This window comes from Drosophila biarmipes, chromosome 3L (genome assembly GCF_025231255.1).
Source record: "Drosophila biarmipes strain raj3 chromosome 3L, RU_DBia_V1.1, whole genome shotgun sequence".
NCBI classification, from domain to species: Eukaryota; Metazoa; Arthropoda; class Insecta; order Diptera; family Drosophilidae; genus Drosophila; species Drosophila biarmipes.
Genome location: NC_066613.1, coordinates 3962956 through 4024535, shown reverse-complemented (window position 1 = coordinate 4024535; position 61580 = coordinate 3962956). Strand labels below are relative to the sequence as shown.

The window sequence follows — 61580 nt, the reverse complement described above, 5'->3', positions numbered from 1 at the left end:
ACAAGCCGATTTTGCGAGGGGCGGCAAAGCGGGTCTTTCCTTGAAACTTGGGGGAGAGCAAGGTGTTTATGTGGCACGCAGGAATCATCCTCGATCCAGAATGCCTTATTCGGTTCCCAAGCAATATTAAAAATCGTTACTAGCATATATGCTAACACAAACAGATTTTACACCCGTTGCTCGTAGAGTAAAGGGGGATATCAACCCAGTAAAATATATATGTACATATATCAGGATCACTATCCGAGGCGATTTAGCCATGTCCCTCTTTTTGTCTGTCCCGTCTGTCAGTCTGTAAGAATTATAGGAGCTCGGAAACATAAGGAGCTACAATGCTGGGATTTGGCATGCGATTCTTGACAGCGCAAGTTTATATCAGCAGGGTGCCACGCCCTCTCTTACGCCCGCAAACGCACACTCTTTAACCTATCTAAAGGTCACAATGTTAAAGATTTGCCATTGTGAGGAGTCGCTTCGCTGCAAAACTTCATCTTCATCGCCCACATAGCAACAAATTGCTTTTAAATGCGTAAAAAAAAGCTATTTATTGTGAATTCATACTCAGAAAAACGCATCCTAAATTTAAGATCGATTTATACATGATTATGGATAGAATTTGTTAAGCTTGTTTGAAGAATAAATATGCTGAGCGTTCGTAAACGGATCAATAATGTATAAATTCTTACAAGTACAAAAATAAATCATAAAATATATCATAAAATAAAAAATACTTCTACACGTTTCCTCTGCGTAAGAGCGACCGTATCCAAAAGGTAAGAGATTTTCAGTGAAAAATTTTTCTAAGTACAAAAACACATTTTTATACCCTTGCAGAGGGTATAATGATTTAATTCAGAAGTTTGCAACGCAGAATGACCTCATAGGAATAATCGTTTGGTGTTTGGTGTTGGTTTGGTGTTTTTTGACATTTTTTAATTAGTTCTGAATTTTGAACTTAAATTGATCAAAATCGGACGATCGGAAAATTGATCCATAAGAACGATCGGAAAATTGGTGGGACAATAATATGAACAAATTATATCTTTGGTGTTTTTTTTACATAAAACCTCCTTAGCTTGGAAATAACATTTTTTAATAAGTTTTGAATTTCGAATTTAATTTTGATCAAAACGAAACAAAACTTTTTTAATATCACTGAAACTAGCAACACTTATCAGTAATTTACAAAATAAGTATTGTATACTAATAAAACAAAACAAAGATTTAATGTTGGCTTAAGAATATTTAATACTTCATTTGAGTATTTTTGAACAAATCATGATAATACCGTCATGCTTGAGCAATTCAAGTAAACCATTTTAAAACAAAAATTTTTTTATATTTCAGATCATCTTTAAAAAGACTTTTCATACGAATTAAGCATACTTGATTTATTCATAATAAATTAATGGTTAAAGAAAATTTAACTCTTGATTTCGACTGAAAATGGATACAAGATACCTTTCTTACCTGTGTAATTTTTAAGCCCATTTGGGCATGGTTTTTTTCTGAGTGAAGCGGCTTTATTGGCGGACCTGTTTAATGTACTACCATTGCAAAGGAGATAATGGACCGCGTCCGTGCAGTGCACTGCAAAGAGCTCTTTAAATTGGACAAAAAGTCGATGCCCATTAAGTATGCAGAAGCAGCATCGCTTGTTGCAACAATGACAGTATCAACAGGGCCAATAACGCAACTTCATCCATTTAATTTCATTTTAATGCAAAACAGACTCCACGAAGGTGTCCTGCAGACTGGCGAGTGCATCCAGCGGACTTCTCCTCCCTCGGCCCTCGGCTTATCCAGCAATCAAATAATTGGGAGGCAGGGGACGGGGACAATAAATGCCGGGAGCCTGTTCAATGCATAATTTTAGCAGCGTTGCATATTATTGTTATGGCCGATTGTCGCTGTCATCATTTATATTTGCCTGCTGTCTGTGTTTGTCGAGGGCTATTCGGAATGAAATGGTTTATCGCTTATCACCGGACAGAGGCACCCAGCCATGTTCTCTGCGCCTGAGGCGCTGTGCTCTATTAATAGTCGAACAGTTGCCAAGTTGAAAGGATAAATATAGACGTTATGAGGTGATCTCAAGCAATTACCGTTGATTAAGGACTTTGAGCACGTTCTGCCACAACTTAACTCAGTTAGAAGCAGATAATAAGTGGGCAAAACGATTCTTTTGCCAGCAAGCCCTCAATAACTCTTACCTCAAGAGACTCAGAAGCAATCAGGAAACAAATTTGCCAAATGTGTATTCGCGTTCAAGGTCAGATTTCAAGAGCTTTGCCGAAGTATTACCATAATCCGGCATAGAACTTGTGAAGTGGTTAATAAAAGTGGTTGAAATGAGGCTGGGGGATACTGGGAGGAGACTGCCTGACTGACCACAAGGCTTTTCCACATTAGCTCTATCGAGCCATCACGAGTCATCGCTGCCACGCATATGGGCGAGACACTTCACATCGAAAAGCAGATCCAAAAATAATTGTGCTCAAGTGCGTGGCCGAACGCGGATCGACAAATTAGGCAACCATATACCAGAGCCACCGCTGCTGTCTTTGCATAAGTGGTTAAGAGAGTCTGATGTTGGGTTTGATGAGCTCTCGACGCGGCCGAGTTCAACCTGGCTCAAAGATTGGCGATGGAAACTCGATTCCAGCTGCCCAGCGAATTCTGGCTATAAAGCCGCGGGCCCAATCGGAGCAAGGCATCATTCGGTTCAATACTAGTGGCACAGCAACATCTTAAGTCAGCTCGAATAGTTAGCCAAACACAAACTTCACAATGGTAAGTAATACTGAAAGTTTAAGGACCCCAAGGCATTTCAGAGTATCCTTTAAGATACAAACATACAATTGCTGGCACTGCAGAAGTTTTCTTAAATTGAAATCCATTAATCCACGAACTTGAGTTTGAAAGCCCCAATAACGTACTCATTTGGCCGTCTAGAAACTCTTTATCGGCGCCCTTACCATTTGCCTGGTGGCCCTTGCATTAGGCCAGTCGGCAGATCCGGCTGCAGCCCTGGAGCCGTCCGCTGAGTACCTGCCCCCCGTTGGCGAAGTGGAGGCGGCCCAGCTCTCCGACGCCGGGTACAAGTACAAGACGGTGCGGCGCCTGAAGCTGCGCCACCGCCGAGAGGTGCCCAGCCAGGAGTACCTTCCGCCAGTAGACAACACACCCAGCCAGGAGTACCTGCCGCCAGTCGACGCCGCTGCCATCGGGGACACAAAGGTTGCCAGCGACGGCTACAAGTACAAGACGGTGCGAAAGCTCAAGTTCCGTGCCCGCCACCGCCGCGACGTCTCCGAAATCGCGGAGCCCAGCAACGAGTACCTGCCGCCCGTGGAGGTGCAACTGGCTCCCGAGCTGAAGACCATTCTCGGGGACGATGGCTACAAGTACAAAACTGTGCGCCGGCTCAAGCTGCGTCGCCACCGTCGCGAGGCTGCCGCCGAAGAAGACGCTGCCGATGCCACACCCAAAGGAGAGTACCTGCCGCCCGCCGAGGCTGCCGCTCCCGCAGAGGTCGAGCCAAAGGCCGCCGAGGAGGGCACCGAGCTGGCCAAGGACGGCTACCGCTACAAAGTAGTGCGCCGTCTGCGCTACCGCTACCGCCACTAGGACTCCGACCCAACCACCGAACCTAGGCACGTTGAACCAAATAGATCCTGATAGTACACTCGGGAAGTAGAGTCGCCCTAAGCGACTGACTTCCTCTTCAGCCCTTCCGTAATACTTAAACTTCAGTTGAGCCCGCATATGGAATAATAAAATTTATTCAAGAAAAATCAAATGGTACCCCTAGCGTATTTTCCCGCGAGTCGCCAACTAAAGACCACAAGTCCGGGATCAAAATTAACATTTTCTTCGAGCTGCACATTAAACAATGTTCTTAGGAAAAAGCGTTCAGGTTGCGACTGCCAGCTACAGCCAATGGGCGAAATGGAATTGAAATCATTGGCCAAGTAATGGGCGAAAGGCAAGCGGAAAAAACTTTTGGACCTCGCCAAGAGGGCCAATTTCTATTTCGAAATTAAGTGTGTTCAGTTCAAGGCACCAGCGTAGCGGCAGGGGAGCAAGCACGCCGAGTGCAACGACTCCTTTTCAGCCCCTCTTGCTCGACTGGGCCGGCATCTTTTTACGGTCAACTTTTCGTAATATTATTTTGCATTTATTTGCACAAAGTTGATTTTTCCTCTGATTTCTTTGTTTTCTTTGGTTGGCTTTGCGGAGCCAGCCAAATTACAATATTGTAGCGGCCCGGTCTTGGTCCAAAACCAGGAAGAGGACTAAAAGCATCTGGAAAAGAGTAAATAAAACATTTTTTGTGATTCAACCATAAAGTTACGTAATTGAGCGCTTTACTTTTGGTAGCTGGCCCAGGCCAAAAAGGTTATCAACGAGTTCATGTTTAGTACTCGTTTGGTAATAGACTAAAATTCATAGCCTATCGATGATTTCTTAAAAAGTTTTCTTATGTTATGTTCTGTTATGTGGGAGGCAGACAGATTTAGGCGTTTAAACCGTTTGTGGGCGGTAGAGTGGGCGTGGCAAAATTTTGTTTAGGTCGATAGGTATTCATGAGACAAATACATTTAAGCAAAACAAATTTTCTAGCATGAATACTGTGGCCACCACAGTTTTGGGCGGTTAGTGGGCGTTAGATTGAACGTGGAACGTTTTTATACCCGTTACTCATAGAGTAAAAGGGTATACTAGATTCGTTAAAATGTAACAGGTAAAAGGAAGCATTTCCTACCCCATAATGTATGAATATTCTTGACCAGGATTACTAGCCAAGTAAATCTAGCCAAGTCCGTCTGTCCGTATGAACGCATGTGAACTTGGCATGTAGATTCCTGGGCTTCTTCTGCAGCGCAAGTCTATTTCAGCGGGGTGCCACGCCCACGATTCGCGAAAGACTATAGCGCCTACAGCTTTTATGCTAGAAAAAAACTTGTAACTGAAATGTATTTGTCTCATCGATACCCTAAAAATAATAACTGAACTGATTAGCCTTTTCACACCTAACCTAAAACACCCACAAATGGCCAAAACCACATTAACATATATTCAAATATCTGGTAGGAGGCGATTTACAATATCTATTTTCCGCTTATATATCTTCATTTCTCTTTTGGAAAAGTGGGAACCTCGTGTTCTCCAAGCATTTTTAGTTTGATTTCTAAAAAATTATTTATCAGGTATTCGTAAACGACTCGCATAATAAGTGAATTACCACTTCTCTATGAATTTCATAAACATTTACAAGCTTCTGGCCAAAGTCCTGAAAATCTTGAAACTGAGCATACATACCTCCTTTATAAGAGTTTTTTAAAGCATTCGGGTTCCTTCCTCCCTGCGCCTACTTTCCTCCACTTATTTCAGCATTTGCTTGTGCCTATGTCTACTCATTTCTTTTTCCTTCAAAATCTGAAAATCGATCAATAGAATTGAGGTGGGAAATAATAATAATTTAATGATACAATTAATTTATACCTGCACCGTTGTTGAAATACACTTTTCTATACAAAGGAAAAATCGCGAAAGTGATACCGATATCTTTTTTAATTTTAAATCTTGGTTTGGTAGACATTAAGCGATAAAAAGAGCAACTCCTTTCTCTTCAATATGAAAATTATTTAATTGATTACTTGAATGCCAAAAACTATTCAATAGTAATTCTCATAAAATATTTTTAATTAAAAGGAAAGCATTTGTAAGTTTTTCATCGACTAAAACTTTTTCAAAATTTATTATAAAGAGCCCAAAAAATGTTATGTAATAAACCTAAAACATGAGTATTAGAGCAAAGCGAATGTAAATCCCATTTTAAGTAATAATAATAGAAGAATGAAATATATATATTTTATGGATTCGTAAACGTCTATATTACGGCGTTGCAGGTAGTATATATAAATAATAGGAAAAAACGTATAACTTTGGTGTTTTTTAAAATACAACCTTATACGTTTGGAAATAAAATTTTTTAATTAGTTTTGGAATTCGAATTTAATTTAATCAAAATCGGATTCATTCTAGCCGTGTATATCTGTCTGTCTGTCTGTCGGTGTGGTCTGGGAAACTATAATATTTATAGAGTTGAGATTTCCAATTTTGATTTGTTTCACAATTAAAGATTTAGAAAGATTTCACCCAAACATAACTCGCATACCGCATATATAACCGCATATTACAACATTTTTAAGATTACGATTATTTGAAACCTTTACATAACTGCCCAGCAGCTTGATCCAGCTCGGACCTTTTCTGTAAGGGGCTGCCCATATATTGTTTATTTTATTATTATTATTTTATTTATTTTAATAATTAACTTAAGGCTTCCTTTTAGGGTCGCCGATGATTCTCTGATAAAGCAGAAAGACGCCTGACAATCCTGACAATGGCTGCTAATGTCCATTGCAGAATGTCCATGTAGGGAGCGAAGTCAGCCAAAGATCAAAATTTAAAGCCCCCCATCGAAATTCACTCGCTTAATTTGCTAGTTTTTCAGGTATTTCCTTAGGTCATCTGGGCAGCGCGGTGAAAAACAGACCCGACGAAAAGAGTTGCCTCTCTCTCAATCCTATGCACAGTGGTGCACAGTGCACATTCAATAATAATTTTAAAACTATATGGATATCAGAGGACTGTATGAATTTATTTATTTCTCAGCTTACTGATGAGACAATACATTTCAGTTGTGGGCATCAGAGTGGGCATGGTACCCCGCATTCGCTGCGTATGAAGTACAGGTATCTGCATGCCATGTATGAATATTCTAGCTCTTATAGTTTCCGAGATCTCAGGTTTATACGGAGGACGGACAGACGGACAGACAGACATGGCTAGATCGACTCGGCTAGTGAACTTGATAAAGAATATACCTGGAAACGTTTCCTTTTACCTGTTACATACTTTTTGACGAATTTATCCATATACTTTCCCAAAATTCATAAAATTTAAGTTTCTTATGCTGAACTGTTTATAAGGACTTAAATGATTCCAAGAAACTAAAATATAGTATGGATACGCACAAAAAATTCCAAGGCTCAGGAAGTTTTAGATGTTCGAAACTAGTAAATTTTGCTATTTTTGTTTACTAATAAAATTAAAGGGACTCTTTTTTGGGTTTTCACTTTAAAATTTTACTCGAAATCGTTAGAACATAAGTGCATAATTTTTAAAGGGTGGTATTTAGACAAAATTGTTAAAAAGGCGTACAAAGAATTTCAACAGGGTGTACAAAGTCCCCCAAAATTTTGTTTTGCGTATTACATTTTAACGGAGCATGCGATTTTAAGAGTTGAGGTGTCATTTGACGCGTATTTAGAGTGAAAATACAACTAGTTAAATAGCGCGGAGTAATTATCCCCACCGGCCCAAACAGATACAATTTTGTAAAGTGATTACTTTATGACTCAAAACAATCGGACGATTACTGTACATTTTTGTTTCTTCGTGTATACGAGTAGTAGCCTTCGCACACCCTCCTGGTCCACAGTGATACTCAGAACAAATTCTAAAGAGCGGATCCAAGCATGTAGACGACTGACCCCAAATTTTAAAGCTTCAAGCATGGGGGGAAAGTTTTTGAAATCAAAAACCTTTGGATTTCCGAATTTTTGTTGGGGTGAAACCACAGATTGGACAGTATTGAGTTGATTTAGTACCAGTTAGTATGTTTAGTACATTCCCATCAATAAGTGTCATACGCATTTGATAAAATGAAATTCCAAACTCTGAACTTATTAAAACATGTTGATTGCAAGCGTGGAAGGTTATATGTTAAAAAACACCGTAGATATAATTTGAAAACATTTTTTTTCGCTTTTTCATATGGGAGCTATAAGATATAGTTCCAGGCGAAAATGCAAATTAAACTTTTTCAAGGTCCCTTCGGATTTCCCTTGTTTCTTATACTCATTTGTTGAATGGCATGACCCCTGCATGGGAAACGTCTAGGGAAATCACTTTGGAAATTCCAACGAGTTTTACATGTGAAATCCTTGCAAGGAAAACGTCCCAGTAAAATCATTTTGGAAGTTCTTGATTGTTCCATTGAGTTTCACCTGTGAAACGTCCAAGGGAAATCAAATTGAGTTTTCACCTTTCCAAATATTGAATTTAAAATGCATACATACATACACATTAACTTTTTACTATACTTTTTTTTTTGATAATTTCTTCTTAATGTTTCTCATCGCATTTCTTAAAGATTGCTCTGGGTCTTCGGAATCCCTGTCCAACGTTTCAGCAAAAAATAAGGGCGTGTTTTGCCAGACCGCTTTCGTAGGAAGTCTTCTACGCTGCTCTTAATTCTTTGCTAATGTTGACAGCAGCATGCAGTTTTAGGCAGAAAAAAAGCTTTTTGCGGACTTGCCCCGGAAATATACCCATATTTTTTGTGTTTATGCTTTGAATATTTATTAACAAATTATTATACAAAGTATAACAAAATAAACCAATCGGTCTCATTGAGAAATAAACAAGAAAGGAAGTTAACCGGCAAGCCGAAGTTTGTGAACCCTTGCAGTTGTAAAAATAATCAATAATTTTATTAAATTGAATTCGAAATTTTATAATAAATATAAAAATGTGTTTTAATTGTATACTTGTATATTTAACTTTTCGAACTGTGTAAAACTTCCTTTCTTGTTTTTTAAACACATGACCCTATTTTTGGATAAAAACAAACAAATTAACATAGCAAAAACATATTTACGAATAATAACTCTAATTCGAGATAAAGCTTATGATGCAAATTAAATAAAATATAGTAAAATGTAAACGAATATGTATGTATTTTAAATTCAATGTTTGAAAAGGTGAAAACTCCGCGAAAAAGCGGACTTCCCATACAGGTTTCTATACTACTCTAACATTTTGCTGTCAAGAAATCGGTCAGAGAAATAATAAAAAAAAATTTTTGTTTAATATTACTAAAGCTACCAACAATCCTTAAAAATGTTTCACGGTGTTACTAACTTTGATTATTCCTTATAATTTTGGTTCAAGAGATATTTTTTTAAAGAAATTGTGTCGCACTAGATATTGTCAATATAAGGCACATGCATTTTTCGGTTAAACTTCCGAAAACTTTCACACTACTGCACTTTCCTTTTTTTCTACTCAGAGTACAGTACTGTACAGTAATAATTGAGACGACACCCATATTTTTTATCAGATTGAGAAGCATAGTGTTCAAAAAAATTGCAACTTTAAAATTACTATCGGTTGTGTGGTTACTCCATACAATATTGTCCACTCAATAAAACAACGCTATGGTCAAGTGCTACGACTATCAGATACCCGTTACTCAGCTTAAAAAGCAAAAGGGAAATGGAGATATATAAGCAGCTACTTTAAAATATGCTAATGTGATAATGCGGCAGACTGATTTACAGGTTTTGGCCATTTGTGAGCGTTAGAGTAGGCGTGGCAAATTTTTCTTAGGTCGATCGATAGGTATTAATACGTAGATAGGTATGTTACTTACTTTTCGACGAATCTAGTATACCCTTTTACTCTAAGAGTAACGGGTATAAAAATAGCCCTGAACTCAAGAAATTAGCCGTTAAATAAAAAATATCTACCATGATTGATTATCATCCTAAAGCGCTTCGCCGTAATTTTAAGTAAATATTTTTCTTGAATTTAGGAAAGCAATTTCTGGAAACAAATACAAATTATTCTTAAATTTACGCCAATTTATAGGAAAAAGTTTCTTTAATTTTTATTCAATTTTTTCGTAAATCAATTAAACTATTTACTTTATTAAAAGGCCCATTTTCTAATATAAACAACTATTATTATTAAGAATTAATTCATCCACCCCCCACCAATAAATTAAATTTCTAAAATTGCTGCAAGCCACTTATAATTTTTTTTTATTTTTATATTTTTATTATAATTAATGTACAATTTAATCAGATTCCTCTTACTCTAAATGTATTTCAAAACAATCACTTTCATTATCGTAATCGGATTCATCTTCGGACGAGCTTACGGAGGTATCTTTGTCCTTTTTATTCAATATTGGATCCTCAAAAAGATAGATACCCTCTGCAGGAAGACGCTTTCTTTTATTTTGTCCTTTGGTGATGCGGAGATTAGAGAGTAAAGGATCGGACGAATACATAGCCCTGTGAAACACATCAGGCATATTGCCAGTGCGGCTACATTTTCTTGCGTCAGCTTTAAATAATTTATGCCTTGCTTCCGATGCACATTCTCCCAAAGAGCCAACTGGAACGATTGATCCTTGTATGATTTTATATCCGTGTACTAAAATTTTGTGTACAGTCGGAGACATGGGGTACCAAGGATAGCTCGACATACATGTGGTGAAAGTTTCAAAACAAAATAATTTAAATTTTTTCAGAATTTATGGGATAATTAATTACAATTTACAGCAATCAAAATAATGTAAAGGCGATGAATCAAGTGGTGGTCTACTCCTAAAATCAAATTGTTTGACAATTGTTTTGAAGTACAGAATGCTCTTCTCGCTGTGTTTCCGTCATTACTGTTGCCCATACCATTTTGCCTCGGGATGTCTACATGAAGTCCCATATCTTTCCAAAACGAATTTTGAATTCGCTGTTACCGTGCCGCTAGTTTGTCTTTGACATGACACTTTTTTAGCCCGATTCTATCCTCATATCCTCGCATGAAGGGGGCTTATTCCATGTTGATCCGTATTTGGCTTCATATCAAATGTTTTGGAATAGAAATCATTTATTTCAAGAATTTGAGTTGGTTTTGCTCCACACATTGGACATGACTGTATATATATTAAAAACCTTGCCGTCTATTAGGGTTAGGTGACCATCAAATTTCACTGATATTTCGCTGTTCTTATAAGAGTGCATGTAGACATTCAGATTTTTAATTTGACTGTCTAAGTTTTCTTTTTCGTTTATTATGAGAGATGTTGATTCTTTAATCAGAGGACGGCAAAATATTGTGGATTAAAGCTCCGCAATCCACAATATTATTATTTCAGCCAAATAACTCTTTCTGCTTGATCTACCATTTTAATTTGTATTATTGAGGTCACAAAAAGAGAGTCATCTAAAGTTGGAGATTCAGTTAAGTTAAATTTTTGTTTGTATAAGATATGACCTGTAGAACCATCAAAACCGTAGCTGAAAATAAATAAGCACTGAGTTATATCCGTAAGCGTTTCACAGACTTCCTCTTGCATGATTAGTATTCGGAAAGCGGTATGGTTCAACAAGTTTTGTAAGAAGTCTTCTTAGCTTCATTTTCGCTGCAAACTATTCCATCAGGCCTACAATTTTATTTCTCCTCCGCTATTTTCGAATATGGTGAGTACATAAACGCAGCCCTGTTGTTTATTTAGTTTTTTAATATTTTGATATTGCTGTTTAGTTAAATTATTTTCCATTAAAAAGGATAGGACTTTTTCAGAAGATAAGGGACTGGAATCAGTTTTGCTAATTTTCTCTTTTAACTGACCAACAGATTCTGTTGAAGCCGTTTTTAAAACAAAATGCATGTTATTTTCAATAGATTTTCTTGCCGAAATGGTGGCAGCGTGGAGTAAAAGAGAACTTGAATTGTTATTTCTTTCTGCAAGTTCAGATGATAATTTTCTTTTGATCCTTAAGCCAGCATCCCCATAATTCATTTTTGGGCGACCTCGTTTATTCGATGACATATTTTGAGCACAAACGCTTAAACTCATATTGCCGGCTAGCCACAAAGAGTGTTTTAAATATAACCAATGAAACATTTAATTTTGGTTGATATTTGCTGATTTAAAGTTTCATCAAATTGCTCGCCGTAAAGTTGTGTTTGTATGTAGCTTCTTAGAGCATCTTCCGAACGCCTGTTTTTTTCCCAAAAGTCATTTTTTTGAAGAAACGTGCAAAAAGTTTCAAAAATGATTAGTTTTGCGATATTAAAATCACCAACTCTAAATCACCTAATTTAATTAGGCTATTTTTGGGGTTATTAGTGTTTTTTCTTTTAAGAAAGCCGTTAAAAAATTAATTGCTAACCTGTAGCTTAAGCGGAAAAATTATTAATTTTGCCTTTTAATCTAAGTTTATGCGGTGTTTATTTCTCACTGAACCTATATATTGTTGACAGTAAGTATCTTTGGGTCCTTATATAAATGTATTTCTTTTAAGGGCTTGATTAGGACATACTCACTATTAATTTTGTTAAATGCATTTTCACAAAAAGTAAAGTGAATGAAGCTGTTATGTTTTCCTTTGCCTCAGCCGATCCGTTGGGCGAATATTATTCGAGTTAAGACAAGACCTGGAGGTACTCGGATTGATAACAATATCATTATCTTGAAAATATTGAGGAGATATAGAAGACGTATTTTTGAAGGAAAAGACCATTTTCACTTGTCGTCTCAGAACTTAAATTTGCATCATTGGTTGCATTTAGCTTTTCATTTAAAATATGCTTGAAAAAATTTTGAACAATTGGGATAACAACAAAAAAAGTAATATACCGTACGAGTCAAATGAAGGAAATTCTCTTGTATGAGACCAAAATTCGTTAAGTTTTAAAGGAACCTGAGAAAATTTTCCATACAATTTATTTTGAAAACTTAATGGATACTGTTTCAAATCAATAATGAATTCTGTTAATCATATAATTTCATGTCTAAAAACTTTAATAAATAGTTTGAAAGCTGGCAAGAAAGTTGGTACTTTATATAATACGACTGAAACATTTATACACATAAAAACGTTCCTGGTTGTTAGGGCCACTTGCGATCTTACAAATCCGTGGTTAAAAACTGGCCCTCTTTCCAAAGCAAGAGTCGGTGGTTTTCGTATCGTTGTCGAAACGAACACGGAATGCAACAGCACTAGTAGAAGATGTATTTTAAATACTAAAATATTCTCAAAATTAATTAAAGAAATTAAGAGCACAAAACAAATTATAAAAATTAAGAACGCTATAATCGAGTGCCTTAAATATCAGATACCCGTTACTCAACTTGAGGGAGCAAAATGAAAATGGAGATATATAAGCAGCAAAGAAATATTGTAAAGCGCCACCTACTTCGGTAGGTGTGGGCGGCAGACGGTTTTACTATAATTTTGCGCGGTTGGTAAATAAATTAAATTTCTAAAATTGCTGCAAGCCACTTATAATTTTTTTTTTATTTTTATATTTTTATTATTATTAATGTACAATTTAATCAGATTCCTCTTCCTCTAAATATATTTCAAAACAATCACTTTCATTATCGTAATCGGATTCATCTTCGGACGAGCTTACGGAGGTATCTTTGTCCTTTTTATTCAATATTGGCTCCTCAAAAAGATAGATACCCTCTGCTGGAAGACGCTTTCTTTTATTTTGTCCTTTGGTGATGCGGAGATTAGAGAGTAAAGGATCGGACGAATACATAGCCCTGTGAAACACATCAAGCATATTGCCAGTGCGGCTACATTTTCTTGCGTAATGCTTTCTGTCAGCTTTAAATAATTTATGCCTTGCTTCCGATGCACATTCTCCCAAAGAGCCAACTGGAACGATTGATCCTTGTATGATTTTATATCCGTGTACTAAAATTTTGTGTACAGTCGGAGACATGGGGTACCAAGGATAGCTCGACATACATGTGGTGAAAGTTTCAAAACAAAATAATTTTAATTTTTTCAGAATTTATGGGATAATTAATTACAATACAGCAATCAAAATAATGTAAAGGCGATGAATCAAGTGGTGGTCTACTCCTAAAATCGAATTGTTTGACAATTGTTTTGAATCACAGAATGCTCTTCTCGCTGTGTTTCCGTCATTACTGTTGCCCTTACCATTTTGCCTAGGGATGTCTACATGAAGTCCCATATCTTTCCAAAACGAATTTTGAATTCTCTGTTTCCGTGCCGCTAGTTTGTCTTTGACATGACACTTTTTTAGCCCGATTCTATCCTCATATCCTCGCATGAAGGGGGCCTATTCCATATTGATCCGTATTTGGCTTCATATCAAATGTTTTGGAATAGAAATCATTTATTTCAAGAACTTGAGTTGGTTTTGCTCCACACATTGGACATGACTGTTAATATATTTAAAACCTTGCCGTCTATTAGGGTTAGGTGACCATCAAATTTCACTGATATTTCGCTGTTCTTATAAGAGTGCATGTAGACATTCAGATTTTTATATTGACTGTCTAAGTTTTCTTTTTCGTTTATTATGAGAGATGTTGATTCTTTAATATACGAAATTTTTGCGGTATGGTTCAACAGGTTTTGTAAGAAGTCTTCTTAGCTTCATTTTCGCTGCAAACTATTCCATCAGGCCTACAATTTTATTTCTCCTCCACTATTTTCGAATATGGTGGGTAGATAAACGCAGCCCTGTTGTCTATTTAGTTTTTAATATTTTGATATTGCTGTTTAGTTAAATTATTTTCCATTAAAAAGGATAGGACTTTTTCAGAAGATAAGGGACTGGAATCAGTTTTGCTAATTTTCTCTTTTAACTGACCAACAGATTCTGTTGAAGCCGTTTTTAAAACAAAATGCATGTTATTTTCAATAGATTTTCTTGCCGAAATGGTGGCAGCGTGGAGTAAAAGAGAACTTGAATTGTTATTTCTTTCTGCAAGTTCAGATGATAATTTTCTTTTGATCCTTAAGCCAGCATCCCCATAATTCATTTTTGGGCGACCTCGTTTATTCGATGACATATTTTGAGCACAAACGCTTAAACTCATATTGCCGGCTAGCCACAAAGAGTGTTTTAAATATAACCAATGAAACATTTAATTTTGGTTGATATTTGCTGGTTTAAAGTTTCATCAAATTGTTCGCCGTAAAGTTGTGTTTGTATGTAGCTTCTTAGAGCATCTTCCGAACGCCTGTTTTTTCCCAAAAGTCATTTTTTTGAAGAAACGTGCAAAAAGTTTCAAAAATGATTGGTTTTGCGATATTAAAATCACCAACTCTAAATAACCTAATTTAATTAGGCTATTTTTGGGGTTATTAGTGTGTACCTTTGTTATACAAAGCAATTTTTTTTTTTAATTTCGTATGCCTCAAATTAGGATTAGCTTTATAGGCAATATAATTTTATGCAGTGTGGGAGTAGGAGTAGGAAAGTGTATTATAAAGATTTAAAAAACAAGTTCGAAAAAAAATTCTTTCGCTTAATGTTTCCAAATCAAAAATTTTATTGATAACGAAAAATAAAATATTGTCACACGTCATATTTAAGAATACCTTCAAATAATCATATAATATGTTCAGCGAGAAGTTTTTAAGTGGGTGCATAAAAGTTGATTAAGTTGTTAAAAACGCTGTCTGCTTTTATCGCGGTCAAAGTACATTCTAAATTCTGAAGGTAATTTTGGAAGCTATGTTCATATCTTCAAAGTCGTCAACGTAAATAAGGAATGGAAAGGCTATTTTATTACTGCCCTTATACTTTTAAATTGGTTAATGTTTTTTCTTTTAAGAAAGCCTTTAAAAAATTAATTGCCAACCTATAACTTAAGCGGAAAAATTATTAATTTTGCCTTTTAATCTAAGTTTATGCGGTGTTTATTTCTCACTGAACCTATATATTGTTGACAGTAAGTATCTTTGGGTCCTTATATAAATGTATTTCTTTTAAGGGCTTGATTAGGACATACTCACTATTAATTTTGTTAAATGCATTTTCACAAAAAGTAAAGTGAATGAAGCTGTTATGTTTTCCTTTGCCTCAGCCGATCCGTTGGGCGAATATTATTCGAGTTAAGACAAGACCTGGAGGTACTCGGATTGATAACAATATCATTATCTTGAAAATATTGAGGAGATATAGAAGACGTATTTTTGAAGGAAAAGACCATTTTCACTTGTCGTCTCAGAACTTAAATTTGCATCATTGGTTGCATTTAGCTTTTCATTTAAAATATGCTTGAAAAAATTTTGAACAATTGGGATAACAACAAAAAAAGTAATATACCGTACGAGTCAAATGAAGGAAATTCTCTTGTATGAGACCAAAATTCGTTAAGTTTTAAAGGAACCTGAGAAAATTTTCCATACGAAACTTATTTTGAAAACTTAATGGATACTGTTTCAAATCAATAATGAATTCTGTTAATCATATAATTTCATGTCTAAAAACTTTAATAAATAGTTTGAAAGCTGGCAAGAAAGTTGGTACTTTATATAATACGACTGAAACATTTATACACATAAAAACGTTCCTGGTTGTTAGGGCCACTTGCGATCTTACAAATCCGTGGTTAAAAACTGGCCCTCTTTCCAAAGCAAGAGTCGGTGGTTTTCGTATCGTTGTCGAAACGAACACGGAATGCAACAGCACTAGTAGAAGATGTATTTTAAATACTAAAATATTCTCAAAATTAATTAAAGAAATTAAGAGCACAAAACAAATTATAAAAATTAAGAACGCTATAATCGAGTGCCTTAAATATCAGATACCCGTTACTCAACTTGAGGGAGCAAAATGAAAATGGAGATATATAAGCAGCAAAGAAATATTGTAAAGCGCCACCTACTTCGGTAGGTGTGGGCGGCAGACGGTTTTACCATAATTTTGCGCGGTTGGTATATATATTCTTGATCTGCGTCACTGACGGGTCGATCTAGCCATGTCCGTCCGTCCGTCCGTCCGTCCTTCTGTCTGTCTGTCCGTTTCTACGCAAACAAGTCTCTCAGTTTTGAAGCTATTGGGCTGAAAATTTCCCAAAACTTCTTCTTTTTATTGCAGGTAGTATATACATAAGTAGGAACCAGCCGGATCGGAGAACTATATCTTATAACTCCCATAGGGACTTTCGTGGAAAAAATGTAAAAAAATTACATCTTCGGTGTTTTTTAATATATATTATCATTTTTTAATTAGTACTGAATTTCGAATTAAATTTAATCAAAATCGGACGACTATATCATAAAGCTGTCATAGGAATAATAGGAAAATTGGTGGGAAAATAATATAGACCAAATTAAAGCTTTGATGCTTTTTGACATATAACCGCCTTAGCTTGGAAATAACATTTTTTAATTAGTTCCGAATTTCGAATTAAATTTTATCAAAATCAGACGACTATGTCATATATGTAGCTGTCATAGGAACAATCAGGAAATTAGTGGAAATATAGGAAATGTGAGTGCCGTGTAAAACTGTACAGTACTGTAAGTTTAGAAATAAATACATTCATGCAGGCTTTTAATGTAAAGTACAATTTTTATAGTAACTAAACTATCTGCACAGCTTTATTTTAGCTTTTAATAAAATCCAAAAAATATACATAAAACCATTTTTAATACTAAAGTACAATTTTTAGTTACTAAACTATCTCCATTGTTTAAGTTTATATAATTAGTTTTATATAGTATGTTTGTGTGTGCTGTAAAACATTTATTATTTGTATTTTACGGTGAGCGGCAAAGCAATTTAAAAAAGATTCAGGCAAATTGAGGTGAAGTATTTAAGGCGAAAGCGGATTGAATCCATCCTCTTCATAAGCCGATAACGCCCAGAGAGAAAATTAGGGGGGCCTGGGGACTTAAGCTTAACAGCTGGAGGCCGCATTTCGGTGCACATTTTGTTGAATATATGCATTATCACAGATTTTCTCGCCGACTTTCTCATTCTCCTACTTCCCTCTGCATCATTTTGCCAGTACTTCCATTAAAAATCCATTTAAACAATCTTGATTGACTTGCGTCGCCTAATCCACCAAAAACGTAAGAGGCATCCCATTGAAGTTTAGCCATTATTGAGCAATTTATTACGGTAATTAAGTAGGTCGCACCCCTGTTTACCTTGTGATATTACACCATTAGCCGGTGCTACCGGAAAACCGATCGCCTTCCTGTATTAATTTGACGATATAATTTTGCAAACTGGTGTAATGTTTTGCTGAGAAAAACGATTTGATTTTGATAAAATTTAATTCGAAATTCAGAACTAATTAAAAAATGTTATTTCCAAGCTAAGAAGGTTATATGTTAAAAAACACCGAAGATATAATTTTTTTATATTATTTTACCACTAATTTTCCGATCGTTACTATGGCAGCTTTATGATATAGTCGTCCGATTTTGATCAAATGTAATTCGAAATTCAGAACTAAATAAAAAATGTTATTTCCAAGCTTAGAAGGTTATATGTTAAACAAGAAAGGAAGTTAACTTCGGCATACCAAAGTTTGTAAACCCTTGCAGTTATAAGAAATAATCAACTTTAGTAAATAATTTTTTCATATTATGTTCCCACTAATTTCCCGATTGTTCTTATGACAACTATATGATATAGTCGTCCGATTTTGATAAAATTTAATTCGAAATTCAGAACTATTTAAAAAATGATGCTAAGAAACACCGAAGATGTAATTTTTTTAAAATTTTTTCCTCGATAGTTCCTATGGGAGCTATAAGATATAGTTCTCCGATCCGGCTGGTTCCGACTTATATACTACCTGCAATAGGAAGAAGACTTTTGGGAAAGTTTCAGCCCGATAGCTTTAAAACTGAGAGACTAGTTTGCGTAGAAACGGACAGACAGACGGACATACGGACGGACATGGCTAGATCGACTCGTCTAGGGACGCTGATCAAGAATATATATGGGGTCGGAAACGTTTCCTTCACTGCGTTGCAAACTTCTGACTGAAATCATTATACCCTCTGCAAGGGTATAAATATCACGAGTGCAATATCTTTGTGGAAGGACGTCCTCCTTTAAGCGAAAAGAGAGCCCCGGAAGTGTGCGAAAGGCGCGTACTAAAAAAAGCTGCAGAATTGATACATCCTTCGAATGTTTGTATTACAGAAGATGCCGTTGGCTCTGTTTTAGACAAAATTAATCGCGTACATGTGTTGTTATGAATCCGTATTACAGTGTTATGAACTAGTATAATGTTAAACGTAACAACGAAGTGTTTGAAAAGTTTGACCGTACCTGTGTATTTATGGTATTTAGTAGGGTATCCCTTCAGTTCCAAAAAGACAGTTTCCCAAGGAAATCCCCTTGGGATTCCGAGGGGACATGTCCTGTGTATTTATGGTATTTAGTATAATTCCCTTCAGTTCCAAAAAATAAACAGTTTCCCAGGGCAATCCCCTTGGGATTCCGTGGGGACATGTCCTGGCGCACGGCGGAATTCCCTGGGATGCCCCATAGAAAAATTTTATGGGTTGTCCGTTTTTTAAGAGGGAAAAATGCAAAGGCAATTTTTTCGAAGACCCTCGGATTTCCCCTGTTTCTTAAACTCATTTGTTGTATGGGCTGTCCCCTGCAAGGAAATCGTCCCAGGGAAATACCTTCGGAAATTCTTGATTTTTCAATTGAGTTTCAACTGTGAAATCCCTTGCAAGGGACACGTTCCAGGGAAATCCCTTCGGAAAATCTCGATTTTTCCATGCAGTTTTCACCTTTCCAAATATTTAATTTAAAATAATTTACGTGAAAAGTTATAAAATTATTTTATTTTAAATGTATTATTTAAATCTATGTTTTCTTTTAGATAATTTGTTTTTAATGTTTTTCATAGCTTTTCTTAAACATTTTTTCGGATCCTCGGAATCTCTGGCCAACCTCCTGAAAAAATAATGATGCATGTTTAAATAAATGTGTTATTTTTATAGTTACCTTTTCAAACTGTGTAAAACCCGTTGATAAATTTCATCTCGCCGCTTTTGGGTAACGAAAACAGAACCTTCTGGGCTATGTCCTTAAACGCGGATCGACGCACAACGTTTTCAACTTAAAGAAGCACTTACCTGACTTGATTTTTTTCAAAAAATAACACTTTTATTTATAAATTAAAATGAGTCGCAGCGCATAATTTGAACAGCCGCTGCAGGCGGCAAGCAGATTATAAGACACAGAATAAGAGGGTAATATCCAAAGATTTGCCTCTCTTTTTTGCCGAACTGCTTTCGTCGTAAGTCTTCTATGCGGCTCCGAATTCTCTGCTGATGTCAACAGCAACATACAGTTTTAGGCAGAAAAAAAACAAAAAAGCTTTTTGCGCTCGGACATGTCCCGGCGACCGGACTGCGGAACTGAAAGGTTTTAACACATTTTTTTTTACTGAATTGCCGGGATCACTCTGGGTTAGTTTCATTGATAATTGCCTGATTAAATTAATTTACTTCTGGACAATAAAAAGTGCTTTTCGGTGGCTGAACTACGCTATGCTGAAAGTTGTTTATCGAGTACAGGAGAAGGACTGACTGGCGCTTTTGTAGACCTACGTACATAAGTTCTCATACTTTTTTAAGTTCTCAAAATATATTTGTAACGGGCTTAAAATATATTAAAACAGATTATTTTAAGCAAATTATTTGACGTTTCAACATCTACATATTTTTATACAGGAAACAGAAAAATAATATGAAAACGTATTAGTATTTAAATTACACACACACAGCCGGCCGGCGTAGAAAAACATTTTTGGACCAAACAATAGGTATTGACGAGACCAATATACATACATATTTCAGTTAAAATGTTGTTTCTAGCATTATAGATGCAGGCGCTATAGTCTGTCGCGAATTGTGGGCGTTAGAGTGGGCGTTTGCACACTGCTGAAACAAACTTGCGCTGCGCAGGAATCCCTCCTGAGCTGCATGCCTGACTATTCCAGCTTTTATAGTTTCCGAGATCTAAGCGTTCATACGAACAGACGGACGTACGGACGTGCGGACGGACGGACAGACGGACATGGCTAGATCAAATTGTCTAGTGATGCTCACCAAGAACATATATGTACATATGACGAAGATCCAGTATCAAAGTCCTCGACTGGACTTTCGGCGAAGCGTTTTCTGGCGCGTGGCATGATCTCCAGCTTCACTTTTTAGTCTGCCGCTCGAACTCACGTTCGTTCCTTCTCATTTCCTTTACCCTTGAATACACACAAATAGTGTGGTGAGTTATGACGAACACTATTTGTCTCACTCACGAATTGCGTATCCGTCTCGCACGAAAGAACTGAGAAAACAATATGCGACACGGCCTTCCTGACCTATCTCACGTCCTCGTGAGTGTAGGTTTACAAAATTTATTCTCTTATGTTCTACACAAAAATAAAGTTCAAGATGGTTTCAAATTTTTTTTTTCTCTTATTAAATCAAAATCAAACAAATTTATTTCAAAGTTTCTCTTATTCGTTTATATCTTATCTTCAGACAACTTTTGCCATGAGATCCGGAATGCCACAAATTTAAATTCTAACAATTTCAATTATTCATATTTTTTTTTTCCATATAGCGATCATGTTCTTCATTAGTTTACAAAAACCATGTCATCAACTAGCACACAGTCATCCATAAGATAAACTGGCAAGTCAATAGGTGTGTTCATTTAGCCCACAGCTTATATATGGGCCATCATAAATAGCTCGCAGTTTGACTCATAAGCCGGCCAAATAACAATTCACCGATCATTTTAAAAATTTCATTCTTTTTCAAAATCATTCTTTTCAGCCCTCACCGGCTTGATCTGAGGTATCTCCATCACCACCTTCATCAGTAAGTTCCATGGCTTCTTCATCATCACACTCATCATCCAATTCTGTGGCAATCCCCTTCTCTGGCATACGTCTCAAAAATTCGTGAGAATATTTATATGTCCTATTATTATTTAACGCCTTAAGTCTATACCGATCTCCTTCTAATATTTCGGTCACTAAGAATGGTCCTCTAAGCATAGGGTCTAGTTTTGTCTGATGACGCTCTTCGTTTTTAAGCAATACGTAGTCAACGACCTTGTGTCTTATAATAGTCAATCAATAGTAGATATAGTCATCCGATTTTGATAAAATGTAATTCAAAATTCAGAACTTACTAAAAAATGTTATTTCAAAGATATAATTTTTCATATTTTGCACCTAATTTTCCGATCGTTTCTAGGGCAACTATATGATATAATTTTCCAATCATTCCTATGGCAGCTATATGATATATAATAGTAGCCTTAGATTTATCAAATCTAGCTTTATCATAACGGGCATTCTTTTCCATGTTTTGCTTTGCCATTTCTCTAACTTGGTCAATATCAACAACATTTTCATTTTCGACAATAGGTACGAGACCAAATGGCCTTGCTTCCTTGCCAATAAGCATTTCTAAAGGGCTAACCTTAGTCACTCAATTGGGAGTACAATTAAGAGCCAGTTGAATCTCGCCAAGAGCATCCTGCCTGTCTCAACCGCCGTTAGAGTACTTATAACTCGCTCTACTTGGCCATTGGCTCGACTAGCGCCTGTGGCGATCAAATGTAAATCTATTTTTTGAACAGAGCAGAAATCACGGAATGCTGTACTAGAAAAACTCCGTCCCTGATCTGCAATCAGACGAGAAGGGACACCAAACAATGATATTAGGGACTTTAAAGCCTTAATACAACTTTCTGTATCCAGCTTCACTGTATGGGACAAAGAGACAAACTTCGTGAATGCGTCTATTGATACGATTATATACTCCTTCTGATCATTTTTACCACTAAGCTTCCCTGTGAGGTCCATGTGGATTGTATGCCACGGGATGTCAGTGATCTCTGTCAAATCTATAGGTTTTTCATTGTACCTTTTGACTTGACGCAATCTTTTGATATAGGATTTCGGGACAGAAAATTAACGTGAGCCATTCTTTCACCTGGCCTATACTGAATATCAAACTGAAAAGATTGCATGTATGACCACCACCTATGAACTCTCGGGGTTAGTTCTGCTTTTGTGCGAGAGGCTTTGAGCGAATTGCAGTCAGTAAACACGACGAAATGTCGACCCTGTAGGTAATGGCGAAAATGCTTAATAGCATTGTAAACTGCAAGTGTTTCCAGTTCGTATGAATGATAACGCGATTCCGCTTACTAAAGTATTCGATAACTCTAGGCTTGTGTTCGATATTATGCAACAAAATTGCGCCATAGCCATTAGCACCCGCATCTGTATGAAGTTCAATAGGGAATATTTTATACTTTTTGAAGTAAGAACATAGAGGGGTTTTAGCAACTGTGAAAACTTAGGTAAAAACTGACGAAAATACGAGACCAGTCCAATAAATAGTCTCAGTTGAGTGACGTATTGCGAGGGCGGTAAGTCTACTATAGCTCGTATTCTCCCAGGATTCGGTCGAATCTCACCTGCTCTAACTTCAAAACCTAAGTATTCGACACAAGTTTTTAGAAAGGAACATTTCTTTATGTTGAAAGAAAATCCTGCTCCAGCTAGGGTTTGCTGGGTGATTTGTAATCTCTCAAAAGCTTCTTCATTTGTAATTGCGACTATCATTACATCGTCCATATAAACAATGGCATATTTATAAGCAAGATCACCTAAGGCACGATTAATAGCCTTTTGGATTACCGAAGGCGCATTTTTAAGCCCAAAAGCCATAGCCAAGTACTCGTACTGTCCTTTTGGAGTTAGAAAAGCCGTCTGTTCGATAGAGTTTGCATGTTTTGGGATCTGATGAAAACCACTGGCCATATCAATGCACGTGAAAAACCTAGCCCCACTCAACCTAGCTATCTGGTCCGATATAAGTGGCAACGGATACTTGTCGGAAACAGTATTGGCATTAAGCTCCCGATAGCCAACACAGAGACGATCTGTTCCATTTTTCTTTCGGACAAGTAACATCGGACTCGCAAAAGGAGAGGAACTTGGTCTAATAATTTTCGCATCCAACAGCTCTTGAATAGAATGTCTAACCTTTTCTTTTTTCTCTACACTCAAACGATAAGGGCGCCTCTGAACCGTCTTATTTTGATCAATCAAGCGAATTTCTAGCTGTCCCGTAATTACGCGGCTCTGTGGAATACCGTTTATGAACGAATTTGAGAATTTTTGTAATATTGATAGCAGTCTATCTTTATTTGGTCCATGCAAATCGGAGTCAACATCGGCCAGGTCAGGAGTACATTCGGAGACTGCGACAGGTTATATAGACTTTTCACTAAATAAAGTAATCGCGCTTGATGTAATTGTCACGCCGATGCCCTGGCTCAAAATTTCACGACCAATCAAAGCTTCGTATTTAATATGATTATCTAAAACTACGTGAAATAAGATTTCAAATGAACGCTCACAAATCAAAACATTTGCCATAATCTGTAAAGTGCTACACACGGAGTTACCACCTATACCCCTTAATGTCACTACGTTGTTTATTCTAGTGCCTGAAATTCTCAGCGATGCAGTCTCTTTGATGAGTGATCATTCGGCTCCAGAGTTGAAGTAAAATTGGAACGACTCACCAGACTGCAAGTACGGTGCATATGTTCACATCTTTGAAGGTGTTGCTTTTGACTGACGGACGATCCGGGCAGACAGCAGATACATGTCCAGCTTTTCCACATTTGTAACAGATGACGGATGATCGATCTCTTCATCCAGTATATCCAGATTGTTGATTACGGAGCTGCTGACGCTGGGTTGTCTCTTTGTCAAAGCGACATTCCGCCTTCTTGTGGCCGGGTTTGCCACAGTTGTAACATGTGATGTGAGGCATAGCGCTGATTCTTTTCTTGTAGTACTGGTACGTTGTCTCTCTGTTGGCTCTGTCTTGCGTCAAACGAAAAGGCTTTGAGTTCCTGAAGCAGCTCGTTTCTGGTTTGGATATCCGTGGTAAAGAGCAAACGGCGCAGTCTTTTATCTACCCCAGCTGCATGTGCCAACGTAACGGATACTGCAATTTGCTCGACGATGAGCGACTTCCAGCGGGCCATAAGGGAAGTGACCATTCTGCTCCCATAGAACGACAAGCACTCTCCTTCATTTGGGTGGCGGCCAAAGTCTTCGTTCCAGAAAAATGTTGCAAAAATAATTCTCGGAACTGCGTCCATGTAATGCCCGGAAAACATGTCTGTGAGAGCCAGTGTGACGCGGTGCCTTCCAGTGATTTGCTGAGCGCCATTACAAGAGCGCTACCCACGAGCTGATTTTCAGACAATATGTAGTCGACTGTTGAACACCAGGACAGGATCCTGCACGATCGGGGTTGAACTTTGGCAGTGCAATGGTTTTGATATCTTTTAGCTCATTTTGAGAGCACTGCACTTGTTTTATCAGTTCGGCGAAATTACGATTTTGCAATTCCAGGATATCTAGGAGATTTGCGTCATTGGATAGAGGCGGAGGTAATCCCACTTCTGATGACGAAGATCCAGTATCAAAGTCCTCGACTGGACTTTCGGCGAAGCGTTTTCTGGCGCGTGGCATGATCTCCAGCTTCATTTTTTAGTCTGCCGCTCGAACTCACGTTCGTTCCTTCTCATTTCCTTTTCCCTCGAATACACATGCATAGTGTGTGAGTTATGACGAACACTATTTGTCTCACTCACGCCTACGCCCAGACTACGCTGACGGAATTGCGTATCCGTCTCGCACGAAAGAACCGAGAAACAATAAGAAGTAAAACAATAGTGTACCAACAAATAATCGTTATAATTTGAATTTCCAAAACAATGTGCGACACATACTATATACCTTATAGGGTAGGAAACGTCTACTTCACTACGTTGCAAATTCTGAATGAAATCATTATATACTCTACAAGGGTATATATTCTTGATTAGGATCACTAGCCAGCCGAGTCACTTGCTATGAACGCTGAGATCTTGGAATCTATAAAAACCAGAAAGTTGGGATTTGGTATGTAGATTCTTGAACTCCTTGCGCAGCGCAAGCTTATTTTAGAAGAATGCCACGCCCACAAATGACCATAACACTGGAAACCGTCTAGCTCTCAAAAATGTTTGTAAAAAATGTAGAAAATGTATTTATTTTGTATATCGTATATTTAATTTTCGTCACAGAAGTTGATATCAGAACATTTGTAGCTTTCACGAAGAAGTTAGCACGTCCTGACTTGATCGCAACTAAAAAATTAAAAAAAAAAACTATATCTAAAACAAGGAAGAACGTGTACCTTAATTGTGTTCCTTGACTATTAGGCATCCGTTACTCAGTTCAAGGGAGAAAAGGAAGGAACCGCAAAACGAGATTTTAATAAATAACAATGTGGGCAGTATATAGAATTAAGCGTTTTGGTCGTTAGAGTGTGCGAGGCTAACTTTTTTTTTATGTCAAACATAAGGTATTCACGACAAAAATACATTTCGGTTAAAACGTTTAGTTAAAAGTTTTCTATCCCGACGCGGCGTTTCGCTGTTTTTACCACGAAGAGAAGTTTGCATGTAATTAAATGGAAGCCCGCTCACTGATACGGCGCGTGTTGACCCGACGCTAGGCTTGAAGAAGAATTCAAGCGGCGTTTGCCGCGCCGATATCTTTTATTCTCGTAAACTTTCGGCTGTTATCGACAATCGTCGGGGCAATAGTTTTGGGTCGAAAACACAGAAAGCGAGTACAATGCTTATAGAATTCCAATAGAATGGAATTGACAATTGAAAATTAGTGAATTCCAAGAAAAAATAGAAGAAATATGTCGATTATGAAATCGAATGTATCAAATACAGTAAATTCGCTCCGACGACATTGCTTGAGTGTGCATTTCGCAAGCATAGGAGGGCAGCTCCGCGTCGTGCCGCGCCGCATCGCACCGCCCCAGTGTGCGCGCACCTTAAAAGCTGCAATACTGTACAGGGCAAGTTTGTTTCGTCAGGGTGGCTCGCCAACTCTAACGTCAGGAAATCGCTCAACACGGAGACTCCTACAGTTTTAATACGAGAATAAAACTTTAAACAGAAATGTATAGGAATCTATCAGATGATCAAAAAATTTTGACACCCACTCTAACGGCCACAAACAATCAATTAATAGAATAATTACCAATTTCTCATTTTTGTCTGCCCCTCTATCTCACCAATAATCTCCATATAATTTTATAATTCTGATTAGGTTAATGCAAAATACCCTGAAAACGCAGAATGCTCGCTCCTTGCACTTCTCATATCTCCATTCTGATGGGACCGTCTGATGGCACCGTCTACCCAGTGTTGAAAAGCACCAGAAGGTGTTGACGGGCAATAACTTTACAGAGCTGTAAGTCTTTCTGTTTTCCCAGTACTCTACGTCTATCTCTCGTTTTTTTTTTTGAGAAATTTACTATAGCGGCTATAGCGTTATTTTTTTGTTCTGCGGCCATTAATAGTAGCCGACTTTGGTCACTATTTTGGTGCGCTTCACAGTAAAGTATAGCAAGATAATGCTTTTTTCAACACCAGAAGTATGGTATTGTGGGGATACATTTTTTTTCGCTGTAAGTGGCATATGATTAGAAAAATATTGTTGTTGAATTTAATTAGCGGTTGTGGTTTCGACTCAAATGGAATAGATTTATGGTTTTTCCCTCGACGGACAGCTAATTCTTAGGAATTTACATGAAAAATAAATGGTTCTCGAAAAAATTACCCTCGCTGCACCGTGATTTTAATCCACCAAAATTATTCAGAATGCTTTGTTGGAATTTGTGAGGCCTCGCCACTCGCTCGGATCTTATCACCTAGACGATCTGCGTGCTCGTGACATCTTGTTGCCCCTCCAAAAATATTTGTGTGACACGGATTTACATTGAAGAAATTGATTTAATTTGAGCTGTGGTCCGCATACGACTCGCTTGCAGATTCATCGGTGCCGAGAATGCATATTGATAAGTCAAACCAACAGAGCGTGTGTGATGTACTGCTGCAGGGGAAGGGTAAGGCGGGAGCACGGGTCCGATGTGTTAGTGATTGATAAATGCGAGCTCGCTTTAAGCGCTTGTTTTTCAGATGACCAAAGCGGAGACAACAACGAGTAAACAAGCGCCTCAGAGTGTAATAAAGTTGATTGCGGCAGTGGCAAATTGAATATTTGCCACTGTGTTTGTGCTGCCTTTGTATTTGTTCGCATTGTTAAATGTCCGCGTCAGCAGAGCAGCCGAATAGGAAGAGATGATAAGCGCCAAATGGAGAGCGGAGAGAGCGAGTGGCTACCATTGTTAACGGTGGTGCCCAGGAGCGGCAACCCTTCTCTCTCTGCGCCTCCCCCGCACCCCCGCGCAGTTTGCTACCAAAACTCCAACCCCTGCGCTCTGAGTAGCTCTACCCACCGGCTAAGCTGTTGCTTCGGCCGAGCGTACAATTGTTGCTCTGGTGGCACTATCTGCTCGGCTGCTGCCAATCCTGGTACTCTCCGTTCATCCCGCTTGAGCTTGGCGAATTCCGCTCCCAACCACTTACCGATATCCCTCTTTGGATTACTCACTCGCCGCAGAACGGCGATAACGTGCCACTGCCACAAACGGCACTGCAGCGTCGATAAGTGCTCTTCTCTGCGAAAGCAACACTGGCCCAGACGCCCGTTGGTTAATGTTGGCCATCGCCATCTTGTATGAATGCATGTGTTTTTGGCATTTTTAGGGAAAGCCACGACCTTGAAGGGGCACCAACAAGCACCTGAGTTAAACGTTTGCGAACATTGATTACATTGTTCAAACCAGTTTGGGCCCCGGATCCGGCGAACATTCGAAGCTGCACAGTGTAATTAAGCATTGAATTGCCAGCAGGTCCTCGGCTATTCTCCGATTGTTTACATCGGCGGAGGCGGAACAACAACAACGTCTGCTGCCACGCTCTCTTGGCGCTGGGCAACGCGAGAGATGCTGCTCTCCGCTCTCTCGCTGGCCGACGCTCTTGTGCTGCTGCGGCGCCTATTCGACTTGCGGGGAAATTAAGTTCGCGTGCTCTGCAGTTGTGAAAAGCGACGAGGAGAGCAGCGGCGCACTCTCCGCCAGGAAGCTGCCAACGAAAGCCGAGTGGGAGTAGAGGTGACAGGTGAAAAGTGGCAAGTAGATGTACCAAAATGTGACGGTGCCACAAGTGCTAATAGCGAGTCAGCCGCCCGTTGCAGCAGCAGTGTTTCGCCCGAATTCGCTTTTTAGATTGGTTGAATTGCCTCTCCGTCCACCCGCGTAAGTGTGTGTATACACACACCCACACACCGACGGCTGGCCGGGCGAGTGTGTGAGTGTGGTTAATTTTGCCGTGTTGCCGAACATCTGTATCTGTATCTGTGGCAGCCAATAGTTGTGGCAAGGCCCTCGAGCTGCTCGCAACACATAAAGCACAAAAACAGCAGCATCCCCAATAAGTGGCAGCAACTGCGACGCAACGACAGCCGCGTTTGTTGTTAATTGAAATAAATTGAAATAAATTCCCCGGCTTTGCTGCTCATATTGTTAATAAAGAGCAGCCGGAGAGACGCAACAGTGGAAACTGGAACCAGCGGCAGTAAACAAAACAGTGAGCAAATGTGGTTTTAGTTCCAAGCCAGGCGTCAAACAACTTTGTGTGAAAGCGAGCGCAGTACCATGAAAATCTGAGGCTTTCCGCGCTGAATAAGTGAACCCCCCAATTTTGTTATCATAGGCACTGCGTGGCAGTAACCAAAAGAGCACAGGCGTTTATTTATAGCCGTCAGTGAGTTCCCATTAGTAGTGAGTGTCTGCCTTGCATGCCCAGTTGCAAAAAACACAAGTCGACGAATATTTGGCCAAATTGCGAGAAATGGCATTGCCAATCTGAGGGGCAGGGGCAAAAGGTCCAGGTCCTCCCAAAGAACTAGCATTCTCTCTCCGTACGCACGCAGATTCAGAAACTGCCGAAGACGCTCGATCTGGATCGTGGATCTGTAAATACTTTCTCGTCGAGTCAGATTCTCAGAACACCATTGTTTACACTATTCGATTATTGTTTAGAAAACAGCCACTTATGCGAACCTGGCGGATTGGCGTGGGGGGTCTGGCACAACAAACCTGAGTATTCCCCTGCCAACAGCCTGCCCGTAATCAATTTCATATTTGATTTTTCCTCTCTATTGTCTCAGTCTCAGTGGGCCCCTCCTCCCAAAAATCAGTTTTATTTAATTGTGCATATAAGATTTCAAAAACAAATGCCACCCCTAACCTGCTGGGGTCATTGCTCTCAAGGTGAGTGGGTGCGTGAACACCACTGAGCCCCTAAACAAACGCCCAAGAACGGCGCCTCAAAGTATGCAGCGGGCCTGCGACCATCACCGTAAGCTAATGTAACGACTTTCTCACTTCATTTCCTGGCTTACTTCGCAGCATCCAGCGCAGCGGGACATGCGCAGTGTTCTCTTTGGTAGTTGCAGTTTGGCCAACAGCGACTGAAAGGGAAGGAGAGAACGCTATGGCGTTTTCCCGCCACAACATCGAGAAGCGCCGACTCATCGAGCTAGTGCGCCTGAACCCCATCCTTTGGGACTGCCGCCTCCCGCACTACAAGCGCTCTGACAAACGCAAGGCCATAAAGTGGAACGAGTTGGGGCGGCTCTTCAACGTCAACGGGGAGCGGGTGCAGCGCACCTTTACATCGCTCCGCGAAATCTTCCGGCGCGAGCTGAACCATGAGAAGATGCTCGGCAGCTCGCGCTTCAAGTCCAAGTGGGAGTACTACGACGCCATGGCCTTTCTCAAGGAGGTCATTCGGGAGCGCAAGTAAGAAGACCCAACTTGCCTTCTTTTCTTATAACCGTACAACTGTTTCAGTAAGCCCATGAAGAAGGATAACAGGTCGCATAAGCGTATAGTTGGAATAGAATCATTATATATTGTACATACAAATTATATACAAAATTGGATTTTTTGTTAGATAGTCTTAAAGAAGAATTTGGATTTCGTTACACAGTGACGCACTTAGTTGGTGGTACAGAAAGCATAACCTTTTTTCCTTTTACTTTTCTGTATTAATATGCTATGCTAATATTTTAGTAAGGCTTAATGTGACATCATTACTTACGAAAAATTAATAAACCAGAAAATGGGTTACATTACACTGAACACAATTGTTGGCACGGTTGTGTTGCGATCAACTGTGTCTTTGAATCCAAATTTGGTTAGCTTCTTCTTTAAACCTTCAATGGAATAATACTAAAATAGTATCCTGAAACCGTGATAGTAGTTTTAAATTACATTTCAAAAAGTAAATCTTAAATAACCTTATCCTTGGGAAAAAAATGATTTGTCATTTACGAAAATAATTATTTCCACAGGATAAAGGCTTCGATAAGTCGACCGTTAAATTAAATTTACACAAAATCCACCCAGCCCTAAGACCTTAACCATATTATTTAAATTCCAATAAGTTAATCAGTATTGAAAATTTTTTTTTGTTTAATTTTTCAATCATTTTTGTTGATTTAATGCTTATCCAGCGCAGGAACACGAGTTTTTAAAAATTAGAGTTTTTCATTTATCTTTTCAGATCCCGCGAGAGGATCAAACACGGCTCCTTAGATCCCGTTCCTGCGACCACAGGTAACAGCAACAGCACCAACCACAACGTTAGCCGCAACAGCAGCAACAACAACAGCAGCAGTGCAGCCCTGGATGAGTATCAGTATTTTGCCCCAAGCGACCCCAACAACCCGAACAACCAGCCCCAGCCACAGCCCACGTTGAAGAGCAGCCTTCCAGCAGTCAATATACCCAGTTTAAGTCTCAGCCTCAGCCAATTGCCAGCTTCTCTGCAGCAGCAGGCTCAGCACCTTCAAGCCCTTCAGCTACAGCCGGATGTGACGCTGACATCGCTGCAGAAGCAGCCACTGTCCAATTCACTTTGCCTGACCACGCCCACAGCGCTGGAACCTTCGCCCACCCATGTACTGTCCAGCTCGCGCTCCTGTAGCTCTTCTCCTTCCATTTACATCAAGGACGAGCCGGGCTCTCCGGATGTGGGGTGCCCAGATGAAAGGGTGTCCGAAAAAGAACCAGATGCGACGCAAAAGAAGCTGGCCACTATTCGCCCGCAAACCAAACAGCAACTCAAGGCTCGGCTGCAGCTACCAACGCCCAAAACCTCATCGTCTTACGCCACTTCGCCGCCCCATTTGATCATCAATGCCAACAATGAGCTTATCGACGCCGACGCCGGAGACCTGGAAGAGGATCTGGACGACTTCGACGAGGATGACGACGTGACCGGGCATTGCTCGCCAGCCGTCGCCCAGTCTAACATGATGGGCGGCGATGGCCGACTATCGGCAGGAAGCAGCTACATTGGAGAGAGCGGGGGCTGCGAAAGGGGCCTGGGTCGATCACACACCCAAGCTCGCCACACCCCAACCTCCCGTGAAATGCTCTACATTAAATTTGGGGACTTCCTCGCCGCAAGACTAAACACTTTGCAAGAGACTGTAGCTAATGAGCTAATGAACAAGATGCTACTGCTGATCGCCGAGAAGTGAGGTTATCACCCGAGGACGTCTTGAAATGATGAAATCTGAAAGGTAAGGGCCTTAAAATATTTTGCGGTGCTGGGCATTTGGAAGGTATTTTAAACATGCCATGTTCGTCTGCGTATCTGTCCATGTGAACACTGTGAACTACGAAACTATAAGAGTTAGATAGTTGAGATTTCAAATTTAGTTTTCTTATTTTCGCACGAGTCTGCCAATAAATGAAAATCTGATGTCTAAAAGGATTCCATTCTAAGACTTTAAAAATGTTAATTGGTTTGGAAAAAAGAGAAATAAGAGGGATCTGATAGGGCCGTTGAGGACAAATGCCTCAGTTCTTTAGGCTGGTTGTATTTTAGGTTGTATTCTTACTAAAAAAAGACCGCGTGCTATAACGCCTAAATTCTAGACGATGTTAAACAGCTCAATATAATGAACACTTTTGGAAAACTAAGATTCCATAACTTATATTAAAGTTATTAATCAACAAAAGTGGCCACATTTACCAGTTCAGAGCATCTTCTCTGACTGAGCACTGACCTTTTAGTGCGCAAATCCAAATTCTATTTGAACATATACCGAAATAGCCGGTAGGTGACGCTTTATAATATTCCTTTGCCGCTTATATGTATATCTCCATTTTCATTATGCTCCCTGAAGCTGAGTAACGGGTATCTGATTGTCGAGGCACTCGACTATAGCGTTCTTCCTTTTTTTAAAGTTTTTTTTCTACTTTTCAAGGGCGGCAATAACGATTTCGGGCTAAGCGTTTGTGGCTTATCCGCATAGACCAATGACTTTATATAGTCCCACAGAAAGTAGTCTAGCGGTGTTAAATCACAAGATCAATTTATAGGTCCAAAACGTGAAATTGGGCGGTCACCAAACGTGTCTTTCAATAAATCGATTGTGGCATCGAGCTGTGTGACATGTTGCGCCGTCTTGTTGGAACCAGAGCTCCTGGACATCATGGCTGTTCAATTAAGGAATAAAAAAGTTAGTATTCATGGCTCTATGCCGATCACCATTGACTGTAACGTTCTGGCCATCATCGTTTTTGAAGAAGTACAGACCAACGATTCCACCAGCCCCTAAAGCGCACCAAACAGTCAGTTTTTCTGGATGTTACGGTGTTTCGACATACACTTAAGGATTAGCTTTACTCCAAATGCGGCAGTTTTGTTTGTTCGCTTCATCGCTAAACAAAATTCGCTTATGAAAATCGGGAACAACGAAAATCTCGTTTTTGGCCCATTCGACGAATCTACGCCTTGCTTGATGATCGTTTGGCTTCAATTCGTGCACGAGTTGGATTTTGTAAGCACGCAAGCCAAGATCCTTCCGCAAAATCTTCCATAAAGTGTGGACACAGATCCAATTCCTGTGCTCGATGGCGGATGGACTCATTCGGGTCTTCCTCAATGCTACGCTCTACAGTAGCAATAGCTTCTTCTGTACGCACCGTACGGCGTCTCTGGGGATGCGAGTTACCAATAAGAGTAAACGTGGTGCGAAAACGTTCCATGGTTAATCGAATTAACTGCTCTGATGGACGATTTTGTCGACGATAAAATGGACGTAGTGCGCGATTCCGCACTGAACCATTACTTTCGAAATAAAATTGTACTATTTGCAAGCGTTGTTCAGGCGTGAGTCTATTCATCATGAATTGCCAAACCAAACTGAGAATAAAGCACTTGACAGCTGTTAAATCGGTCGCCATCTTGAACAGTGATGCCAACTTAAAGTTCTATACCTCTAAAAAAAACACCCGATATAAAGTCACGTTTTAAAATTTGTATTTAACAAAAATAACGACATGTACTAGTTCAGAACTAAATATTTTTAAATATTGTTTTTATTTATTTTTTTTTGTTTTATTAATTTTTATTAATTTAAATTATGTTTTTATAGTTGAACTTTTAATTCAGATGCATCAATTGGTACCTTAAAAATTGCTCCTATAGATATATTTTTATATTTTCAATATCATATCAAAGGTTTTAAAAAAAAAAATCTAATAACAACAAAAACATAAAAAAAAAAAACACGAATTCACTTTGAATCAACGCGTAATGTGTATAGAGAGAATTTTTTTTCATAATATTTTCATGAATATGGTGAGTGTTTTCCATGTAACATTCAAATTTTCAATAAATAGATTTAAGCATAACTGTTGAATGATCCCGAGATATTTATTTATTTATGGCAAAGAATATTTAGCTTATTGCTACTTTTACAAATAATAAATTTTGATACCTAATCTTTGAATAGAGCCACAAAGTTACTACAACTCTTTCCTCCTCTAAAATTTTACAACAATGTGGTGTAATCAATCCTTTTAATACCCAGAGGAGTCTTTAGTTAAAGAATTTATTTAAAAATGTATATCCCCCAAATTATTATTGTAATAGGTATCGAATGCAATTATCGACAGAAATTATAGAATACGTATATACCTAATCTATAATTTTTGTCAAAAAACAGCCTTTTGATGTAAAAAAAAGGTTTGACTACTAGCTTGATGCTTGACTATTAGATACACGTTACAAATCTTAAAAAAAAATTTTATTAAAAACAAGAAAGGAAGTTAACTTCGGCAAGCCGAAGTTTGCATACCGCTCCAGTTATAAAAAATAATAAATAATTTTATTAAATTGAATTCTAAATTCTTAAAAATATACAATTAAATATTCCCAATATTATAAGATAATAAGTCAATCGTGCGATTTTAACAAAATTTAATTCGAAATTCAGAACCAATTAAAAAATGCTATTTTCAAGCTTATAAGGTTATATCTTAAAAAACACAAAAGATATAATTTATTTCCGATCGTTCCTATGGCAGTTATATGATACAGTCGTCCGATTTGGTAAAATTTAATCGAAATTCAAAACCAAATAAAAAATGTTATTTCCAAGCGTAGGAGGTTGTAATTTAAAAAAAAAACAGAAGATATAATTTTTCAATATTATTTTACCACTAATTTTCCGATTGTTCCTATGGGAGCTATATGATATAGTCACCCGATAAAATTTAATTCGAAATTCAGAACTAATTTAAAAATGTTATATCCAAGCTTAGAAAAGTATATGTTAAAAACACGAAAGATATAATTTTTTAAAAATATTTTCCCCGACTTAAATTTTTATATATATATATATTTTCTTCTGACTGAAATCATTATACCCTCTGCAAGAGTATAAAAATCGTAAAAAGTAGCATTGGCACACGCTCTTCAGGATTCGAGAATTAGTCGTAGACTAATGGAAGAACTGAAACATTTACAGCGCTGTAAAGTTATTGCCCGTCTTTCGGTCCTTTCACTGACTTCTAGTGCTTTTCAACACTGGGTGAACATTCTTCATTCTCTTTCTTTTCAATTTGAATGGACTGCGGGTCAGAATGGAGAGAGGGGCAATGCAAAGAGATAGAATCCTTCCGCGTTTCGTTTCAGCAATTTAAATATAACATTAACCTAAGCGGAATTAGAATTTAAAAATTGGTATTGAGAAATATTATAGACATAGAGGGGGTGACGCAAAAGTGAAATTCCTTAAATCGTTTATTATTGATTAGAATAAGTTAGGATTTTAAATTAATCTGATAAAAGGAAATCCTCAATTCATGTTTTATTTTGGAAGCTAATGTCCTTAAAAGTCGGTTAAATAGTCAAATAGAAATCATGCTCATTTAGAACTAAGAACATGCCAGTTGCCAAGAGACGTTTCCAAGTTCCAAAGGTTTTTCCACAAAACTGCGGAAATTATAATTGATGATACTCTTGGTTACTAATGACAGCGGCAGTACATAAAATCTAAAAAAAAAATTAAAAATGTTATATCCAAGCTTAGAGAGATATATGTTAAAAACACGAAAGATATAATTTTTTTTTAAATATTTTCCCCGATAGTTCCTATGGGAGCTATAAGATATAGTTGTCCGATCCGGCTGGTTCCGACTTATATAGTACCTGCAATAGAAAGAAGACTTTTGGGAAAGTTTCAGCCAGATAGCTTTATAACTGAGAGACTAGTTTGCGTAGAAACGGGCGGACAGTCGGACGGACAGACGTACATGGCTAGATCGACTCTTCTTGTGACGCTGATCAAGAATACATATACTTTATGGGGTCGGAAACGTCTCCATCACTGCGTTGCAAACTTCTGACTGAAATCATTATACCCTCTGCAAGAGTATAAATATCGTAAAAAGTAGCATTGGTACACGCTCTTCAGGATTCGAGAGTTAGTCGTAGACTAATGGAAGAACTGAAACATTTACAGCGCAGTAAAGTTATTGCCCGTCTTTCGGTCCTTTCACTGACTTCTAGTGCTTTTCAACACTGGGTGAACAATCTTCATTCTCTTTCTTTTCAATTTGAATGTACTGCGGGTCAGAATGGAGAGAGGGGCAATGCAAAGAGATAGAATCCTCCCGCGTTTCGTTTCAGCAATTTAAATATAACATTAAACTAAGCGGAATTAGAATTTAAAAATTGGTATTGAGAAATATTATAGACATAGAGGGGGTGACGCAAAAGTGAAATTCCTTAAATCGTTTATTATTGATTAGAATAAGTTAGGATTTTAAATTAATCTGATAAAAGGAAATCCTCAATTCATGTTTTATTTTGGAAGCTAATGTCCTTAAAAGTCGGTTAAATAGTCAAATAGAAATTATGCTCATTTAGAACTAAGAACTTTTTAATACGTTTCCAAGTTCCAAAGGTTCTTCCACAAAACTGCGGAAATTATAATTGACTCTTGGTTACTAATGACAGCGGCGGTATATAAAATCCCTGTACACTCAGCTGATATTATTCAGAGCACAGTTTCTTCAGTAGGCTACTTTTGAGAAGAGTCTGACGAGTTGTGGAACATGATTTATGAGATCAATCGCCTCCATCATGCCAGAAAATGCAGACGTGTTCCAAAGAGCTATGAATTCGTCAGATCCGATTGTATTCTAAACCCAAACGCGCAATAGCAAAAAAAAGCTGAATTTTTGGAATAACTATCTTCTGAACTGAAAAGTACAGGCGATTGAAAGGACGATGAGGTAGATAATAATTTGATTAGAAGATCATGGGATATCCAGCTGAAAACGAAAGAAAGAAGAAAGAATTTATTTGCTCTTCAGATTCTCTGTAAATTTCTTTAGCTTATTGCTACTTTTACAAATAATAAATTTTGATACCTTATCTTTGAATAGAGCCACAAAGTTACTACAACTCTTTCCTCCTCTAAAATTTTACAACAATGTGGTGTTATCAATCCTTTTAATACCCAGAGGAGTCTTTAGTTAAAGAATTTATTTAAAAATGTATATCCCCCAAATTATTATTGTAATAGGTATCGAATGCAATTATCGACAGAAATTATAGAATACGTATATACCTATTCTATAATTTTTGTCAAAAAACAGCCTTTTGATGGAAAAAAAAAAGGTTTGACTACTAGATGATGCTTGACTATTAGATACACGTTACAAATCTTAAAAAAAAATTTTATTAAAAACAAGAAAGGAAGTTAACTTCGGCAAGCCCAAGTTTGCATACCGCTGCAGTTATAAAAAATAATAAATAATTTAATTAAATTGAATTCTAAATTCTTAAAAATATACAATTAAATATTCCCAATATTATAAGATAATAAGTCAATTGTGCGATTTTAACAAAATTTAATTCGAAATTCAGAACCAATTAAAAAATGCTATTTTCAAGCTTATAAGGTTATATGTTAAAAAACACAAAATATATAATTTTTATTTCCGATCGTTCCTATGGCAGTTATATGATACAGTCGTCCGATTTTGATAAAATTTAATTCGAAATTCAAAACCAAATAAAAAATGTTATTTCCAAGCGTAGGAGGTTGTAAGTTAAAAAAAAACAGAAGATATAATTTTTCAATATTATTTTACCACTAATTTTCCGATTGTTCCTATGGGAGCTATATGATATAGTCACCCGATTTTGATAAAATTTAATTCAGAAATTCAGAACTAATTTAAAAATGTTATATCCAAGCTTAGAAAAGTATATGTTAAAAACACGAAAGATATAATTTTTTAAAAATATTTTCCCCGACTTAAATTTTTATATATATATATTTTTTCTTCTGACTGAAATCATTATACCCTCTGCAAGAGTATAAATATCGTAAAAAGTAGCATTGGTACACGCTCTTCAGGATTCGAGAGTTAGTCGTAGACTAATGGAAGAACTGAAACATTTACAGCGCAGTAAAGTTATTGCCCGTCTTTCGGTCCTTTCACTGACTTCTAGTGCTTTTCAACACTGGGTGAACAATCTTCATTCTCTTTCTTTTCAATTTGAATGTACTGCGGGTCAGAATGGAGAGAGGGGCAATGCAAAGAGATAGAATCCTCCCGCGTTTCGTTTCAGCAATTTAAATATAACATTAAACTAAGCGGAATTAGAATTTAAAAATTGGTATTGAGAAATATTATAGACATAGAGGGGGTGACGCAAAAGTGAAATTCCTTAAATCGTTTATTATTGATTAGAATAAGTTAGGATTTTAAATTAATCTGATAAAAGGAAATCCTCAATTCATGTTTTATTTTGGAAGCTAATGTCCTTAAAAGTCGGTTAAATAGTCAAATAGAAATTATGCTCATTTAGAACTAAGAACTTTTTAATACGTTTCCAAGTTCCAAAGGTTCTTCCACAAAACTGCGGAAATTATAATTGACTCTTGGTTACTAATGACAGCGGCGGTATATAAAATCCCTGTACACTCAGCTGATATTATTCAGAGCACAGTTTCTTCAGTAGGCTACTTTTGAGAAGAGTCTGACGAGTTGTGGAACATGATTTATGAGATCAATCGCCTCCATCATGCCAGAAAATGCAGACGTGTTCCAAAGAGCTATGAATTCGTCAGATCCGATTGTATTCTAAACCCAAACGCGCAATAGCAAAAAAAAGCTGAATTTTTGGAATAACTATCTTCTGAACTGAAAAGTACAGGCGATTGAAAGGACGATGAGGTAGATAATAATTTGATTAGAAGATCATGGGATATCCAGCTGAAAACGAAAGAAAGAAGAAAGAATTTATTTGCTCTTCAGATTCTCTGTAAATTTCTTTAGCTTATTGCTACTTTTACAAATAATAAATTTTGATACCTTATCTTTGAATAGAGCCACAAAGTTACTACAACTCTTTCCTCCTCTAAAATTTTACAACAATGTGGTGTTATCAATCCTTTTAATACCCAGAGGAGTCTTTAGTTAAAGAATTTATTTAAAAATGTATATCCCCCAAATTATTATTGTAATAGGTATCGAATGCAATTATCGACAGAAATTATAGAATACGTATATACCTATTCTATAATTTTTGTCAAAAAACAGCCTTTTGATGGAAAAAAAAAAGGTTTGACTACTAGATGATGCTTGACTATTAGATACACGTTACAAATCTTAAAAAAAAATTTTATTAAAAACAAGAAAGGAAGTTAACTTCGGCAAGCCCAAGTTTGCATACCGCTGCAGTTATAAAAAATAATAAATAATTTAATTAAATTGAATTCTAAATTCTTAAAAATATACAATTAAATATTCCCAATATTATAAGATAATAAGTCAATTGTGCGATTTTAACAAAATTTAATTCGAAATTCAGAACCAATTAAAAAATGCTATTTTCAAGCTTATAAGGTTATATGTTAAAAAACACAAAATATATAATTTTTATTTCCGATCGTTCCTATGGCAGTTATATGATACAGTCGTCCGATTTTGATAAAATTTAATTCGAAATTCAAAACCAAATAAAAAATGTTATTTCCAAGCGTAGGAGGTTGTAAGTTAAAAAAAAACAGAAGATATAATTTTTCAATATTATTTTACCACTAATTTTCCGATTGTTCCTATGGGAGCTATATGATATAGTCACCCGATTTTGATAAAATTTAATTCAGAAATTCAGAACTAATTTAAAAATGTTATATCCAAGCTTAGAAAAGTATATGTTAAAAACACGAAAGATATAATTTTTTAAAAATATTTTCCCCGACTTAAATTTTTATATATATATATTTTTTCTTCTGACTGAAATCATTATACCCTCTGCAAGAGTATAAATATCGTAAAAAGTAGCATTGGTACACGCTCTTCAGGATTCGAGAGTTAGTCGTAGACTAATGGAAGAACTGAAACATTTACAGCGCAGTAAAGTTATTGCCCGTCTTTCGGTCCTTTCACTGACTTCTAGTGCTTTTCAACACTGGGTGAACAATCTTCATTCTCTTTCTTTTCAATTTGAATGTACTGCGGGTCAGAATGGAGAGAGGGGCAATGCAAAGAGATAGAATCCTCCCGCGTTTCGTTTCAGCAATTTAAATATAACATTAAACTAAGCGGAATTAGAATTTAAAAATTGGTATTGAGAAATATTATAGACATAGAGGGGGTGACGCAAAAGTGAAATTCCTTAAATCGTTTATTATTGATTAGAATAAGTTAGGATTTTAAATTAATCTGATAAAAGGAAATCCTCAATTCATGTTTTATTTTGGAAGCTAATGTCCTTAAAAGTCGGTTAAATAGTCAAATAGAAATTATGCTCATTTAGAACTAAGAACTTTTTAATACGTTTCCAAGTTCCAAAGGTTCTTCCACAAAACTGCGGAAATTATAATTGACTCTTGGTTACTAATGACAGCGGCGGTATATAAAATCCCTGTACACTCAGCTGATATTATTCAGAGCACAGTTTCTTCAGTAGGCTACTTTTGAGAAGAGTCTGACGAGTTGTGGAACATGATTTATGAGATCAATCGCCTCCATCATGCCAGAAAATGCAGACGTGTTCCAAAGAGCTATGAATTCGTCAGATCCGATTGTATTCTAAACCCAAACGCGCAATAGCAAAAAAAAGCTGAATTTTTGGAATAACTATCTTCTGAACTGAAAAGTACAGGCGATTGAAAGGACGATGAGGTAGATAATAATTTGATTAGAAGATCATGGGATATCCAGCTGAAAACGAAAGAAAGAAGAAAGAATTTATTTGCTCTTCAGATTCTCTGTAAATTTCTTTAGCTTATTGCTACTTTTACAAATAATAAATTTTGATACCTTATCTTTGAATAGAGCCACAAAGTTACTACAACTCTTTCCTCCTCTAAAATTTTACAACAATGTGGTGTTATCAATCCTTTTAATACCCAGAGGAGTCTTTAGTTAAAGAATTTATTTAAAAATGTATATCCCCCAAATTATTATTGTAATAGGTATCGAATGCAATTATCGACAGAAATTATAGAATACGTATATACCTATTCTATAATTTTTGTCAAAAAACAGCCTTTTGATGGAAAAAAAAGGTTTGACTACTAGATGATGCTTGACTATTAGATACACGTTACAAATCTTAAAAAAAAAATTTATTAAAAACAATAAAGGAAGTTCACTTCGGCAAGCCGAAGTTTGCATACCGCTGCAGTTATAAAAAATAATAAATAATTTAATTAAATTGAATTCTAAATTCTTAAAAATATACAATTAAATATTCCCAATATTATAAGATAATAAGTCAATTGTGCGATTTTAACAAAATTTAATTCGAAATTCAGAACCAATTAAAAAATGCTATTTTCAAGCTTATAAGGTTATATGTTAAAAAACACAAAATATATAATTTTTATTTCCGATCGTTCCTATGGCAGTTATATGATACAGTCGTCCGATTTTGATAAAATTTAATTCGAAATTCAAAACCAAATAAAAAATGTTATTTCCAAGCGTAGGAGGTTGTAAGTTAAAAAAAACAGAAGATATAATTTTTCAATATTATTTTACCACTAATTTTCCGATTGTTCCTATGGGAGCTATATGATATAGTCACCCGATTTTGATAAAATTTAATTCAGAAATTCAGAACTAATTTAAAAATGTTATATCCAAGCTTAGAAAAGTATATGTTAAAAACACGAAAGATATAATTTTTTAAAAATATTTTCCCCGACTTAAATTTTTATATATATATATATTTTCTTCTGACTGAAATCATTATACCCTCTGCAAGAGTATAAATATCGTAAAAAGTAGCATTGGTACACGCTCTTCAGGATTCGAGAGTTAGTCGTAGACTAATGGAAGAACTGAAACATTTACAGCGCAGTAAAGTTATTGCCCGTCTTTCGGTCCTTTCACTGACTTCTAGTGCTTTTCAACACTGGGTGAACAATCTTCATTCCCTTTTTTTCAATTTGAATGTACTGCGGGTCAGAATGGAGAGAGGGGCAATGCAAAGAGATAGAATCCTCCCGCGTTTCGTTTCAGCAATTTAAATATAACATTAAACTAAGCGGAATTAGAATTTAAAAATTGGTATTGAGAAATATTATAGACATAGAGGGGGTGACGCAAAAGTGAAATTCCTTAAATCGTTTATTATTGATTAGAATAAGTTAGGATTTTAAATTAATCTGATAAAAGGAAATCCTCAATTCATGTTTTATTTTGGAAGCTAATGTCCTTAAAAGTCGGTTAAATAGTCAAATAGAAATCATGCTCATTTAGAACTAAGAACATGCCAGTTGCCAAGAGACGTTTCCAAGTTCCAAAGGTTCTTCCACAAAACTGCGGAAATTATAATTGACTCTTGGTTACTAATGACAGCGGCGGTATATAAAATCCCTGTACACTCAGCTGATATTATTCAGAGCACAGTTTCTTCAGTAGGCTACTTTTGAGAAGAGTCTGACGAGTTGTGGAACATGATTTATGAGATCAATCGCCTCCATCATGCCAGAAAAAGCAGACGTGTTCCATAGAGCTATGAATTCGCCAGATCCGATTGTATTCTAAACCCAAACGCGCAATAGCAAAAAAAAGCTGAATTTTTGGAATAACTATCTTCTGAACTGAAAAGTACAGGCGATTGAAAGGACGATGAGGTAGATAATAATTTGATTAGAAGATCATGGGATATCCAGCTGAAAACGAAAGAAAGAAGAAAGAATTTATTTGCTCTTCAGATTCTCTGTAAATTTCTTTGGCAAAAAAAACGGTAGGGTCAATTCAATCTTAACTTTAATGGTGTTATTTAACAATTATAGTCAGAATAGGGCAGTTTTGTTACCTTATTACTATTAAAAAATTAAATGACTTCTTGGAATAAAATTGTTTGTTTTTGTTCTAACGCTTTTGGAAAAACTCGCTTGTTTGGCGGGAGTACACCTACAAAAAGCTATATTTTGCAACTTGTGAATTACTAAAGCTATTTTGAAAAATTGTACACGCTTTCCTAGCATTATTTGTCTAAAAACCACCGTTTAAAAATTACGGGCAAACTTTGTGTTTCCTTTTTTTATATTTAGTCAAGGCTCTAACGATTTCGGGTAAAACCTTTGAGATTCCTTAAATTTTGACATTCAACATATTGTTGTAAAATGACGAGAGGAAGAACTTTATAGTAGAGACAGATTTAAACGTCCCAATTGCGAGGTGCAAACTTTTTTTTTTATACATCAGTCAATAGGTCCTGAAAAGACTAATACATTTCAGCTAAAATTTTCTTTTTAACATGTGGACGTTAAACTGGGCGTGACAATAGTTTTTTGGCTCAAACGATAGGTATTGAACCAAAGGTATTGACGAGACCAATTTATTTCAGTTAAAATTTGTCTATCAGAAAAGCTTTTGGGGCGATTTATGAGCGTGGCATACCAATACCATAAAATACCAAAATTGGTCATTAATCGGTTATTTTGCATATCAATATTAATGTCTTATGTTGTCATCTCGTATTCATATTTTCGAACATATTCGTGGTATTTTTAATACCAGTATGGTATTTTGCAATATAAAACTGACATTCATTCATATAAAACTGGTATTTAGATTAAAATTTTGAAAATCAACATTATTAGGTTTTGTTTTTATTTGAAACCCTGTAAGTTTTATTTAAAATTTTATGTTATACATAAATAAATTTAAAAATAATTGGAGGACTGACAGCTTTGCATCAGCGTAAAGGATTCCTTCTCGGCATAGTGGCCATCCATATGACTTAGCTTAGCGCAGTGTGTGTAGTCCAGCCATCGAAAAGCTCGTTACTGTTTCCAAGAAATAGTTAAATGAGAATAATACAAAAATCAAATGAATACAATTGACTATGAGATATACTTGCCAGAAAAAAAGGTTCGCTCACTTTGGTTTTACCTTGTACGCATAATTTTAATGAATGAAAATCAGACTATTTTGTTAATTTTTTCTATATTATCTTAGATTTAAGAGCTAGGAACTAAGAAGTTACATACCATTAAAGTTGTGTACATTATTAAATTAAAGTGAGTGAACATGTTTGTACGCATAGTATCTGGCAAGTGTACTAACCATTTGCAAAACATAACAAACAACACAAATGTGTTCCTTTTTTTTTACGTTAATGCACTTCGAACAGTACAAACAAGTGGCCCAACGAGTTCGCGAGGAAGATACATACATAAAACAAATAGAGACGGGACACAAAGAAGAATTAAGCAAATGATTTAAAATATTAGTTTTTAATACCGGGATAGATGTTGAAATGCAAATTAAATGATAAAGTTTATTATAGTTATTACATAGAACGCGAAAGGGCTCGTGCAGACAAAAATTGGATGTACATCGTGGCAAATAGGATAATAATTTCGTGTTGGTCTAACACGAACGTTGAATGTTAGGCGGTTTAAAAGATCTGCAGAATCAATGTCACCTCTTATAAGATAATATAAAATAGTACCAAGCATTCTTCTACGATTTACAAGTGTAGGTAAATTAAGCAATTGTAATCTACTTTCGTAGGAAGGAAGCCTTACGTTTTGCGTTTGCGTTTATAAGGTCAAATTAAATTAAAAAATATATTTAATACTGTATTTAATACCATAAAACCCAAAATCGTCGGGCACGGTCATATTATTTTTTCAAACTTTTTTCGATGTTACGTTTGATATGAAAAACATATAATGTTTATAATTTATCAAACAAAAACACATCTTAAGGTAAAAATATAGTGACGACCGCACCTTTGACATTCAAAAGTTCTGATTTCAACTTCTGCGTAAATTTAATATATGATCTACTAAATAAATACACTTTCTATATTTCTTACATTCGGAACGCTTAATTAAAATCAAACAACTAAGCAATAGCATATTGAATAGCATTTTGTTTAAAATCGTTAAAGCCGTTTTTGAGAAATCAGAGAAAAGGCTAGAAAAAAATCTAAATAAAAAAAACTTGAACCATAATTTTTAAACGGTAGTATTTAGACAAATCGTGTTTATAAGGCGTACATAGTATTTCGAAATACCTTTCTAACGACGTAATGCACAAGCCTGTAGCTTCAGTTCTTCACAATTGCAAGTATACAAAATTTAGTTATTTATAGGTTAACTAGCCAGTATTCTAACGGTGGTAGAACCAATGTTTTGTTTATTGAGCTGTTTAACATCGTCTAGAATTTTCGGGACTCTAAAATAACGTTTTGGTACAAACTGACAAACAAGATACAATTTTCAATTTGAGAGGACGCCGAAAACCTTGCTTTTGAAAGGAGCATCCGATTTTGACAGTTGTCATTCGACGCGTATTTCAATTGAGAATGCAATTAGGTTTATGGCGGGGAAAACTTTCCCCACCGGCCCCAACAGATCAAAATTCCCAAATTTTACCTATTACACTTTCACCACTTTTTCTCCCACACCAGTTGATTTTTTTAATGTCTTAGTTTTTGCGATACATTTCGATTGATACAGGGTTGCCCATATTCGACGGACCCATGTTTTTTTTTTTAAATCAAAGAAAAAAATAAAAATTTGGCGGTTGACAATCTTAATCATTTAATTTGTTTCAAGTAGATTTGTTTACATCAATTTTTGAATATGATATCTTTCAAATGGCCGCCTCTGCCGTTGATGGCGTATTGTGCCCTTTTTGCAGCATTTTCCATCGTTTTCGCCAACATTTCGGCCAGAATAGCGGCTATTTCTTCACGAATGTTGTCCTTGAGCTCTTCTAGGGTGCTTGGCTTGTTAACGTAAACCTTTGACTTCAAATATCCCCACAAGAAGAAGTCAGGCGGCGTCAAATCGGGCGAACGCGGTGGCCAGTCCAAATCACCACTTTTCGACATCAAACGGCCCGGAAACAATTTCTTCCGAAAATCGATTGTTATGCGACTTGTGTGCGGTGGAGCGCCGTCTTGTTGAAACCAGAACTGCCTCATACGCTTTCGAATAATTGGCATCACAAAATTGGTCATCATGTCGCGATAACGCTCCTGGTTGATGGTAACAGCATGGCCATTTTCATTTTGGAAGAAAAACGGCCCAATGACCGTTTTCGAACTAACGCCGCACCAAACTGTGACTTTTTCGTCGTGAAGAGGCACTTCTTGAATCTTCTCAGGATTTTCGGTGGCGTAAATACGGCAATTTTGCTTATTTACGGTCCCATTCAATGTGAAATGGGCTTCATCGGACATGATAATTTTGTTCCAAAATTGATCGTCATCTTCGGCCATTTCGATGACTCTTTGGGCCCATTCCAATCGACGAGGCTTGTCCGTAAGCAACAATCTTTGCGTCAATTGAATTTTGTACGGGAACAAATGCAAATCAACGCGAAAAATCCGTTGTAAAGTGGACCGAGCCATGCCCAACTGCTGAGAACGGCGTTTTTGGGATGTTCTTGGGGACATCTCAACACTGGCTCGTACGGCAGCGATATTCTCGTCCGATCGCCTTGGTCGACTTTTATTTGGCCTCTTCGGATTAGAAAGAGCCTCACCAGTCGTAAATTTTTCGTATAAACGCTTAATGGTGTTCTTAGAAGGCGCACTTTTCATATTTTTTAATTTTTTAAAAGCACGTTGAGTTTTTACAATTGACTTGTTCTGTTGAATGTAAATTTCAACTATTTAAGAGCGCTCGCGTGGCGTGTATTGTTCCATGGTAAATATCTGCTTGGACTGACGCTTCAAACGCGGTATGTCATTAAGCGATCTGACATCTCTGTCAAAAGTTATGGCGTCGTCAGATGGGTCCGTCGAATATGGGCAACCCTGTATATAAAGTTCCGTGAAATTGCTGAAATTTATTTACCGAGAATAACAATGCCTGATCATTGAAAATTTTTTCTGTTATTTCAATTTTCATAAGAACCGTTTCCTTGACAGCTATATGTTAGAGTGGTTTGATTTTTATTAAATTTAATTTGAAATTGTTTAAAACATCAAAAATTTTATTCCCAATATTATAAGATAATATGTCAAAAAACATCTAAGCTATAATTTGTTTCATTTTACTTTCTTACCCATTTTAGATCTTTCCTACTTATACTATACATATATGATACAGTCGTGTAATTTTAATAAATTTTAATTCGAAATTCAGTATTAATTAGAATATGTTATTTCCAAGCGTAGGTTATATATTAAACAAGAAAGGAATTTAACTTCGGTAAGCCATAGTTTGTATACCCTTGCAGTTATAAGAAATAATCAACTTAAGTAACACCATGTGCAAGCATTAAGTAATGTTGCTAGCTTCAGTGATATTAAAAAAATGAAATAATTTAGACCATGGTTTTGATATATATATGTTAGAGTAGTCCGATTTTTATCAAAAGATATAATAAAGATAAGCTTAGAAGTTTATATGTTTACATAGACATAGTTCTTTCATATAATTTTACCACTAAATTTCCGATATTATACAGTCGGTCGATTTTGAATAAATTAATTTCGAAATTCAGAACTTATTAAAAAATGTTCTTTCCAAGTTTAGATTATATGTTAAAAAACACCGTAGATTTAACTTTTTTAAAGTTTTTTCCCGCGGTATTTCCTATGGGAGCTATTAGATATAGTTTTCCGATCCGGCTGGTTGCGACTTATACAGAAAGAAGACTTTTGGGAAAGTTTCAGCCCGATAGCTTTAAAACTGATAGACTAGTTTGCGTAGAAACGGACGGAAAGGCGGCCAGACGGACGGACAGACGGACATGGTTAGTGACGCCGATCATGAATATTTATACTTTATGGGATCGGAAACGTCTCTTTCACTGCGTTGCAAACTTCTGACTTAAATCATCATACCCTGTGCAGGGGTATAAAAACAATCAACTCTAAAAATTCCCCAACTGTTTATTCTGAAAGTCCTCGGTAATTTGGCCAGTGGTAATTTAAATATATGTAAAAATGTAGTGATATTAAAGACATTAACATTTTTGTTTGTCTGTCGGTACGTTTAAAAAAAGTTGACAATTGAAAAACCATCTGAAGATCGGTAAGTAAAAAAACAAGAGAGAACGCTGTGGACGAGTGTCTTGACTATCAGATAAATTAAAATAAAAAATTTTATAAAACTAAGTTAAAATTTTTTTTGGAAGTAAGCTGAGTTACGGGTATCTGATAGTCAAGACACTCGACCACAGCGTTCTCTCTTGTCCTAACAAGGACCATAATTTTTACTGCTTTCTAGGGCTTTTCAATACTGGGTAAGCGATATTTCGCGGTTTGTGGAAGCTAGGGTGGGCATCACTACCACTAAAACTGTAGGAGCCAACATTTTGGGAGGTTTATGGACTTTAGAGTGTGCGTGGCACCCTGCTGAAGCAAACTCGAAATCTCAACGTTCATACGGCCAGACGGACATGCCTAGATATATTCGGCTTGTGATCCTGATCAAGAATGTGTATACATTAGGGTCGGAATCGCATCCTTCTAAATTTTACATACTTTCTGACCAAGGTAGTATACCTTTTTACTCTACTTGTACTTCATTTTTTTTAAGTGCGGAATGGATATAAACGATGCAAGTTTTGAGACCTCACAGCATTCCACGCATAAATAAAATGCCTAGGTCCATGCAACATGACAGGACCCAGTCTGCCTCTCCCGCCATCCTTATGACCAGCTCGCCAGTGGCACTGAGGCTCACGGACTACGCACAATAAGTCAAATATCAGAATTAGAGCAAAAAGCGGCCAAGCCATTTTGTATACAGCTCTAAGCTTTGCTTTAGCGTTGGGACCTTACCACATTGGCCCGTTGTCAAGTTGGGCGGGCGAAAACAAAGCAGATTTCCAAATATTCGACTGCCCAATACCCTGGAGTGTGCATCTGTACAGTGTGCAACACTGGCTGTGTAAGTTTATCAACTAATGTGCATTGTGGTCCCGTAATATCGGCACCTAAGGAGCACCCGGCCAGGCTGATAGAAAGGGTAGTTGGGTGGGCACAGCCCGCAGCCTGTATCTGCATTTGAATCTAAATTCGCATCTAAATCTGTATATAGAAGCTGCAACTGTGAGAATGGTTTCGCACTCGGCGCTTGCGTCACAGTCATGGGGCGAGTTTATTTACGATTTTGTACTATTTATGGTGCGACGCCTTTGGTGTATGCCCTTTGGAGGGCATTGCGGCTTCAGCCCCCTTCTATCCGCATACGCCTTCTGCATTCCAACCCGACTCCCACATTTATCTACGAACTCGCCATGTCTCTTTACGAGCAAAGGGTTTACGGTCGCCAGTTGCGCAACGTTTGCTGCCACAATGGGTGGCTGGTTCGACCTTTTTGGATAGTTACAGCAAGTTTGTTGGCACTTACAGCATTATAAATTTGCCATAAATTATCATTTTATGGGGAAGCTGATGTCACGATGGGCTACAAAGATACGTTTGATCCAAAATGAGCATTAAGCGGACCACAGTAGCATCACCGAGTAATTTTTCCAAAGAATTTTTTCTATGAATACTTGTTGTCCCGGTGCTTCTTATTGTCGTATTGCATTATTAAATCGGTTCTGCAAAACTCGTAGTAAATATACGTAACATTTCCTTGCCTGAGTGCCACAAAGCCACTCTTAAACGGAAATTTGTCTGTGCGATTCCAGACTGCGTGTCTGACTATCAGAGTGGCAAAATTTCCGAAGCACTTCCCTCCTCCCCCTAGAATTTTTTCCCAAAAATCAAATCTTTGTTGGTTACAATGTCTGAGGATTCTGGGGTACGCATTCCATGCCCAATCCTGCAGCCCATGGCCCACAGCAGTTCGGAGTCCTAGTCAATGTGGCATGTTTTAAATGGCGGCTCTAAAAAGTATTGCATACCCTGCGGCGCGCGTTCCTCTTTACACATAAAATGCATATGCAAGTTAATGTTTACAATAGTCGTAAAAGTTTAATGGATTTTGGCAGCCACTGCGGGTGTGGAAGGCTTAGGATCGTAACTTTCGAAATCAGATTTTTTTCAGAGGGCTGTACCACGCACTTGTATTACTGTGCTTATGCGATGCCCATTTCATGCAGCCATTTCCAAATCGTGTAAGTGGAAACACTATTTCATCAAATCAGTCTCAGTTCGGGAAATGGTGACTCTGGCGCTCTTAGACCAAGAGGTTGTTTGTCCATGTATTATTATTTTTGAGTTATATTTCCGAATACAATTTTAAGACAAACAAAGCGTACTGGTGGCTCCTACATTTTTCAGAGTTATCATGTATTTAAAAAAAAATTTGCTGGCATTTCATAAACACTGTATATGTAAAGTGGGGGACATAAAAGCGTTTTGGTGTGTATGTGTGGGAGGTTTTGGGGGAAAAGCAACGCCCACTTCCTGTACATGGCGGATTTTTTAAGCTTGCCACTGTTTGTATAATCAAAATGCATTTGTTTGATTAATTTGTAACCATCTTTTTCCTTTTACATTCTTCCTAAATATTTTGAGTAACTTTTTTTGTAGCCTCCTGTTCCCAACCCCTATGTGTGGATTGCAACTTGTATTACATGGGACCACATGAGTACCTCTTTACCTCTTACCTCTTTAAGAGGTAACGTGGTAAATTTACTCAGATGAAAAATTATAAGTGCCGAAATCTTTGTTGTATAAACTAGGCTTATTTATGTCACGTGTTGGAGAAAGCATGACATTCATAGCATAAACATAGTATAAGTAAGCACCATCAAATAATGTCTACGCCAATCAACATAATTAACCCCGCCCAAATTGAAAAGGCAACAAAACGGGCGTCAGAGCCAAAAACAAGAGCACTAGTTAATGCCACTGTAACTGCAGTTCACAGTTGCAGTCATACCGAACCTGTACTCAGGCCAATCAGACATCTGGCAAGTGCATGATGAAGTGCATCTGATCGAACGCCAGATACCCAATATGTAGACGCACGGCCATGCATACATCTAGCTCCACTCACCCATCTCGTCTCGACCCATCGCAGAATATTCATAATTTATTAGACGGCAACTTCCTCCGTCTGTCAGACGCAGTAGCCCAATCCGGAATACCCGTTGGCCTGGGAAGTTTGGAAATGCAACTACAACAATGCTGGCACACAGGGGACTTGGCCAGAAGGATGCTGAGCCGACGTCGATGCCTGCTATAACTGTGAGCAGCATCAATATTGACAGCCATTAATATGGCATTCTATGCAATAAGCAGAGACATTGGTAGCGCGCTGGAAGTGGGAGGCCTGGAGACAGTCTGGGACTTCCTTCGGTTTCTTGGCAGTACTGCATTTTTAATGAGCACCAGCGCAGAAGGCGCCTTGTTCTGGCTTCCGCTGTTGCCCGGTGACGGGAGGCTGCTGACGGCGAACTACTTCGATTGAAAATTTGCCAGCAAGCTGGAGATAGTGGTTAATTTGAGAGGTAGCGGAAGTCTGAGCGGAAACGTCAAGTCACACACGACCCGTCTTGGTGCCTTGAAACTCCTTGGTATTAATGGCCGCAGGACATGTCAAAGGAACAGGAACTGATGCTGCGCTGCGTTTCAAGCTCGACGTGCGCTGACTGCAATCATAAAACTCTGCAATGACCCTAGTAATGGCAAAATAGCCCTCTAGTTATTGTCCCGCCAGTGACCCGCCCTCTCCCTTACTGTTGCCTCAACCTTTCTCGCATTAGGTTCTCCACGACTATCTTGCATATCAATCAGGCATTAAATCGTAGCCAGCTGGGACGAACCCAAAATAGTCGCTGGGACTTCATCGCAGGTTTACCTTTTGCATTTACCCAGCCGGGCAGCATCACGATGCTCCAAATTACTAATTTTGATTGCCTTTTAGATTTGCAGCAAACTTTCTTCGCTACTGTTGTTTAAGTTGTTCTTAAAATATTATCATCATTAGGCTAAAAATTTCCTTTTTGACGACACTTTCATGGAGAACTTCCGCTACAAGTCTTTTACTACGGCTTTGGCTGCAAAGTTGAAAGTGGAAAAAGAAATTGCTCACAAGCTAATGAAAATGTCAAAGGCTGGTAATTAGGTTAAAATTGCTGGGAGTCAAACGAATGTGTGTGTTTCTTGAGCTATAAACTTAAAGTTACATGAATTGCAAAAGGTTTCTTACGAAGCGATTGGCAAACAACAGGGAACACCATAGTCGAAACTATCGACTATCAAACACCCCTTTCTCACCCCGTCCGTCCGTCTGTCCGTATGAACTCTGAGATTTCGGAAACTATACGATTTAGAAGAGTCGGACTTGGCATGCAGACTCCAGGGCTTCCTGCGCAGCGCAAGTTTCGACGTCGAGTAGATTCGTCGGAAATGATGTAACAGGATGGAAGGAAGAATTTTCGACTCCATGATCAGAATCACTAGCCGAGTCGATCTAGCAATGTCCGTCTGTGCGTCTGACCGTCCGTCTGTCCGTCCGCTTTAATCTGTCTGCCGCCCACATAACATATAGTGACTTTGAATAACTTAACTTGTTTAACTTAAGCCCCGAACATATTTTTAAAATTAAATTAAATTTGATTTGATTATTGTATATTATCAACTTTTCTTGGAGAACAAAATAATTTTCACTTCTGCATAGATACAACTTTTAAAAAATATAACATTTTGGTCTGCTTTCAAACCTGTCTTCTCTAAAACCTGAAATTTAAGTTCAAACATTATTAAGAATATGCTCAACAGATGTAAGATTTTTTTTTTTTTTTACTTTTGATAGATTTTAATTTTTGGAAAAGTGTTTTTAAGAAAAGGAATCGTTTGTTACTATACCCCACACTCTCCTATACCTAAGTTGGAAAGGACAAGTCGCCCGGTTCATTCTGCTCGCATCAGGCAAATATTTCAGGTTATCGGAATAATTCAATATTTCATATTTTATTGAAGCGTGTCTAATAATAACATTAAAAAAAGTGTATTCATTTAGTCGAATTAACAAGCATTATTCGTCGAAAAAGTCAAATTTAAGAACTATTGTATGTTTATGAAGTTTGCAACGCAGTGAAGGAGACGTTCCCGAATCCATAAAGTGTATATATTCGAACGAATTTTCAACGGTAACAAACCATTCGCCTTTAAGGTCTTCTGCTGAAAGGCCCACAAATCACATCAAAACGTGATGAAATCACGTGGCAGCAGACTATGCATAGACTCCTGAGAAACCCAACACTACGAAACCAAAGGAGCATGCTGTGGGAGGGCAGCTGCTTGCTGCTTATGCATTTCCCTAATGAAATGTAAAGAAAACCAAACGAGCTGCTGCTTAACAATAATTCTGCCCTGTCCCGAAAGCTGCAGCTATCCTTCCTACGATAGGCAATGCAAATTTCAGAAGAGCCCTTGTCGGGTAAACTGGTTGTTGCCGTTGTGGCTGAGTGGTAATTAAATATTTGTTCTCTCCTGTAGCTATTTGCTTTGATTAATAGCTAACAAAAAAGAAAATGGCGGAACTGCCGAGATGCAGTGCTGAGGCTGTAGGTTGTTGACTGTTTTTAATATTTAACCACTTCCCAATGCTTCTCGCCTTTATTCGTTTCGGGCTGCAGGTCTAAATCAGTTACATCGAGAACAAGCCAATTTAATTTCGATAATGTGTTTCGGATTTGGCAATTGTCTTGGTCATTCGGGTCAGGTTAGGAGAGCTTACGGCTGCAGGTGTCGATGAAACCTGTGCTTAGCAGTGTTCCCTGCAGCTTGGCACCTTCCTTGACTCCAAAGGCCTCAAAGACCCCAAAGCGATGGCATCCTTATTTCACCACTGAGGGTTGGTAATCTCTTATTTTCCCTGCCAGCCTTCAAGGAACCAGACTGGCAAGCCGAGGCAGAAGGCGCTGCACTAGGGGCCTTGCAGTGAGATATATTACCACATCATTAGAAAGCCGAAGGGACCACCTCCACCTCGAAAGGGCGCGCACTGCAGTGCCGGTCCAAGATACTGGGCTAGACAACTCCGCGTAGAAATCCGAATGCGTAAAACCGAAGAGCGAACAAAACGCCACCACAACAGTGGAAAGACGGCGGCAAGTCAATTTGTCACAGCCGAAGCGGCCACTTAATGTCTAGTTGGGGAGTTATAGACCTCGCCTAGGCCACACCAATTAACCAAACTACCAACGCACGAAAGCAAGCCAGCAATAAGAATTCCGGGCCTGCTGGGGTGACCGAAGAGGAGATTGCGCTTTTGCGGTTGTGTTAAGTTGATTTCCGGCACGTCTGCCCTAGCCCAAGCGCCCATGCCCTTTGCCTCCCGTGTTCACATACCTCTGCTCCAAGATGTCGTGCGCCAATTATGCGAGCTGCCGCACTGCAGCCCCTTTGTCCCTGCTGACGGTTTATTCATAAACATACGCTGGTCCTGCCGTCGAGGGCGTAGTCACCCTACTCTCCATCCTCATGATCACAATTTTCAGCCTCCTGTCCGTGGGCGATGGACACGCCCCCCGCGTGGCTGTTGCAAGCACCTCAGCCTCGAAGTCTGGTCCAGCCCGAGCGGATCTCACCCTCTCCTTGGCATTTTGACGTTTTGCAGGTCTGTTGACGTTGTCCTAGGTTCAGAAATGAGCAGCCCAGTGAAGTGTCCTCCCGGTGCTCGGCTTTAATATTTGAAGTGCGCTTTAGCCAGGAGTTTGTCCATTATGCCGTCGACATGTTAATGTTCTGCGCTCTGCGGTGCCCAGCCAATTAATGAGATTTTCGCAATGGCAGCATTGGACGAAGGGTATTGTTTGGTTAGACAAGTGGCTTGTTCTGATGCACAAAGGTAAAAGCCTCCCTGAAGAACGTTCTATCGGGCAGTGAAAGGGGCTAGGCGAGCAGGTTTTTTTTAGTTGGCGCTGTTGCGGGAAATCGTGGTTAAGTTCGACTCTTCTCCCTGATTGGCTAATATTCAGTGAAAATATCTTTTCGGTCGCATAGGCAGTAACCTTTCGCAGGAAGAAACCCTGCCGATTGTTGAACTAGAAAAGCTTTTACGCACGTTTTCCCCATAAGCCTTGACTTTAATTTTCATTAGCTGCACTTTACGTCTTTTCTACGAGCTGTCAACCCGTACGTACCCCACCACAAAGTGGTTGTTCTTGGTGCTGCTGGAAAAGCCACTGTGTCATTTGTTATGTTATTGGTTTCGACATTTTGCAAATTGCTTATTTAGCAGTGCGTAAAATCCACATAGTCCTCTGGCAGCTCATCCTGCTTCCGACCTGCGGGTCTCTTTTTGCGAGGACCACACACGAGAAGGAGCCTGGTATTCTGTTATTCCGTGCTCCTTCGCTCCCGTCGCCGTCTTCCTTCTGTCCGGAATTTTTTCCCCACCCGGCATTGTTGTAGACTCAAAGTTAACAACGTGTCAAGCGGTTAGGTCCTAACTCCACACCACTATAGTAGACTTTCAAGCATATCCATCCCCGCTCTTACTGCAGGGCAAGGGCGGGTTCAAATGGTCGCTGATACCGAAACAGGTGCGTTTCTACCCCGTTCCACTTATTGGGCAACTTTTTAAAAACTGTCAATTCAGTGCAATTCTGACACTGCACTTCGTCCCACTTTTTCTATTCTCATCTGCCTCCATGTTTCCATTTCATTCTGTGTCACTTGCTCATAGCCCTTGTTTTTTTGCGGCGCTTCATTACCTGCTTCACTTTGCCATCCTGCTGGACACAGAGGTCGTAGAGAGTGGTCATAAACTTTTTACGGCTAGTATTTCTAAGGCTTTTTAATTAGGCGAAATGGTTGTTAAAACTGATTTATTGCCCATGATGGAAATTGGTAATTTTCAATGCATATAAGGCTATCACTGTGGACGGCAGGCCACGTAATGCCAAAGCGCACCGGGAGGGTGTTCGAAAACGACTACTATATGTACACGAAGAAAAGAAAATCTACAGTGATCGTCCGGTTTTTACGGGTAACACAGTAAACGAAAGGCATTGCAACAACAAGAAGAAGTGCATAAAGACTTTAAAACTTTAACTCAATTAATCGGTTGGGCCGGTGGTGATAAATACGCTCGCTATTCACTCAGTATTAGTTGTATTTTCACTTAAAATACGCCTCGAATGACACCTTAACTGTCAAAATAAGATGCTCCGTTGAGAAGTAATACGCAAAATAAAAATTGTATTTTATTTACAAATTTTGATAATTCTAGACGATGTTAAACAGCTTAGTAGAATAAACTTTTCTTCTACCACTTTTGGAAAAATTAGCTAGTTTGGCGAGAAATGGCTTTAAATAAATACGTTTTTTGTACCAGCACCACCTTTAGTAACACCATGTGAAATTAAAACAAGAAAGAAAGTTAACTTCGGCAAGCTGAAGTTTGTATACCCTTGCAGTTATAAAAAAAAAACAACTTTAGTAACATCATGTGAAGTTTTTAAGGATTGTTGCTGACTTCAGTGATATTAAAAATAAATTATTTCATTCTTTTTTTGCACCATTTTTTTGACATCTATATGTTTCTTTAAAATTTAAAAAATGTTATTTTGAAGCTTAGAAGGTTATATGTTAAAAAGCACCAAAGATATAATTTTTTCATATTTTCCAACTAATTTTCCGATCGTTTCTATGGCAGCTATATGATATAGTCGTCTTATTTTGACAAAATTTAATTCGAAATTCAAAACCAATTAAAAAATGTTATTTCCAAGCGTAGGAGGTTATATGCTAAAAAAGACCGAAGATATAATTTTTTCATATTATTTTTCCATTAATTTTTCAATTGTTTCTATGGCAGCTACATGATATAGTCGATTTTGATAAAATTTTATTTGAAATTCAGAAATAGTTAAAAAATGATCTTTCCAAACCTAGAAGTTTATATGTTAAAATAATATATTTTTTAAAATTTTTTCCCCGATAATTCCAATGGAAGCTATAAGATATAGTTGTCCGATCCGGCTGGTTCCGACTTATATACTAACTGAAATAGAAAGAAGACTTTTGGGAAAGTTTCAGCCCGATAACTGGGAGACTAGTTTGCGTAGAAACGGACGGACAGACGGACGGACGGCCAGACGGACATGGCTAGATCGACTCGTCTAGTGACGGTGATCAAGAATATATATACTTTATGGGTTCGGAAACGACTTCTTCACTGCGTTGCAAACTTCTGACTGAAATTATTATACCCTCTGCAAGGGTATAAAAAGTTAGCCTATAAAGTTATTAGTCAATAAAAATTGTCAAAATGGCAAAATGTACTATAAAATATATTGACGAATATATGTACTAAATAAATACATTTTCTATATGTTTTACATCGGCAGGCTGCAATTCAATCAATTCGTCACTATATTTTTACCTTGTTAGGAGTTGTTATTTGTAAGATATAGTAGTTCACAACTTTTCTACCCGATTTGCGTATTCTAAAGTTTTTATGTGATACCTATCATATAAGTTCTGTTCTTTCTCATTGCAGCTGTATCGCATCGGCTGCGTCCCGTCAAATAACGAAATAAATGCATGAATCAAGTCTGTATTATGTGCCATATAAGACAACTGTAAAACGTATAGTCTATCATTAAAGTGTACGAAGTAGTTTATAAATCAAAACAGTTCAAATACAACAAAAAAAATTATGCATTTCTGAACATAAACTTTAATGTATTAACAAAGACGATCCTTTCGGGCCCTAGTCTGAGGAGGCCGGCTATCTGCCCGCTTGCACGATTCACAAGGTCGGAAAGGTTCCACTGGCTGGCCACTAAACGGTTCAACTTTACGCAAATTGAGGAGCTCTCTACGGTCTTCAACCGAAAAGCGATTAAACGTCATTAGCATTACAGTAGCATTTCACGTCTTTTCTGCCTTCCCTTCGAAAACACCTTTTTGCTCATCCTGAGGCTTGTCCCTGCTGTGCCCCTGACCCTCGAATGCCTGCTGAGGTGTCTGGATAGATGGGAGCCATTTATCTTAATGGTAAAAACAACAGCAACATCGCGAAATGATTACAGTGCCGTTTTAATTGTAATTAAAGCGATTATTACGGCGGTGTACTGTCGCTTTTTGCGTTCTTTCATTCCAGTTTTCAATTTTCCTTCTGCCTTTTTAAGCTCTGCGCTTAATCTTTACTACCTGGGACCAGCAGCTTATTTTCAACTTAAAAAGCCCGTCTATGTTTCCTATTTTCCATTACGACTTTTGCTTTCGGGCCTAAGTGGTTTTGGTGCAACTCGGGTGGGCCCAAAATGGGTTTGCGTTGTACAGATAAGTTTTTCCTACTTGTTTTTCGGATGCGACTGGGAGGAATGGCTTACTGGCCGAAAAAGTTGCAGTAGTGAAATGTGTTATGGCTCAAAGCTGCTTAAGAATGTACTCGGCGTACTGGAAAGGTAAATTAACGACATGGATTCCAACATTTGGAATCGATTCATTCACTTTGAAACCTAAGTAATTTACAAAAGTCGCTGTTGCGGGGAATAAACTGAAGCAATTACAAGCAGTGGTGGTAATGGTTTAATTTTTTACATTTAGCAAACTCACTTCGCATAATTTCGAAAAAAAAGCGGGGGTTGGGAAAGGCTTGCTGAAAAACTATAATTAGTAGTGTGAAATTAGTGCTATCGTAGAGAGCGAACGAAAAACGGAATGAGGAAGAACGCAGCTCGAAAGTGAAATGAAACACATTTCGAGAGATTTTTATGTGCCGTGTTTGTATTTTTATATAGCCCTTCGGCTTCAAAAGTACTTCAGAACCACACTCCGTCTCGTATTCAAATTTGCCACCTGAAGCGAGGTCGATGCCTTAACCCAGGGGCGGAACGAAGGGGGTTGTTCCGCGCACTTATCCCTTTAGATAACTATAATTATCCGAAAAAGGCGTTTGATGGAACTATTTCTTATTTATTATTATTTATTAAGTCCATACGGGTGCATTTGAGAAAAAGCGTTTAGCCCTTTTGCTCTGCCTCTATGGCAATGCCCTCCCCCGAGCTTCAATCACTTTTTGGGTCAACGCCGTCTGCTCCAGGGGTTACACTTGTGGAGGTGTGTGCAGCTTTTTATGAACTGTTGAAATTCCAATTAGTACTGACTTTTTTGAGTTAAAAGAAACGAACGGTGCGTGCGGAAGAGTCGGCATATACGGTTTGAATATTTCTTGGCTGGGATGGTGAGAAACGGCCGAACAGAACGGAGCTCCCGAGCCAGGAATTATTTAAATCAATAATTAATGCACTTTCCCACACCCGACAACAGCGCTGAATACATTTGCTTCCTGTTTCACCCACTTGCTGCCGGTACCACCTTAACAAGGGGTATATTGTTCTTGTACAGCTTTCTAGCGCTGAACACATTGAATTTCTCATAGAGCAAAAGGGTAAAGTATGTAACAGGTAGGGGAGTGCTATCGGGATGAAACCTTGTCAAAGGTATTATTTCCATTGTAGATTGTGTTTCTTATGGACCCCATAGTGTGCCATCATGGGAAGAGTCGTTTCTTTATATCTATTCGTTGCTAACGGCTATCTGATAGTCTAGGCCGTCGAATATCGACTTCTCTCTTGTTTTAAATGAGTTTCTTAACCAAGGGGAAGGAGTAAAATATGTAATACTTCCAAGTTTCTGCATGTCTGATTCAAAGTAAGCACTCGAAGATTGTTGTTGGTTGTTCCATATTTTGATGTTTGCCGATTAAAAGGATCAAAAAATAGTGAGAATATATATATGGGAGAAAAGAGAGTTTGCGGATTTCAATAATTTGTACGTAAGTGTGAAGACAAGAAACTTTAAAAATACGACACATTTTCAGTTTTCTTTCAGCCTCTTGTTTATTTTTTAATATATATTGAGAACTTCAACATTAATTATTATTAAAATGTTTTTGGACCTGCTTTTGGCGATCAACTTACACTATTTAAGGAATAAAATATTTACCAGGTATGCATAAGTCGAAGGACACGGTATGTGCATTCCTTTCCGGTTTTTAACGCTGCTGTTGTTATTTTTATTGTTGTTGCATGTGTCAACGCCCATGTCCAACGCAGAAGTTTCGTCTGGGGGAACCTTTGGTGGCGCTGGCATTTTTACGACTATAATGGGCAGCCACACATACGGTCGTCTGCCAGCCGAAGCCCTTTCCGAAGTCCTGCAGCCAATCCCCATACCCCAGTTCCCAGTTGCCAGCTCCCTTTCCAACCATCGCGTATCCCGATATGCCCTAGACATGAGATATCGATGCCTCGATGCAGGCGGGCCTGGGCTCCTCCAACGCATCTCTCAACGTATGAATGCCTGTTAAATATTTATGAGTATCGAAATGTTGCCCAATGCATATTATAACAAATGAAACGTCAATTTCATGCGGATAATGCAAACAGAATTGACATCCCAAGAATGGCTGCTGTACGCCAGAACACCCAGCCGGAAAAGGATGTGAGCCTCGACCAGGGCCAGCCCCAGTCCACAGCCGAAGCCGAATCTCGTCACAGCCTAGCCAGAATGACCATCAGTTGGGAGGCCATGGCATGGTGGCACGTTACGGGCCTATAGCCGAGGGTAAGTGGTTGTCCATCTCGTTCGTTTTGACTCGCTCCCTTCCTGCTTGCGTGGTCTTTCGTTTTCTGCACAATTTCATCATGGTATTTCAAGCACGGGCCTAGAGGACTGCAGCACATTCAATTTGAAAACTCAAGCGGAGTTTGTCCACATAAAACATACATTTCATGGACTTTTGCAGTAGATAATGGGCTATGACAGACATTCACCCACAAATTGCGCTCCGTTTCGAAGGCAAATTGAGGAATGGTGCTTGTCATCTAGGAGTTCTGCTGAAACAATATTATTTTGTTGCAGATTCTGCTTCAATCAAGCGAAAACTCATTAGCAACGAAAGTTTTAAGAAGATAAAAAAAGATGAAGAAATGGGTTACAACTGCATAGCCCCACATCAGGCTATGGCAACGCCCAAGTCCAGACGGCTAATTTGCGCTGGAGCAATAAAAATTGTTCATTGAAACGAAAAAGTGAGCGCCAGAAAAAATTCAAAATACGTTCCTCGTACTTTTCCTGCATTCTACTCTATTTGTACAGCTGGAGAAGTCCGAATTTAATTAAAATTCAAGCACAATCTATCTGTCTGCTTTTCACCAGCTGCAGAGTAGCTGTGCACAGTG

The 61580-nt window shown here is 37.9% G+C and overlaps 2 protein-coding genes and 1 long non-coding RNA gene across 9 annotated transcripts; 2 read left to right on the top strand and 1 right to left on the bottom strand.

Moving 5' to 3' along the window:
* The first annotated feature begins 2726 nt into the window (after window positions 1-2726).
* On the top strand, window positions 2727-3802 carry LOC108030764 (uncharacterized). The gene is made up of 2 exons (XM_017103817.3): window positions 2727-2793; window positions 2956-3802. The coding sequence occupies exons 1-2, from the start codon at window positions 2791-2793 to the stop codon at window positions 3628-3630; spliced, it is 678 nt and encodes a 225-aa protein (XP_016959306.1). The 5' UTR covers window positions 2727-2790; the 3' UTR covers window positions 3631-3802.
* Window positions 3796-5767, bottom strand: LOC127010907 (uncharacterized). The gene is made up of 3 exons (XR_007763795.1): window positions 5509-5767; window positions 5326-5442; window positions 3796-4308 (listed from the first exon to the last, which is right to left on the bottom strand). It is a non-coding gene; the product is annotated as an uncharacterized LOC127010907 (long non-coding RNA).
* Window positions 5768-28695: 22928 nt separating this feature from the next.
* Window positions 28696-58046, top strand: LOC108030911 (uncharacterized). 7 transcript variants are annotated; one of them, XM_017104101.3, is made up of 4 exons: window positions 28696-28777; window positions 30060-30452; window positions 31219-32242; window positions 57887-58046. In XM_017104101.3, the coding sequence occupies exons 2-3, from the start codon at window positions 30145-30147 to the stop codon at window positions 32198-32200; spliced, it is 1290 nt and encodes a 429-aa protein (XP_016959590.1). In that variant the 5' UTR covers window positions 28696-28777; window positions 30060-30144; the 3' UTR covers window positions 32201-32242; window positions 57887-58046. The 7 variants fall into 7 exon arrangements, with proteins under 7 accessions (XP_016959590.1, XP_016959585.1, XP_016959589.1 ...); XM_017104096.3 differs by having other exon boundaries at window positions 28698-28904; XM_017104100.3 differs by having other exon boundaries at window positions 28700-28767.
* Window positions 58047-61580: the final 3534 nt, after the last annotated feature.

Bases quoted from the DNA above. Each gene is read 5' to 3' on its own strand.
- LOC108030911 (XM_017104096.3), top strand. From the start codon at position 28,786: ATGTACCAAAATGTGACGGTGCCACAAGTGCTAATAGCGAGTCAGCCG. The intron at 28,905-30,059 runs GTAAGTGTGTGT...CTTACTTCGCAG, and splicing joins TTGCCTCTCCGTCCACCCGC to CATCCAGCGCAGCGGGACAT. The intron at 30,453-31,218 runs GTAAGAAGACCC...TTATCTTTTCAG, and splicing joins GAGGTCATTCGGGAGCGCAA to ATCCCGCGAGAGGATCAAAC.